The 60,948-nt window shown below is 42.3% G+C and overlaps 3 protein-coding genes across 3 annotated transcripts in view; 2 read left to right on the top strand and 1 right to left on the bottom strand.

The window, feature by feature from the left end:
* nsun2 (NOP2/Sun RNA methyltransferase 2) overlaps positions 1-7,573 on the top strand; it is a 12,897-nt gene extending 5,324 nt beyond the window's left edge. Inside the window, exons 10-19 of the mRNA XM_028596820.1 lie at positions 286-359; positions 545-675; positions 1,436-1,532; positions 1,703-1,911; positions 2,847-2,939; positions 3,041-3,176; positions 4,179-4,259; positions 4,849-4,987; positions 6,316-6,355; positions 6,615-7,573. Of these exons, the coding sequence (XP_028452621.1) occupies positions 286-359; positions 545-675; positions 1,436-1,532; positions 1,703-1,911; positions 2,847-2,939; positions 3,041-3,176; positions 4,179-4,259; positions 4,849-4,987; positions 6,316-6,355; positions 6,615-6,924 (1,310 nt within the window). The 3' untranslated portion in view covers positions 6,925-7,573. The remainder of the gene's footprint in view (positions 1-285; positions 360-544; positions 676-1,435; positions 1,533-1,702; positions 1,912-2,846; positions 2,940-3,040; positions 3,177-4,178; positions 4,260-4,848; positions 4,988-6,315; positions 6,356-6,614) is intronic.
* Positions 7,574-39,172: 31,599 nt separating this feature from the next.
* On the bottom strand, positions 39,173-50,298 carry ube2ql1 (ubiquitin conjugating enzyme E2 QL1). Its single transcript, XM_028598039.1, has 3 exons — positions 50,061-50,298; positions 48,439-49,351; positions 39,173-39,337 (listed from the first exon to the last, which is right to left on the bottom strand). Exons 2-3 carry the CDS (start codon positions 49,144-49,146, stop codon positions 39,206-39,208), a joined length of 840 nt encoding a protein of 279 aa, XP_028453840.1. The 5' UTR covers positions 49,147-49,351; positions 50,061-50,298; the 3' UTR covers positions 39,173-39,205.
* A 1,075-nt stretch (positions 50,299-51,373) lies between these two features.
* On the top strand, positions 51,374-56,968 carry med10 (mediator complex subunit 10). Its single transcript, XM_028597550.1, has 4 exons — positions 51,374-51,667; positions 51,757-51,840; positions 54,732-54,834; positions 56,136-56,968. The coding sequence occupies exons 1-4, from the start codon at positions 51,546-51,548 to the stop codon at positions 56,229-56,231; spliced, it is 405 nt and encodes a 134-aa protein (XP_028453351.1). The 5' UTR covers positions 51,374-51,545; the 3' UTR covers positions 56,232-56,968.
* The last annotated feature ends 3,980 nt before the right edge of the window (positions 56,969-60,948 follow it).

Below are 60,948 nucleotides of genomic sequence, written 5' to 3' on the forward strand. Positions count from 1 at the left end.
GCCCCACACAGAACATTTCTGTCGTTTATTAGACTACACGCTGACTGTTACAGACTGCCGTGGAAGAAAGTCTCCTTTACTTCCAGCTATCAAGTAGTTTTAACACTGTATGCTAGATTGTAAAACTGGTCAGATCACACAAAACGGCGGAGTTGGAAACTCATAAGGTCAATAGCTGCAGAGCCAACACCACAATTTAATTCACTTTGGAACTTGCGTTATATTTAGATATAAATTTCAGTCGTTTTCTGCCAAGTTATAATGTCTTTCCACTCCCCGTTGCAGGAGCGTTGGAGCTGGCCGACGGCTCGGCTGATCTGCCAGGGCTGAAGTGGATGCCTGGGGTCGCTTCCTGGAAGGTACTGGAACGTTTAGTCTTTTGACAGCCATTACTACAAACCAACCGCTACGACAATAAACCATGAAGGCAAACGATATTTAGGTCGTGGAAGTGCTTCAGTCAGACAGAACTTTGTATGCCGGTGCTCTGACTGTGGATTACTTTGACTGGCTCGCACACTTAAAGCAGTTGTTGTCTCTGTAGCTGATGACCAAAGAGGGCCAGTGGTACTCTGACTGGTCCGAGGTTCCAAGCCATCGTCACACACAGATCCGCCCCACCATGTTCCCGCCAACAGACCCAGAGAAACTTGCTAGCATGCATCTGGAGAGATGGTATGTACACACTCAATACAGGTTTGTGCTATTATATAATGTGAGGGACTCTGTTTGTGACTTTTCGGTCCCTAAGCAAAGGCCTTCCCATACTAACCCGTAACCTTTAAGTCCATGTATGGCCTGGTTCTAATAGCTTCGGCTAAAGGCTCTATAGCCAAAGCAAACAGGAGACAGGAAGCCTTGTTTAACGCCTCTTTGAGTGCCAAAATAATCAGAGCATATTCGAATTTTCCTAAAATTTAGGCCTAACCCTCTATTAAAATTTTCCCCAGGTGGTATTTTTGTTTATAGAAAAGGAAGAGCCATTTAATGTGATCAAACTGCCCACCCCCTGCCAAACTCTTTTCTTAATTTGGCTCATTTTTCTTATCTTTTATCCTACTGAGAGTATTTTGTTCTCATTAAAACACACTTGAAGACACTTTTCTGTTTTGATGCCAACTTGATTAGCCGAGTAATGTGTCTGATGTATTTCCTTGGCACAGCTTTGCATACACGCTGTCTGCATGGCTGCACATACATGTACACACCTGCACATCTTCACTTAATGGTGCATGATGTCATTTCTACTCTGCAGCTTTTACTTTAATGCTCAGCCTCACAGGCACGTTGCTGGCCAGCGGAGGGAGCTGTTGTCACACGTCTAAGAACCTTTTTGTATTTAATGCTGAAAAAAAAAAATTCCTTGTTTATCTTCACAGTAGGTGGCACCGTAAAACTCCATGATTTATGTTTGTGTGTGTGTTTAAATTGTCAGTATGAGGATTCTGCCACATCACCAGAACACTGGAGGTTTCTTTGTGGCTGTGCTAGTGAAGAAAGCCCTGATGCCTTGGAACAAAAGATATCCCAAGGTACTTCCTTCCAAACACACACTCACTTAATGGATGGTTTAGATTGTCAGTCTTACTTGAGGAGGGAAATGGAGCATAATCCCCCCCCCACCCCTCCTATTGCATCACTCACATGTTACTAATCACAGCTGGGACTTCATTGTCTGCTCTTCTCTGTCCCTTGTCTCCAGCTGAGGAAGGACATCTCGTCCAGCTCAGCGGCCCAGACTGAAGGCTCCTCGGCGGCCTCGACCCCCGCAGACACTCCCCGCCTCCACGAGGGTGAGGTGGAGGAGGGGGAAGGCCTAGAGGGGAAAGTAGACCAGGAGGCAGAAGAGGAGGCAACCGAAGGAGCTTCCTTGGCCCAGGAGACCACTGCCAAGCAAGACGGAGCGTGCGGGTGAGTAGGGCTGGGCGATATATCGATATCGTGATATGAGACTAGATATCGTCTTAGATTTTGGATATCGTGATATGACATAAGTGTCTTTTCCTGGTTTTAAAGACTGCATTACAGTGAAGTGATGTACTTTTCTGAACTTACCAGACTGTTCTAGCTGTTCTATTATTAATGATTATTTATCTAAAATCTAAGTGTGAAGATATTTTGCGAGACCACCAACTGTCAACTCTAGAATATATCGTCGCAATATCGATATTGAGGTATTTGGTCAAGAATATCGTGATATCTGATTTTCTCTATATCGCCCAGCCCTGTATTAGAAAATATGGGATGTAGAAATAAGCGCTGAAAATGTGTAGAAGAAAAATTTAACAATTTAAAACGTTGGAAAAAAACTAAAACAAACTGGAAAAAAAAAGGCGTCGAAAAGGTTGACGGGAAGACAACACAAGGGTTAATCAGAATTTATGTTTACATTTTATTGTTATTTGAACATTTGAGCATTGAACCAGGTGAAGAAACTTTTATTATTTATTCATTTGATTTTGCAACTGTTCACTGAAATAGCCAGTTTCTATTAAACTACATGTGACCTGTCATATTTGGCTTTGACTTTGACTGAACATTTGCTCTCACTTTGCGGAAAAAATATCGGGATATATATCGTACATCGATATTCAGCCAAAATATATCGGGATATGATTTTCGGTCCATATCGCCCAGCCCTACGGGTGAGTCATGTTGGTGTGATGACCTAATAAACCAAGGAAAACTGCAAGGTCTCTGTCATTGCTCTGAATGAGAAATGACTCTTTGGATTAACACAACCATCACTGGTCCTGAAGAAAGCATTATTGAATATAAAAATATACTAGTAATAATAAGTAAATAAATCAAGTGATAAATGAATGTCTGCTCTCTCTGTTTTCCAGGCCTCCAGCCTCTAAGAAGATGAGGCTGTTTGGTTATAAGGAAGACCCCTTTGTGTTCCTTACTGAAGAAGACCCTGTCTTCACCACCATACAGTAAGTGTCTCTGTGTGTGTTAGAATGGAAATAACATTTTTCAGCATTTTAGTGTCGCAAAACTATGTATTTTTTTTTTTTTTTTCTTGGTTTTCTTCTAGGTCTTTCTATGATCTGTCGCCCAACTTCCCCAAGCTCAACGTTCTGACCAGGACCCACGACGGCAAAAAGAGACACTTGTACATGGTGTCCAAAGAGCTCCGCAACGTGTTGATCAGTAACGGCGAGCGCATGAAGGTGTGTGTGTGTGTGTGTGTGTGTGTGTGTGTGTGTGTGTGGCGTTTAACTCATCGCACACGTGGAACGCCAGGTTTGATGATGATGACGAAGCTTTTTCTTGCAAGGAAATGCGATCTAAAAATCAATAATCAAACCTTTCCTGGATGCAATGCATTTAGCATTGATTGCACTACACAGTGTAGTCAGACTAACTGCATTATGCTTATTATATCAGTGCACGGGCCAGTTTTTGGATACGGACATATTGGCTTTACTTTGGCACATTAGATCATTTTCATTGTGTGTGTGTGTGCTTGTACAGTACCAACCCATGTGAGGGGAGCGGCCTAACAGATGGGACCCTCCTATCCCAAATCCCTCTGGTCCTCCACCCTGTAGCACCTGCACAGGTGGCACTGTGTGTATGTGTGTTTCAGTGTCTTTGTTCTCCTCATTGTGTCTGGATGCTTTTCACTTCTTAGTCCCTTTTCTGTTGGGCTAAACAACAGTGAGTTGCATGTCTCCGCTCCACAGATTCTGGATGGGGTGACACACTAATAATATCTCATGTTTAACAAAGAAAATCAATGGAATTAGGCTTTTTCAGAACGTTGAATAGTTTAATCTTAAGAGAATTGAATCTGTATTTCTCATATTAAATTGTTAAGTTAATTGTACTTCCCGTAGGTTCGTAAATAATGCAGTTTTATTTCAGAAGTGTTGTTGAATTTAACTGTGCAGATCACTGACAGTCTCCTCCCACTCGTGCTGGGACACCAGAGACCGGCTGCACTGTGTTTACCCACACTTTTGGAATATCTTGTACAGTAGATGCCTTGAGCAAGGCAGTCACTAATTATTTACACACACACACAACACATTACCAGTGTAATACTACAAGACCCGTAACATAATTAGGTTAATTTTGATTTAAATGACCACCCTTGGTTATGTTTTCAGGAGAGATATTAATTAGTGAGGTTAAAGTCGGCATGCTTTTTTGTTGTTGTTGTTTCTCAGGTCATTAACACAGGGGTGAAGGTGTGGTCTCGCAACAGTGATGGAGAGGAGTTTGGCTGTGCCTTCAGACTGGCTCAGGAGGTAAGACACACACCACACGCACCACAGCACCCTATTTTTCACCACAGCACCCTGGACATCACTTCCTCACACATTCAATCTTCAGTGGAGTTAAAATCATTTGCTGTAAATCGACTTTTTGTTGAGCCACATCTTATTAATCGAAAGCTATTTTTTATTGTAAAAACACGGCATTCTCTCAGAATCTTCACACCTCAGTTGCACATTTTTCACATAATTCCCATAATCCTCTTTTAGTACAAACTAACATGATTTGAAGTGGTAGACGCAGTGATGCATGGTGATATGCATAGCTTCTACTTCTAGGGCTTCAACACCCTACATATTCTTTGATGTTGTACTACATTTCATTGTAAAAGAAGCTCCTTAATGTGTGTTCAAACATGCAGTAGGTCATTCTTACTCTCATTAGTATATTCACAACAGGCCACGAACACAGCTGAATAACAAGGGAGCCAGACGGCCGAGTTCACACTTCAAATAAACTTAGAATTAATTAATTTTAAATGCATCATGTAAGTGTAAAGAACCTGGAATTACTATGTAGGGTCTGCAGATTGTCAGCTACATCTCCTCTCTGTCCTACAAGGGTATCTACACTCTCCAGCCGTATATTCGCTCCAGGATAATCCGAGTGAGTGTGGAGGACATCAAAGTGCTGCTGACCCAGGAGAACCCCTTCCTCAGCAAGCTGCAGGACGACGCCCACGCCCAGGCCAAGAAAATGGGTAAGCAGCACGGCAAAAGAAATCTCACTCCAAACAGACTGATCTCATGAAATGGCGTATCTATGCATACCGGCAAACTAGTTGCTTTTCGGCAAAAATCGCCGTTTTCAATGGGAAAATGTCATCCACATGAATCGTGTAGATCCAAAGAGTTTTGAACTCTTAACGACCGTTATCTACCGGACTAAATAGCAACGCTGATTTCGGTGCCTTATTTAGGTGCGTTATTTAGGTGCCACTTAAATGCCTGAGCTTCTCTTTGATGCTCCGAAAACGGACGTTAGAGGGAACTGAAACATCGCCGCACGGGACGCTAGTTAACACTAAACTGCACAGCAGGTAACGTTAGCCTACGGTTAGCTAGCAGCTGGAGTAAACACGGTTAAAATGCTGACAGCCAAATGGTGTAAAAGTGTGTCTGTATTTCACTGGAGAGGATTCTAACACCAGCCTATAGCTGCCGTTGTCTGAAAAACAACACAGATGTTGCATTCACTTGAAACTCGCCTCGCCAGCCTTGTGCTGCATTCAAAGTTATTATAAAATACCTTTTTCCCATCCAGTGGTTGTTTTTGTCATTTAACAGGAATTTACTGGTGAAATAAGTTATTGTTATAAGTAATTATTACATTTTTAATAAATCATTTAATTTTGACCCTGTGGCCTTAGCAATAAACAAGCCGTTCTGTCATTTTGTGCTTTTTTTTGTTGTTGTTTTAGATCAACTTTTTATTGTATTATTTTTGAACAAATACAATTGAACGAGGTGCTCCTTTTTTAAAAATATCTGTCTGTCTGTCGCCCCCTCCATACACGCAGATAGCTCAAAAAGCGTACAGATAACACGCCACTTGGCTTAACAAAGTGTGTGTGTATATTTACGCAAAGTCATGATGCCATGTTGCTCCACAATATAAGACACGTATTCCAACTTAAATAACCACTTTCAGAAAAGTGTAGCTCTGTAATCAATATTATTACAGACTTTTTACTACACCAGTTTTTCTTTCTGATGCCAAAACATTTGGGAAGGAGCCTAGAGGTTAGAGTAGCGGATTAGTGACTGGAAGGTTTCTGACTTAGCTGACATGCAAATGAAAGACAAAAGTGAATGAGTAATGATTTGTCTTCCTCCAGAACTGGTGTTGAGCTGCCCTTTAGCAAGGCACTGACCCAGAAACACACTCACAAGAGGAGGAGCAGTTCCAGCAAAAGAAAACTAGTGACTCTTTTAATTCTCAGATGTAATTAAGTGTACATGACCAGCGTCGTGGTCCAAAATGGGTTTTGGAATAATCTGTTGTTGCTCTCTATTATTCTCTCTACAGTAATGGGTAGCATTGTGTTGAAGTACATCCCCAACCCAAAGTAAGTTTTTATTTTTTTTTATTTTTTTTTTCTCTGTATTTGAAGTGTATGCATGTCATTATCTTTTTTTTTTTTTTTTAAGTGATTTCTCGATCAAACAAACAACTTGATTTATCCCTAAAGGGCAATTAAATTTTGTAGTCAACCAGTCCCATAAAAAACCAACATCCAACCAACATGTCCCTAGCAGCATTTCAGCAAATGTTCATTTTAGTTTTTGGTCATTTCTGACACCCACCATAACCCTCTTGTTTGTCAGTAACCCAGCGGAGCCTCGGTGTCCCATCCAGCTGTGTGGCTGGAGGGGGAAGACGTCCATCCGAGCCTTCGTCCCGCGCAACGAGCGGTTTCATTACCTCCGACTGTTAGGCGTGGAGGTCTTCAGAGACAAACAGGGCGTCAGGGCAGAGAAAGGGAGGGATGGAGAAAAGGAAGCAAAGGAAGAGGTAGAGGATGCAGCGGAAAAGGACGCAGAGGAGGAAGGTGCTGTGGAAAACGAGACAAAGCTGGACTTGGAGAACGGTGAAGAAAACCGATCATCAGAACCAAAAAAGCAAGCCGGAGACTAGTGGGTGAAGATGTAGAGGACACGGCAGCGAGAAAGGAGGACTGACTGAAGACGTATTAAAGCTCCGCGAGCTGTTGACCAGGTCAAAGACCACATTAGGTGGTAGAGGAGGGTGGTGTTCCTCTATGGGTTTCTCTGTTCACATCACTGCCACTGCAGAAGGATTCCCTCCCACAGATGGACTCCTTTTGGAATTGTTAATTTTTGGATTCCCCCCAAGGAGGCATCACTATTAATCCCACTGCTTACCATGGTAAGGTACGCCCTGCGTAGCATTTAAGCTAAGCTCGGATTGGCCAGGTTTCCATGCTTGCTCAGGTGCTTTCAGCTCCTATCCCCTGGTCAATGGGCAACCCTAACCACCCGAGGTCGACGCCTAACCTCCACAATCTGCCTGACCACTCAGCTCCTTAGGGCGGGTCTTGCCAAGGAAAGCAGTGGGATTCATAACGCCCCCAGGAACATTTTAGTTAAATGCTTATTTTATTGATGATTTTTTTTATATTTTAACAAACTTATTCCACTGATCTAGTGGCTTCAGTTTTCTTTCCGTTGACTCATGTTTAGAGAGGTTTACATGAACGGTCTCATTTTTTTACACCTGTAATTAAGCAGAAATATGGAGTTGATTAAAAAGCGTTAAAGGTTAACTGTTTCACCACCTGTTAAAATTATTTAACTTTATGCTCACTCTTGGCCCACTGAAGTACTAAAGGCACACTTGAGAAATGGGTTGATTAGGTTCTGCAAATTACAGACCATAAAACGGATTTGAGGAATTAAATAGAAGTATGGACCCTGAAAAGTTGTGTATATATATCGTGTTTATTGCAATATCAAAAAAATCAGTGGCCGAACTGCGTTTGCAGAAATATTTATGTCCTTTGGACGATGCATTACCTTCTGATCCTTGCACTTTATGTTCATTTTGCACTGAAGTTTTTAATTAATTAGAAAATCCTCAGTACTTTTTATTTGTCAAGTAGTTAATAACACCGGAGTAAAACAAATTAGGCTTTACCATGTGGATATTTCATATAGATCCTGTAAGGTTTTGCCCCATGGTGGAAGGAGGAGACATGGACTCAGGAGTTCTTCACCGGGTGCTTTGTTTTATTTCTCCCCCATTCACGGGGAAAGTGCGGTAGTGCATGGATGAATTATTACAAAAATATATCAAAAATAACACAATCAACAAAGAAACTAAGTACAAACTATTTAATTTATCATACTAAACAAATATTAAACAATACAAAAGCCTAAATCAGGCCTTGACTATTGGGCTCTAGCACCTGCACCCTTCCAGGCCAAAACTGTTCTCCCAGAGGAGCCTCTGCCTCCTTCCTTTATACCTTCTTCTTCTTCTGTTGGCTTTCCGGCAGACTAGATGCCTCGTGGCATATTGCTGCCTCCCACAGGACATTTTATGCACCAGTCAAAAGTATTGTCAGCTTCAGTGGAGTAGTCCTGTCGCAGAGATGTAATCCATGACGGCTTCCACTATCTCACATTTATATTCAGGGGGATTTAATAAGTCTCTCAATGTTATGTGCTGTATTCCCATGTGACATAGCGCAGTGGACAACTGTCCTCTTTCATCTTTGTACCAAAGACAGTCCAAAAGTACATGTTGCACAGTTTGTTTTTGTTTGCAGGTTCCACACAATCCATCTTCATGTTTACCCATCTTTGCCAGATCCCATGCAAGACCACAATGGCAGAGTCTAAGCCTTGTCATTATGACTGAGTGTCTTCTGCCTTTACCCAAATAACCTTGATCTGCCGGTACCTTATCTTGAATTGAAAAATAATGACGGCCCCTCTTTTCCTTTTCCCACTTCCTCTGCCACACTGCTATAGAATTTTTCTTAATGACAGACCGGCACTCCGATATCCCAACACATACCCTTAACTCAATTTCTCTTTTCAGTTCCATTTTAGCTGCCTTATCTGCTGTCTCATTCCCCTCTACCCCAACATGAGCTGGCACCCACAGAAATCCCAGCAATCCTCCAGCCTTCTCGATCTTATACAATAGAGCCATCACTTCTATAACCAGGTCTGGCCTGGCTCCCCATTTGCTTCCTATCAGAGTTTTTAAAACTGAAGCCGAATCTGAACATATGACTGCTCTCCTTGGCAGCACTTCCTCCACCCACTGTAGTGCCCAAATTATAGCTATTAGCTCTGTTGTATAACCCGATACCCCCTCAGACAGTCGTTTGAGCTGTACAATTCCTAGTTGAGGAATATAAAAAGCAAAGCCAGACTTCCCAGTTTGTGGATCTTGAGATCCATCTGTGTAAATCTGAAGATAAGACTCCCAATGCTCACCCAGCCTTTGTTTAACCAACCCCGGACATAAACCACCTTCAAGATGTTTTAAGTTTTCCAATATACTGAAGTCTATGTCTGGGGTGGGCAGCATCCATGGCGGTATAACTGCCCAGTACACCTGCGGGGCCACACCTACCTCTCCCAGTCCCAGTTTCTCCACCTTTTTGCTGATGTTAAATAAAAAACACTTTTTCTTCCTATTCTCTGCTGCCCCAAGCATTATTCAGAACTGATTTTGTTGGGTGCTCTTCTTTGTATCCCCATAGTTTAACAACTTACTGCATTGCCAGTTTCTCTCGTCGAATTGACAATGGCATCTCCCCCATCTCAACCAGTAAAGCTGGAACTGGGGTTGTATGAAGAGCCCCACAACATATCCTCAGAGCCTTGGCCTGTATTACATCCAGTTTTTTTAAGTGCGATTCAGCTGCTGTTCCATAACATATACAACCATAGTCTAGTCTTGACCTTATCATTGCTCTGTAAATCATTAGTAGCAAATCCCTGTCAGCACCCCATGTACTACCTGAGAGGGAACGCATAATATTTATCACTTTCTCACACTTAATAATAACATTATTGATCTGTATTCCCCATGTTAGTCTCTCATCAAAGTGCACACCCAGGAATTTGAAATCTTTAACCCTTTCAATTGCTTGTCCATACATAAACAAACCATTACATTCACTTTTCGTGTTGCCAAATATTCCATATTTAGATTTATCCACTGATATTTTAAATCCCCACTTTTCACCCCAGCTGGTTACCCTGTTTAGGGCTACCTGTATTCATTCAATAGCTTGTTTGATATTTCTGCCCCTTTTCCAGTTGGGCCCGTCATCTGCATACAGGGAAAGTCCATAACTGGTCCCAATATCCTGAAAAATATCATTTATCATAATGTTAAATATATGTGGGCTAATTACACTGCCCTGGGGCGTTCCATTTTCCACCTTTGTACCATCAGAAAAAGAATTTCCAACCCTGACGTGAATACTCAAAAATCTTGTATCCAATTAAGCATCCGCCCTCTGATTCCAGCCTCATAGAGCTTTATAACTAGCCCCTCTTTCCATAACATGTCATAGGCCTTTTCAATGTCAAGAAATACTGCCACTAGGGCTTCTTTATTTACCATGGTTTTCTTAATATTGCTGTCAAGGGAAAGCCCAGCATCCATGGTACTTCTCCCTCTACGAAAGCCACTTTGTACAGGAGTAAACCATCTATCCTTCTCTAATTTATACATTAATCTGTCTGTAACCATTCTTTCCATTACTTTCCATAACACTGAAGTAAGTGCAATAGGCCTATAAGATCCTGCCTTAGATGCGTCTTTCCCTGGTTTTAATATTGGGACCACCACTGCTTGTTTCCAGGAGCTAGGAAGAGTTCCCTCTTGCCATATATAATTGATCAACGACAGAAATTCCTCCAACACTAGATCACTCAGTTTATTAACTAGATCATAGCTAATACCATCCTTTCCTGGAGCTGTAGATCTCCCTTTACCTATTGCTCTATGCAGTTCTTCTAATGAGAAAAAGACATTACAAATATCAGAATTATCTTCATTTACCTCTAGTTTAAACCGGTTTGGCTCCAAAGTCTCATTTTGTTTTCTTATACCTTCCTCGCCAATATTAGCTCCACTGTGAACAGCTTTAAATTTATTTCAACATTTTAGCTTTATCCAAATCACTTGTAGCAAACATGCCCTCCTCCTCTAACATTGGCATTTTCTTTATCCTAATAATTCCTGACATACAATGCACTACCCGCCATATTTCCGTTACTGACGTCTCTACCCTTAGTTTGCCACAGTAGTTCCTCCAGCACTCTTTTTTTTTTTTTTTTTTTTTTTTTTTTTTTTTGCAATCTTAATCAGTCGTCTTGCCTTAGCCCTAAACCTTTTGTATTCTATTGCATTATACTCTGTCAGGCCCCTTCTTAATTTTCTATAAGCCAAGTTCCTATCCCTTATTGCTTTATCACATGCCCTATTCCACCATGGGACACTCACTTTCGCTTTATGGCTTTTCTTTAAAGGAATGCATTCATGTGCTCTACTTAATATCATATTGTTCCACTCATCTATCGTTCCCTCCCCATTTACATTATCAAGGCCACTATCACATCTGCTAGAGAACTTCCCCCAGTCTGCCTTGTTATAATTAAAATATTCTGGTCTTGCTTGCTCTTCAGCTAACAAAGTTTTCCCAAACCTCAAAAGTATTGGAAAGTGATCACTGCCCATTGTGTTCCTTTATACCTGAAGCTCCTCCTACAAGACATACCAAAGTTAATTGGAAATCAATCAACCTCATCATGTTACCTCAACATTCCACAACATTCCTGGCTACATCAATACACAATATACCAACTATAAAACCAGCAATTAAATGTTATATGCTGAACAAGCTTCTCAAAAACAGCAAACTTAGACACTCTAGTACGAATGTATGTATGAAGGCATGGGGTAACCCCATGACAGATCCCTTTTTATTGAATTTTGAGAAGACATGATATGTCTGTCTGTCTGTCTGTCTTGTCTGTGTTTCATTTATTTACATGACATTTTTATTAAAGGTTCACGTCATTAAAACAAGTGACATTTATATTAACTACATTTTCGTAGTCAGTTTTCAAATGTAGAATAATGAAAGATATAAGCTGATATAGTAATGCGTCACACTTAGCGAAACTTGAGCTTTTCAGGTTATCAGCATTAGGAAACAAAGACTAAAGGCAGTTTTATGGTTGTGCGTCGAATCGACGCTGTACCCCCGCGACACCTCTGCGTCTACGCCGGACCCTACGCTGTAGCCTGACGTGCACCGCTCGGAAAATGTGAGTACACGTCGCTCGGCTGTGGCTTGGTAACGTGCATTTCCCCTGACTCATTTCCTGGTTCTCCTTCTCCATAAACAACATGAAATCAAGAAGATGGTTAACTTCTACTGCTGCAGATTTCCCACCGTGGTCCGAAAGCTCAGGGGAGACACTTTGTTTCTCACTATGACTCTAGAGTCGGTACTCTCTCTGAAGCTAATCGCCGTTACTCTCTCACTTCTCCCTCGCTCTATCACCTACTCCCCCCACACACACGCTGCCTTGACGCACACGCCAGCGCATAAGTATAAACATCAGGCCACTTAAGTAGGCTACGGCGAAAGCTCTGCATGGAGCCTCGGCAGAACTGTAAAAAAGGCTTAAGGCTGCTGTGATACCAAGTAAGCTTAAAGGACATCTCAAGGCAAAACATTTCTCTTTAACAGGTCATCAAGATATTTACTTAAAAAAAAAAACTAGGATATGAAAATGAAAAACACAGGATGCCATGTGTGTTTTTGCAAAGTCAAGTGGGTTTTATTGTCATTTCAACCATATAAACTGTATATAGTGAGACGAAAAACATTTCACCATGGATCAAGTGGTGTTACACGGTGAGCACACGGTTACATTTAAAATATATAAAAATGACATTTGAGACATGTCTATAATGTGCACACATAGATCTACGTAAAGTGCAGTTACTACTTAAAGTAGAGCATTTAAGACGGACCGACAACAAAAGACAGGGCATAAGTAGACTTGTAACAGAGCACTGATTGTTATAAGTTAGGTCAGTGAGGTGGAGGTAGAATATATAGAATTTAGCAGCAGAGAAAAAGTAGAGTGTCTTTTAGTCAATTGGCATTGTTCTGGAAGGGTGCTGTGAAATCAAATCCCTATGAAGGGGTGCGGTTTGAACAAGACTTCTAGGAGTCTGCAGCCATGCAGCTCTGTGAGGCTGTTCTGAAGTACAGGGGTGCTTTGAGTCTCTGTTAACATAACACAGCATAGCAGCATTGGCTAAAATTCTGAGATTTAAATGTGTTGCCCCTGTGTAAGAGAAGATGTTAAAAACGGATGTCTCCTAACTCCAAGGTTGTACGGTTTCCTCAGACTATAGAGAACTATGGTTTTCTTTAAAGGTGCAGGAGGTAAGACTTATAAAACTAACTTTCTGTCATATTTGCTGAAACTGACCCTATGTTCCAGTAGAACTACATAAAGCAGGTAATTAAAAAAAACATTCAACTCCTCTGGCACCACCTACAGCCTGTAGTGTGATTTGCAAAAATCCACCGCTCCTTGTTCAGATGCACCAATCAGGGGGGGGGTGTCTAACTGTGTCAATCACTGCTCATGCACACACATTCATTGGGGGGGAGGGGCTTGGGAGACAGTTTTTGGGGCTTTAACAGAAAGGGGGGAGGGACTGAGAAGTTGTCAATGTTCAAATTTTTTGGGCTAAGTCCTGGATCTTTACAATCCCACCTATAGTACCTTTGTGTGATGATCAAAATATGAAAAAACACAAAGTTGAACTTGCCATTACAACAGCATATTTGCTGCATCTTGTTAGTAGTTGCCACGGCAGCTTCACTGCACTGGATAGACAGACATCACTCCTCCTGTTTATTACCCAGTCCAGCTGCCATGACAACAGCCGTCATGACAACCAGCCCCCTCACTTCTCTCTGGTGATGGGAGGGAACAGAGGACAGAGGGACCACAGAGAGCATCCTGCACTCCTCCGCTCTCTTCATTTTCTTCTCCCAACTCCATCCTCACTTCTCTTCTTTATCCTCTGTTGTCCCTTGTTCCCTGTGTCGTCTTGTTTTTTTTAAATTATTATTATTATTTGATCCTTGACCTCTAAAGCGCACAGCAGCATTACCATGCAGGAGAGCGGCTGTCATGTCAATTCCCTCGGCGGTGGCTCTGCCAGTGACAGCGCTGTTTGCAAAGACAGAAGGGTACAAGTCTAGGACAAAAGAAGTCAATGTTCAGGTTCCATGCTGGGATGGAGTGGGAGGGTTGTGTCTTGTTTTACCGGTTTCTAAGGAAAGCAAAGAGACATTTTGACCAAATTAGACTGATTTCCAACCTTCACCCCTGCTAATATGACAGACAGATGGAAATGAAAGACTAAGTGGTTGATGCTTGAACAACATGGTTGAGGGATAGATTGGAACAGGTGTATTTTAGTGAGAACGTTGGGCCATGGCCAAGGGTGGGTGGGGGAGGATGGGGGGGGGGCGAGCTGCCTGTGGAGTCAGTCAAGGATGAACGAGGAGAGGGAGGAGTTGAAAATGATAAAAGCCTTGGGAAGATGAAGAGAGATGAGTGACTGGAGGGTTACAGTGAGGGGGGGGGGGGGGGGCTGAATAAATTGAATTGGACAAACCAGAAAAAGGTTTAGCGATAAGGCAAAAGTTGTCACTGAGTCATAGGCCTGTCTGCGTGTGGGAGTGTGTTTGAGTCAAGCCTGTGCGTGAATATGTGTGTATACGGTATATACGGTTAAGCCTGTCTTTGTGTGTTTAAAGTGTGTGTGTGTGTGTGCTGGTTTGTGAGTGTGAAGTGATGCCTAGCTTCTGCCTTTTCAGCCTCCCAAGTTTTCATGCTAACCTATTAACACTAGCAATGACATCAAATCTGCACACGGACACGTACGTCAACTTCTTTCTCCTTCATCCTCTCTCCCTATCTCCTCTCCTGTCTTTTTACTTTCAATTGAAATTCCCATCCAGTCCTGGTCTCTAATATTCATACCACTCACTTCCTCTTTCCATTTTGATTATCCCTCTCCCTGGAAGAGCTTTCTGAAAGCACTCACGGCCTCCCAAAGCTCAGATTCTAAAATGTTCTCAAACTGTCATCTCGATTTAAGGCTCTGCTTTTAGTTCTTCCGCAATACACAATTTTTTATTTTTTTTAACGGGGCATTATTGTTCTTCTGTCCTCCATATGTGTGTGGTAGCCTTTACTGAGATTGTTTTCAAGGCTTCAAAGACATTATATCGGAGTATAACGTATTAGTATTAGTTCCCGGTAATTTCATTAACTGGGTATTGCTGCACTTGAAAGCTGCACTACTTAATATTTGTACAGTACAAAAGACTATGTGTAATGTGAAAGGTAGCACTTGTAGCGACGACAAGAAAGCGATATCGCAATATTTGTGCCAATTTGACCTCTGGACTGTTTGTGCACCTCATCTGTAGGCTACAGATGTTAGCTGTAGTGAGGGTAGTATGACAGTTTGTATTTTTGTGGCGGCTCAGCCTTTGACTGATCTTTGAATTCACCACAAACTCCAGTTCAGACTGATCTCAGTAAGTGGCGTATGTATGACGTATGCCAATTCGTATGCCATTTTGGCGTGTTATCAAGACGCATAATCGCTTTTTAACGTGTTTATCAACGCCATTTGGCCTCCATTGACTTCCATTACCTTCCGTGTCAGTTGATGCCGTAGCGAGTAGTATGAAAGCCCGAAAATCCGCAGAGAGCGGTTGGTCGGGGTGGAGGATGGGTAAAACAACACAGGACTTTCACCCAGGAGACCGGGGATCGTGTCCTGCGTGTCACGTTTCCTAAATCCAACCGGCGCTTTTTTCTTTTACTAAAGCCAACCCCGTTCTTCTTTTCCTAAACCCAACCCGTCCCGTTCTTCTTTTCCTAAACCAAACCCGTCCGGTGTATACGGCGTAGACATACACGCGGATAGCTCAAAATGCGTAAAGATAACACTCCACTTGGCTTTAAAATTGGCGTGTATGTTTACGCAAAGTCGTGATGTCACGTTATCCAGTTGCTTCTTCTGTAGATTCGTAAAGCCCCAGGATATAAGCCCCAGGTGAATTCTATATATCTATTCACAGCCACTCCTGTCCTTCCGTTGACTCTGTCGTAGCCTTTTTATTTTATTTTTTGGGATTCTACAAGTTTCCGCTCATCAACGAGTACCTGGGCTCTAAGTGGTACCAAACCCACTGTAGGCTACCTGCCCAGTGCAAAGTGGCTAAGTTAGCGAGATAGCTGGTGAAGAAAGTCAAACCTCTAGCAGCTAAAGACCCAAATATTTGATGAGGAGTTGGTGAAGACCAAAACAGAGATAAAAGAAAAGTGAATATTGGATTTATTGCCAGGTGGCTGGAAACCCAATTCCAAATGAATGCTAATGTTGCTCCTCGCAGCTGAATGTGTAGGCAAATGCTAGCATTTTGAATATTTCTAGCATGGATGATGTTGCATTTTCAGATTGTTGTGTTGTGTAAGTGATGGGATTTTTTTTTTTTTTTTAAACAATTTCTAGTAGGCTATTTAGCATTTGTATACATTCACAGTGTTTATTGTGTTCTCAACCCAGTTTGAGGGCCATTTTATGATACCGTTTACATTATTTGACATTTATAACATCACCCTCTGTTTGTCACATTGCACTATTTAGGGAAGTTAATAAAATATGCCTCTGCTCACCTTTAGATGATCTTACATCAACATGATTTATAGGATTAAGTGTGTGAGTCATTAGAGCTCTAATCCAGACAAGTAATGTACCCACAGTGCCGCAGCGCTGTGAATGTTGTCCCTTCTTCACCTCTTTCTTTTCTTTTCCTTCCTCCTCCATCTCATCGTCTCCCCCCACCCCCCGCACGCTTCAGTTTGATGCTCTTGCATGCTTCATGCACTCTAACGCTCAGCCTCATAGACATGCATATATGTTTGGGATTATATAATCAAGCTGTTACGCAACGCTAAAAGAGACTGAGGGAGGCAAATTCCCACACACGCACGCACGCACGCACGCACACACACGGAGGGAGAGAGAGTGACAAAGGGGAGGGATGGTGTGTGTGTGTGTGTGTGTGTGTGTGTGTGTGTGTGTGTGTGTGTGTGTGTGTGTGTGGGGGAATCTTGTGTTTCATGTTTGGATTAAACCAAAGCCCACTCAGCTTTACACACACACATACACAACAACTGTTCTCCCTTTTAAAATCCGCTGATAAATCCCTGGTTTTGGATGTTGTCTCTGTCTGATAGTGTCATTGTGCAACGTGTGTGTGTGTGTGTGTGTGTGTGTGTGTGTGTGTGTGTGTGTGTGTGTGTGTGTGTGTGTGTGTGTGTGTGTGTGTGTGCCTCTGCATCCTTAAAATCTAACAATTTTAAGGCAGCTGCCTTCCCACTCCACACGTGCACAGAGACTATGTGTGTGTATATGTATATGTGTGTCCGCGCACACTCCTCTTGTGGCACCATTAGCACTTAATGTGTCCCAGGACTACATCCGGGGTTTAAACCTGAATTTACCTCTAATGTGTTATGAAATTATCTCCCACACATGAGCAAACACCCACTCTTGTACTAGGCCAAATTAAAGCCAAGAGGTCCACTTGAGTCCTCTTCTCAGTCCTCTTCAGTAATCACCAGCTGAACAGCACCCACATCACGATGACACTCTGCTTAACTCATCACTATCACTGTGACAAGCGAAATAAGGTAAAACATAAAACTAATATCCGCATATCAGCTTTTTATTCATCAAATGTGGTCAAATCAGTGATATGAAGCTTAGCAAAAGTTCAGTCAGGGACACTCCCTTTACTCACTCATTCATTCTCGTCTTTCTCCAGCTATTAATCTGTGGGCGTTCACTGTTAAAGGTGCTCTAAGCGATGTCACGCGTTTTTTAGGCTACAACATGTTTTGTCACATACAGCAAACATCTCCTCACTGTCCACGAGCTGCCTGTCCCCTGAACACACTGTAAAAAAAAACCCTGCAGTCTCCGTAGACAGCCCAGGCTCCACAAACGCCAACAAAAAAAAACCTGCGCCAACAAAAAAAAAACTTGCGCCAACCTGCACCACAAAACATAACAAACAGTCTTCCAGCGTTCCAGCCAATAAGCGATAAGAAGGATATGGGGGTGGGGGTTTGGGGGGTTAGTGCGCGGAAGGGAGGGAGAGGAGGACGGGATGAGGAGGAGGGACGGGCGAGCTAGCCTCGTTTTGTTTGAAAATACTTTGAACGTCAACAAGAAGTGACGTCACCCAACATCGCTTAGAGCACCTTGAAGTAGTCCAACCAGATCTTGCCACAATCTCGCTTCGCCAATCATATTAAAATGCGTTCTCCTCCCTGCTGCTGTCAGTTGTCATTTCAATAAGAACAGATGTGACCCACCCCCCTGCCCCCCCTTCACCTCCAGTCTTCATCATATCAGCGCCCAGTCCTGCTCCACATTCTATCATCCAGGTCTTCAGCAACTCTCTTTACCACCACCACCACCACCAGTGTCTAGACCCCGGGGGGGAATACCCTGAATTAATCACGGCATCACCACCCCCCTAAATATACTGTACCAAGTCCCGATGGGGTCTAATCGCTAAAGACTCCTCTCAAATTCTTTTGCATCATGCACTTGAATAAAAATGGTCCTGATTTAAACAAATATCACAGTCTTGATAAATGATTCAGTAATAAGGATACATGTATATGTTATGATTATTATTATTTAACAGGGTTTAAAAAGAAGAATTTGGGAGTCTAAAAGCACAAAATCCCTCCATATCGGTCAGACCCAAGATTACCGCACAGCCCAGGCTCATTGCTTACAAACTGTCTGTCAGGTTGAATGAGCTCAAATATGGTCCAAAAGATTTGTCCTTCTCAGCAGCATGGAGAGAAAGATGGGGTAGTATGTCAGGATGACAGTTTGGGGTTAGTTTGACCTGGCTGTTCCCCCAAGTGTGCTGTCTTTAACTACTGCCTCTCTCTTTCCATCCGTCTCTGTGGCTCTGTAACCTCAGCCCTCATACTGCCTGCACTGACGAATCACCAAAAGAGAAATAATAATCTCAAGGTAAATGAGGGTTCATGGCAGAATCCATGTGAGGGCCGGGTCACCTGTTCACCATGCACATTAATACTGCATGCCCATGGGATTCCCACTGCATTAAATTGCCAGCAATGCCTCCATTCGGATCCATCTTTCTTAACAGATAAAGCTCATACCACTCAACGTTTCTGCACTTTACTGCTCAAAAAGTGGCAAATACAATCTTCAACAAGTACAGTAACAGAAAATAGTGCTGGAGGCTTTTATCACCGAAGAAGCCTTTAAGAATGCATGAAGCTTCTGTGGCAGATGTATTAAAAGAATAGTATAGCTCAAAGTGAGAAGGATGGTGAGTGTTTCTGTGGAGGCGGTTTGTTGATGCTTGGTGTGCTCTCAAGGAGTTCTGGGGCACTGCATGAAAAATAATAGAGCATTTTACAAATAGAATAAAAAGCCTCCATTACATGGACTAATTATGCAAGAACAGCTTGTAGACTTATTTGAAATCAACGCGCCTCTGCACACGTTCTTTTCATTTGGTTCTCCATGATGAAGACCACTTTTACTTTTGTTTTTAGCCGTTGGATAAAGCATTTTCCGGCTTTTGCTTTAAAAGTGCCTTGAAGCACTTATTGCAGCTACAGGCAGTCTAAATGTGCTTGTGTGAGTCAGAGACTGTAGGATTTTCATTAAGTCCTTGTTCAAGCACTGAAATGCTTAGGTTATTATCAGAAATGATAATAGCCTCTATAGACCAGGGGCATCAGCTCTCCCCAAGTTCAAACTCAGTCTAATTATAACATAAGTGTTGACTGAAGTGTGGATTTATGCATTAATAATCCAAAAGGGTAGCACCCCCACAAATTAGTTCGTACACAGAGATGAATTGTCTAAATCATGGATCTTCAACAGGGGGTCCGCGGCCCATAGGGGGTCCTCCAAATTATTGTTGAAGGTGCTTTAGGTAGGATTGGGAAGATCCAGGATTTAGCCAACAAATTTGAACATCGACAACTTCTCAGTCCCTCCCCCCTTTCCGCTAAAGCCCCTCCCCCCACAAGGGAGAATGAATGTGGTTGCAAATCGCACTACAGGCTGTAGGTGGTGCCAGAGCAGCCAGATTTTTTTTATTATTAGCTGCTTCATGTAGTTCTACTGGAACATAGGGTCATTTTCAGCAAATGTGACAGAAAGTTAGTTTTATAAGTCTTACCTACTACACCTTTAAATTTTGAAAGTAAAAAAAAAAAGTCTTAACGTGAATCCAACATATTATTAGGCTATTTTAATAGCTTAGTATTATATGGAAAAAAGGTATGTATAAAGGTTTTAGGCCACCCTACATGTTACTGTAGGCCCAGTTTAATATGCAACTTCATTTTAGACAATATATGTAGTAGGGTGACCCTGCTCTGTCTCTCTCAGTTAAGGGGTCCTTGGCTCAAAAAACGTCGAAGACCCCTGGTCTAAATATTTACACCCAGTAACTACCAGGTGTTAACTATTTGCTAACTGAGCTACCTAACAAATTAAAGAAATAATCTCAAAGATTTTCATTTAAATAAAAATATCTATTAAGTCACTATCTATGCCCAGGACCAGGCTGAAGACCAGAGGCGACCGCTCTTTTTCAGCAGTTGCTCCCAAATTATGGAATGATTTACCACCGCATCATTAAAGTTGCGCCCACCCTCCACACCTTTAAATCTCGTTTAAAAACATATTTTTACTCCCTGGCTTTTGATGCACCATGAGAGCTACTGTGGTCTTTGTTGTCGCCGTCATTGTTGATGTTTTTTGTTTTATATTTTTATATCTGTAAAGCACTTTGGTAACCTTGTTGTTTGCTTAAATTGTGCTATATAAATAAAGTGGATTGGATTGGATCTATCGCTAAATGAGGTAACATTCCCAGCAAAAATAATAAACGGCACCTAGTTAGTGATGTCACCCAGTAATGGTTGATCTGCCAGAGAGGGCGAAGGAGCTACATCAACAGACTCGCTCTGGACCGTCTCTGCTAACGTTGCAAATAAACCGTTACCACGGCCAGACAAACAAAGAAAAGAGCGATGACTACAGAGAATGAAAGGAATTGTAATACCCTCTGCAGGATTAATAAGGTATGTCAAATTCAAAAATTCAAAGACGTTGAAACTTCAAAAATAAATGAATGTGAACACAGCTGCACTTACTGCTTATCGCCAGGTGCCGACAAAGAGAACAAAACAGAGATCTTCTAGTTTGTAACTTTAACGTTAGCTTGCTAATATGTGACCCCTGTTTAGAGTGAAGAGTAAAACAGAATAAGGAATATGGTCGATACTTGAAACTTGATAACATTTTATAAACTTTATAAAAGTGATTTTAAATTTAATTTAATACATTTCACAAAAGTAACACAACATACCCCCAATTACAAAACCTTGTCAGTAAGGTTTTGTTGAACTACCTTTTTGCTAAACTACCTAATAACGTTAGATATTTAGCTAGGCTATCTGTTAGCTAGCTGTTGTTTGTTAAGCTTGAAATGCCATACTTTTTGTTCACATACTTGATTGCTTCATTGTGCTACAGGTGTTTACTAATAACTTATTAATTATTGGCAAAATCTTCAACCTACCTAAGACATTTGTTAGCAACCTGAGTAGCTAAATCGCTAGTTTAAAAAATAGCTTGTAGTTACTTAGAACTTAGAAAGGTCTTCTTTACTAATGGATTTATGAATAGCTGAAGCAACGCAATTCAGCTGAAGACCTTGTATCTTAGTTGTTTACTTCACATTTGTCTACAGGTCACATTCATCTTTACTGATAAAAGTACATTACTATTGTTGATTTGGATTTAACACCGGCAGCAGAAGAAAGTGTAGCTAAGACAAAGTTTTAGTTACTGGATCCTGTAATCTGATTTACCTTTCTTACTGTGTCTCTAACCCGTTTTTTTTTTTTTTTTTTTTTCCCCAGACCAGAGAGTGCTGTCGTTTCTGTTCAGCGTCAAACCAGAACCCGAACCCAAAAAAACACCCCTGTTTTCTGGTGTGTGGAGGGGAAGAAGAGGATGACACAGGAAAGAACAGGATGTGTGAGGGGAAAGTAATGGGTGTTGGGATGATGGGGTGAAGGGTAAGGGGTCAGTTGAGGGATGAATGAGAAAAGGAGAAATGGATGAGGTTGATGAGGGGAGAGAGTGGGGGGGGGGGGGTTGAATAGTTGAATAGTGAGTACAAGGCTTTATTTAGTGCATGCCTGCAGGTGTTGCCTAGTAACAGAGAGGAAACAGATCGAGGGCAGAGAGCTGGATAGCACATCTCCCTTTATTTTTTTACTCTTTCTCTTTTTGCGCCTGGCCTAACCGTCCTCCAAAATCCCAACACAGGCACGCACACACAAAAGACACTCTTTCTCTGTCTTTCTCCCTCAGACTCTGTCACACTCACAGCAAAAAGCCCTGTCCCTCATTAGCAGTCGGGATGGCTGCTGTCCTCCTGTCAGGAACGAGGCAAGGAGAGGCAGGAGGAGAGAGATGAATTAGGGAGGAAAAGTAGACACGGAGGAGAGAAAACGCAATGAAATCTTTCCTGTATGAAAACATCCACCAAGGTTGTTGCCATAGCATTTGTTGCTCCGGTGCACTTTCTCATCATTTTTGCTCTGTGAAAGCTGGTTTTGGACGAGTATTTCGCAGTTCGAATATCCAACCGACATGATGGCTTTTAATAAGTCCGATTTATATTCAGCGTCTTACCGGAGAGCTTATCAAATGAGTAAGGAAGGCGGCTCAATAAAGCACTCAATGTGCTATTGTAGCTTCCATCCAATCATGATCCTTGGTAGCATTGATCAAGGTTAGAATGAGGGCACTCTGTGTGCTCGTGTGCGCGTGCGTGTAATCGACCCAGTTACCTGCAGCCTTGTTAAAAAATACAGCAGCTAACAGATCTAGTGTAAAAAATACAGAGAGAGACAAAAGATCACATTGTATCTTTGCTCCATGATGATGTGGTGCGAACAGATTCTCCTCTCTCCATGCACGGAAACACACAAATTGCATCACCGATGATGTGGCTAATCATCCAAGGCTGCGTCTAATGCCTGGGCTACCAATGAGTGTACCTAGTGTTTTTTCTTTAATCTTCCTATTACCTCTTCTGTCTAAGCAGACGCAAACGGCTACATCCTTGGGTGTTTGCAGCGCTGCGAGTGTGTGACCGCTGTCTGCTGCTCATGTTCATGCATGCATGTCTTGGTGGCCGGGGAAGGGCGTGCTTTGCATTTTAACATCCCATCCCTCGCTAGCGACATCTGCAAAGGCTTTTCTCTCTTCCTTATTCTTTGGTTTTTGCTTGCAGTCCCCATCTTGAACGATCAGTGTCTTTCTAATTGTCCCCAGGGAGAGAGGGATCAACTTGTGGAAAATCCACACGTGCACTGAGACGCAGGTCCCTAAAACTGGAACTTTATTGAATTTAAGGCTCACATAGCATATCCTACCTTAGAGGAACTCATTAAGAATTAATGATGCAACTGTTGCCAGTGGACAGCAGTCAGAATTGATTGACTGGTTAATCAAGGCTGATGCACGTGCGCGTACACTTGCACAGACGAGGAGAGTTAATCCACACCAAAAAGCTGTCTGGCTTCACAGAGAGCTGGATTCTAGTGAAAGCACTGAAATGGGCTAAAAATACATTTTTCCCACATGCACTGTGCCATATTAAATATTTATAGTGAACCCCAGTCTGCTAAGAATGGCAAGAGAGAGAGAGACAGACAGAGGGGGTTGGCTGCCAAAGCTTTCGGTAGCCTCCATCCCAGTGCCAGAGCTTACATAAGAGCTAACTGCTGTTTGAAAGAGAGGAGTACAGAGCTTTACACACACACACACACACACACACACACACACACACACACACACACACACACACACACACACAAGCACCCACGCTCAAACAGAGTGACAGAGAAAGATGGGTTAGCGAGAGGTGTAATTCTACTGCGTGTTCTTTCTCCAGAAATCTAAATTAATCATCCTTTTTATAATCTACAACTCGATACTACGCATGTCCTGATTTCACCAAGGTTGCAGTTGTGAGATTTATGTATCATTCAAAGCCGAAACGTGTGAGGGAAGAACACAAAATTATGATTTTGATTGCATTAATATTCCATTATTTGCATTAGTATACAACTAAAGACCCTCTTGCGATGGGATACGCAACGCCAAATTGGGCTAGGGGATGTAATGTGGTGGTGGTGGTGGGGGGTCGAGATGGCCCCTTCCCTACTCACCCAACCTCCGGCACCCTTGCTTGGACAACACCCACAGGTTGAAACAATACCAGTGTCGCTGTCGCAACTGGTATTAAAGTCAGGGGAACCGAAAGAAAAAGCTGAAAAACCAATGGTATAACTGTACTATCAACAGTTATCTAGCTGTTACACTGTCCATACTCTCTGGACTATTAGGGGTTTTCAGAGCACATCAAAGATCACTTCTCTTGTCACGAGGCTGTCAAATGGGAAATACCCATTTTACAAGCTTTGCTTCAATTTCAATTTTCCGGACGAATGCTTTGTACCATGGAAAAGCACTCCCTCCCTGTAGAAGGTTGTGGACTTTCACCATAGTTCCCTTATAAAGATCAAGCATCATTTTTTTCAAGGCAGTTATGTCATCACTACACACAGGATGATGACAGACCTTATTGTTGGAAAAATGACCTTATGTTGAAAAATTGTCCATTTCATAGAATCTATTCAACAAAAAGTCACCATTTAGAGGTACACTGTGTAGGATTTTCTCCCATCCATCATCGGTGAAATTGTATTTTGCATTCAAACGAATAGTGCTCTCTAGCGCCTCGCTTTTTCAAATGCTTGTTGCAACTTCGGTAGCCGATATGTGTAATGTTGCCTTTTTAATTCCCTCTTTTGGCGACGAGGATTCCTTCTCCTGTGGCTCGGCGTAAGTATGATCCTCCATTATGAACTAAAGTGCAGTGTAGTCTTTGAAATTTGCCCCGGCAGTGACAAGCGCCTCTCACTGATCTCCTTCTCTGTTTCAGCTGGTTTCAGTCATGTGACGCTGGCTCTGAACGAAAACGCGTCGTGGATTAGCTAGACAGGTAGGCTAGTGCTCTATGTCCCTCTCAGCGATTATAGTTTTTCAAAATGGTGGAACGACATGGAAGCCTCCTTGGACTTGCCCGTCCAATGTAAATACAGATAAGAAATTCTTCACTTACAAGGATAAGTCAGATCATTGGCAGAGGTAATTTCACACCAATGAGGACATATTTATGAATGAAGACATTGATTTTAGCTAATAAAATACTTAAAACACTACACGGTGTACTTTTAACAATTTCTGATTACCCAATGATCCTTTATTATGCACTTCACACACAAATAGAAATGTATGTTGTTACATGATCTACTGACCCTTCATTCTGAATCTGGATCTTTGCCACTCTTTCATTTATTAATGCAGTGGGTTGACCAGGCAAAGATTTAGATTTACAGGTATAATATGTATATTTTGAGAACGGTAACACACAGCTCGCAGAAGGGGAGGGGCAAAGGCAGGGCGTCAGTGTTTATCCAGGCAATGTTCTTCCGTTGCACCAGACTACACACTTGATAACAACGTACGCCTATGCTTTAAATGACAACTTTTTAGTCGCATGTTTTTGTGCCCAAAGGGAAGAGGTCAGATTTTCAGAACAAAAGCTAAAAAACTGCAGACTACAAACACACTGCAGTGTTTTAAGATTTCCATATCTTACTTTATATGGAACAATTCCACAGAATACAATACAATGCAATTTAGAAATGCTGAACAGAACTGTGTGAGGAGAAAATTGCATCAGCATCATTTAGAGGCCATGCCATACATAAAAGTTAGCCACCTAGCTTGTAGTATTAGTAAATGTCACAGTGGTACTAATGAGCAACCGCAGCTATGCTAACTGAGCTCTAATACAGCCATGGCTATTGTAAATTGCTGCAAACAGCTTCCATTCCTCAAACTGATTTAAGTGTCCTCTAATTCATACGGCCGATGTTTTCTCATGGAGCAAAATTCATTTTTGATGGCCCCCAGTTCACACACATGCACAGTGCATGCATGATCCACGTGCAAATCCTTCCACACACAGGCAGTCCATCTTATCCATACATCTGTGTATCAACAGGGAAAACAAATTCATTATTTAACACCACATTTCCAAGTGAGACATGGATGCATAATGCATGTAGGAACCCCCATCACCAGTGTCCCTCAGTCTGCACAGTAAAGCTTCATCTCATTCTGCTCTGAAGCCGTGGCATCACTTATACACACAATATTTCATATAATTTCTCATCCTGCTGTGAAGGAGAAGCATCCTTCAGCTCCTACTCTGACATGACAGCATCATTGTATGTCATCCTGTGGGAATTAGCATAATCAACAGCTGATATATTATTTGTGATCCATACTATATCGCCCATGCAAAAGCACTTTCAGTACTTCATGCATTTTAAAAGACAGCTATACATCATGGATTGACTTATGTACGTTGGAGGGAGGGGAGGGTCTATAATGTAACACAGGCTTTTTGATGGCTTCTCCCCTGAGATGTCTGCCCTTCTGGTTTTTCTTTTACAGCCCCTTTCTGCCTTTACTGATCCTCTTGACATTAACTCTGTCACCTATTGAACGGCGAGTGTTTCCGTGTGTGAGAGCATTCGATGCACGCGTGTGTCTAATGGGGTGTGTGCTCGTGTGGTCTGCAAGCACCAAGCATCCTCTCGCCAGCTCTCGACATGGCTGATCTCATATAGAGACATTCTGGGAAATCTCCTCGGCATCGTGTGTGTCAGCGAGGATGGGGCAGAGGAAATGGGAGACTCACAAATCACATCTTATCTAATGAAGCTTATATAATTCAGATGGAGAGGAGAAGCTAACCCTCTGCTCTTCAGGCTATGTGGCCTTATTTCATTGTCTTGCTACATCCCTTTTTCTTCATCACAATCCCCTTCTTTCTTTGTCTCTGCTTGTTTCACAGAGGGTCACTATCCCTATAGGTTTCTAATAGGTTGATTCATCAGTTGGTCAACATGGTCAAAAATGAATGAAAAAAAAAAAAATACTGATAACCGATGAATCAAACTAGGCTTCATAACTAAACAAACAAAAATAAAAATAAATGGGTTTTCAGTGAGTTTAAATTAGGGATGCACCGAATCCCGATTTTTGGGGTTCGGCCGAATACCGAATCCACCGGTTAAGATTCTGCCGAATCTGAAACCGAATACCGAATCCTACTCCCATCCTCACTCCATTAATACAGTAACCACATGAATGAAGTAAACAACGTCCACAGCCTCTAAAATAGTTAAATGTAACAACTTGATGTTGAATTCACACTCACACACTCTTTTCACATCGTAGGAAAGCACATCGCTATCGCCAGCTGAGTGACAATTTTCTTTGGCAAATTTTCTCTAACCAGTGTATGGTGAAGGCATGTTGGGTGGGTAAAATTAGCAAGCTAACGTTGGCTAACGAGCAGCAGCCGGCCGTTCGGTCGCTCCGCTCCCGCTGTAGGGAGACTCATTTGCCGAGAGAACGGCTGACAGCCCGGGAGAGGCTCGGTCTGGTTAACACAAGTGTTTAGCTGTGACTCTCCTTCCTTTGCCGTACCTGAAGTTGCTGCATTTTGGCTGCTGTCTGTAGATTCCTTCATGCACAACTTGTATTCTTTTGGATGTTTCATACGCAAATGTCTTAACAGCGGCGATGTTGTGTATTTAGGGTCCTCGCCACCACGAGACAAATCAACATTGCAAATTGAACATGTAGCTGGACTTGAATCGCCTTCTTTTGACTGAAAGTACTGCCAAACAACACTTTTTTTCTGCTCACGAGTTCCATTTTCACTCCACCTATGTAAACACCTTCCCGTAATCAACGGAACCGTCATTACATCGACCAGCGCAGCGCGCGTAGTGCAAGCCTAGGGTTCGGTTTGCTGGAAAAAAATTCTAAGGTTTGGCAGAAACCGAACCCTGACAAAAAGCCCAATATTCGGCCGAATCCTGGATTCGGTGCATCCCTGGTTTAAATACAGCGCCTTTCACCACAAAAAAGTATTCATATAGATGTTTTGATCCGCTGCCTCCAACCATCCACGCTGGTTTTGAAGTGCTAGAACAACGTCCTATTGTTGTTTCCACTTTTTTTAATTTTCATTATTTGCATGACCACAAGAGGTTAGCTAATTGTAATAAAACTAACAACCGATACTGTTAAAATGTCTCCAAGCAGAGGCCACATGACCACACCTGAGGCAGGGAGGCTGACTCAAACACTCCTGCATGGAAAAGAAACTGTCCCCTTCAGGCGCAATCAGTCACCCCAACTAAGCAAAGCAAATAAGTCTATCTCAAATTGTTCTATTACTATTCATTAAAAATAAATGTCGTTAATGAGCTCTATTCCCCAGTAATGACTGCTAAATAAAAAGGTGTGTGAACAGCCACCTCTCTATAAAGAAATCTACAGGCTACTAAACTATTTATTTAAGATGGAACACTTACAAAACCTTATCCTTATAACACCCCAGTGTGCTACTAGTTGCAGTGATGCATCCTCTGACTTTATCCTAAAGAATTATGTTCACTCTGAAAAGGAGAGAAAAACGATTCCACGGGTAAAAACGTGACTAGAATGCTTTAGGAGGTTTTACCCTCCACCACATCCATAATCCTGAATAAAACAATACTCCAGGTACGACAGCACCCATAAAAAAAAGGCTTATCACCATTTCCTCACCCCTATTAAAATCTCATTCCAACTAAGCTTGCCCCATGAAAACAGGTGCCATATGCTTGCATCGCTCAGACTGTCATGCCGTTATTTCATCATGCTGCGTGTTGCTTTTACAAATCACATAAACGGCTTCCTCCGGGGTTTTCTTTTTTCATTTTTTTTGGAATAAAAGCAACCTGAATACATAAACACAGTGACGGCCAACTTCCTCCTAGCTCCCCCTCTCCTCTCACTCTGCCTCCTGTTTATCTTTCTGTCTCTCAGAGCCTCGCTGAGGTTCTTTTGGATGTTTTGTGTGTCAAGTTACCTTCAGGGGATTGTGTCTTGTTATCTCACAATTGAATAACAAATGTTTTTGTCTGTTGCTTCCACTGGAACAGAGGAGTGCAAACAGATACACAAACATACACACAGAACCAGGGACGTGCACAGACATTTGGAGGGGCTATTGCCCTAACCTGGAACCCCCCCCAGCCTGGCTCCGCCCCCTTCTACGCACTTCCGCTCAATTTTTATTTCCCTTCAGTACTACGTCTGGGTTCGTGGTATAGTATCTCGGTATAGTTTTCTCCGGCCACACATTTGGCGGTCCAATCAGCGAACAGAGGGAGTGGCTGAGAACGATGACGTCGAGAACGATGACGTCGAGAACAATGACGTCGAGAACAATGACGTCGAGAACGATGACGTCGAGGACGTGCGCTAGAAAGATACGAGCGAAGCCATGCGGTCCGTTGTGGCAACGCTGTCGAATATCCAGAAATTAAAGGCCAAGCAAGAACAATATTTTTTGAGTTGTGTTGGTGGTCATGATGTTGTGGCCCTCCTCCCCACGGGGGTTCAGGAAAAGTTAGATTTTCCAGCTCGCTCCGTTAGTAATGAAGGAGTTGGCTAAGGCTAATGCTAGTGATGCTAATGCTAAATATAAGCCAAAAGTCGTTGGCCTCCCCTCTTGTTGCACATATACATGACATACGTCACGACCAAACGTTAGCGATTGGTTATGGCAGATCCAGAGTGGCTCTGGGCAGATCCAATAGTTTTAAACTTCAGCAGAGTACCCGCCTTCAATCAAGGAAGTTAACACTTGTCAATGGAGAGTGGCCAGACTCTCTGTACAAATGAAATGGACCAGAGTCTGGTAGGACCAGGCTGATGCAGCCACAACAGTAACAACAAAAAAATTTAAGAAAAGTTTACATAGATCCAGGGTACAAGCGGCCGAAATGGGTTTCCTCAGGAGGGTGGCTGGCGTCTCCCTTAGAGATAGGGTGAGAAGCTCAGTCATCCGTGAGGAGCTCGGAGTAGAGCCGCTGCTCCTTTGCGTCGAAAGGAGCCAGTTGAGGTGGTTCGGGCATCTGGTAAGGGAGGTGTTCCAGGCACGTCCAGCTGGGAGGAGGCCTCGGGGAAGACCCAGGACTAGGTGGAGGGATTATATCTCCAACCTGGCCTGGGAACGCCTCGGGATCCCCCAGTCGGAGCTGGTTAATGTTGCTCGGGAAAGGGAAGTTTGGGGTCCCCTGCTGGAGCTGCTCCCCCCGCGACCCGACACCGGATAAGCGGACGAAGATGGATGGATGGATGGAAGTTTACATAGGCTCTCTTTCCAGAGGGGTAGCTAACCCAATCAGGGCAATCGTGCTGTTGCTCGGGCAACAATAGCCCATACCTGTATCCACATCCTTTGCTGGATTTTTTTGTATGCCAAATGAAGCTTATTTTCTTGCCCTGGAGTCCTTAGAGCATGGGTCAGTGCAAGAGTTTTTTTGGAAATGTTCCAATCTGCATGTCAAACGGCCTCTTTCACAGCCATTGGCAGGAGCAGAGCCTGTTATTGTTTGACCTCATCCGCATTCCACAAAGATCCGCCCTACTCTGCCTCTGATTGGCTAGTATTCATTGCCTTCTTCACAGAATGCAAAGGGGAAAAAGAAATAACACTGCCAGAACGGGCTCGGTAGATGATTGCAGGCTTAAGGATTATACGTATGTCACACTGATTCAAGAACATTTTAAAATGGCACTACACATTAAAAAGGTGGCCTACCCCTGCCTTAGAGCATTCGGCATGGTGTCATCAATATCTTACTCGCTCGGATCCACTGCTGTCTCTCTCCAGCCCTAATGAGCAGTGGGGAAATAACACACAGACAAAACAAAAACAAGAGTGCTCAGGGATCAATTAATTCGGGATGTGTGTGTGTGTGTGTGTGTGTGTGTGTGTGTGTGTGTGTGTGTGTGTGTGTGTGTGTGTGTTCACCAATTTGCGTGGTTTAGCAAATATGAGTATTGTCTAACACCTGCTGAACAGTGAACAGTCACCCTGTGTAAAACAAAGTTCTTTACACTTATATAGATATAACGTGTAAATTAGTGAGCTTTAAGGCTCATTTATGCTCAACTTAATACGCATACGACGGAGCCTTTTTGTTCGTATTTGTGCACACTTTCTGAAAGTTTACGGATACGAACAACACGGGGCAGTACCACTGGAAAATCGCATAGGCAATGTAGCCAATAGTTCAAGTGAGACGCAATCATAGGATTTTTTAACATCTGCCTAGACACAGGGACAAACAGCAGAACAAAGTAGAAGAAACAAAGAAGCAGCAAAGTAACAGCCGAGGTCCGGTCCGTGCGAGACTGATTTGTTCAAGCCCCTCTAATGGATGTATTGCTTACCATCCACGCCAACGCGAGGACGCATGTACGTACAGTATGTGGGCAGCGATGGTTACATTGTTTGAAATGGACGTACCTTTTTTCATACGTAAAGGGAGAATAAATGAGCTTTAAGAGGGCATAGTAGTTGGATTACGTTACCTTTGGAAAGAGCCAAGCTAGCTGTTTCCAGTTTTTATGCTAAGCTAAGCTAACCGGTTGCTGGCTCTAGCTACATATCTACTGTACAGACATGACTTTTTCACAGCAGGAAAAGCACAGGTGTTACTAATAACATTAACAATTTCTCCATTTCACTCAAGCTGTGTCAGTGAGCAAGCGGGTGTTTGGTGTTTTAAACCCCCAACAAGGTCTTCCAGGCAGCGCTGCCTGGAAGGCACTACGATTAGGCAATGGTTAGGTGCCTTGAAGTCAACGTTGGGGGATTAAAACACCATCGAGCAAGCATGCACAACACCTAAATTGTGTTGATTAGTAATGTTATTAATTACACTTGAGCTGTGTATGCTCTGATGAGTCAAGATGCCATCTGTGAAAGGATCTATTCTGATGGAATGTTTTTTTTCACTGTATATTATACAAGAAGGTTCTGGATGGAGGTAAACACATTTCTAAAACAAAATGACATTTCTGTCAAGATAAGATTGAAAATAACATGATGTATATTATACAACTATTTATTATAATCTTTCAGCAATATAGTATCCATTTATTTAATATTAAAAACAAAAAGCCATTAAGACCTTTAAGTTATTAAATTAATACAATATCAAAATGATATGACACAAGCTCTGGCATTATGAAATGTAATGATTTTTTGTATTATTTTTCTCTGATATTTAATGTCTATTCTATGTATCGGTGTGTACCTTTGTATATGCACTTTTGCACAATAAACAATTGAAAAAAAAGAGAATTCTGATGCAATGTGAGCAGCTGAAATAATGGTGAATAGTTTAAAAGGCAGAAGAGTTTAGCAATAAAACAGATACACAGCGCAGTGTATCAGCTCTTCTATAGTCATACGAGAAAATCGCAGGTGTTGCTAATCCTGTTATCGATGGCTCCCGTGTCCCTGTCAGCCAGTATGCACTGCCCGGAAACTGAAGCAGCTAAATCAATTTAATTATTTGCACCTGTGCTTTTTGTACTGTGACATGTCAAAAACATTTCTTCTGTGAAAAACATATATTCTGGACGTAAGAAAGGATTTTTTTTAACTGGGTTGAGATCAATTCAGGTACTTCCAATTAAAATCAGCAAGAAACAACTTGGTTTTCACTGGACGAAAATCAAATTCTCTTAAATGCCCACACAGGTTGTTTCAGTTATTGGATTAGATCTCTGCTCAGGTTTGAGGTGGGTGGAGTAACCCTGGTGTGATACAATATGGATTATGGTGACATATCATCTGTTGTTCATGCTGTTTTATGTATTTTTTTTTGCTAGCAAAGAGTAACATTTAGCTGCCCAGAGCACAATCACTGTCTAATCCATTCATACATCCTTTGCTTTGCAATTCCAATCGTTAATACCAAGCTGTTTTGCAATCACCTGCCAATCTCTATCTTTAAGTGAAGTGCTTTGTGCTGAGAGATTAAGTGATTCAGATGATCAGATGCCATTTCGGATGATGACTTTTTTCATGTACGGTGGCTCTGAGTGGTCACGATGAGTGCATACCAAAAAAAGCCGAAAATCAAAGCTGTTGCGAATTTTTTAATGATGGACAAAAGTTTCATGATCAGTGAAACGTGATTGACACAACGCAAGGTCGTATTTTGGGCAATTTTGGATGGAGGCAAGGCAAGGCAAGGCATGGCCATGGGGGGTGTCTAATCAATCACTGCGCATGCACAAATGTGTAAACAATGTGCACAAAGTTGTAAACATGAGCAGAAATCTGATGAAACACATCTGAGCTATTGAAGTCCAGGGGTTTATAAATGGATTAAAATGATGTATGATTCACATGAATAAGTGCCACATGCAAATTTAAAGAGATTTACTTCCCCAACAAAACACGCAAAAGAGGAGGGAAGAGTAAATTAGGCCTACATGTGTGTTGACTCAGCAGAGATAACGTTAAATTTGAAAAAGTTGATCTACTAGAGAATAGTTGAAAGTAATACAAGAATGCCTGAGGGCCTTGTTTTTCTATATTTTCACTTTTTTCCAGCATAAATTGATGTAGAAAAGGGTAGAAATAAGTGCATAAAAATTCAGTGTTCAATGCTCAAAATGATATGTCTCCTCACAGAATCTGCAAACAAAACCTATGCCATTAGGTTGCCAGGCCATGCAGCTGTGACTGGTCCAGATGTTTGTGCCAGCTCACCGTGCATCTCTAAATGTATCTGTAAATAATTCATTAAATGTGTCATGAAATGAACAAATAGTCTTTCTTTTCCCAAAAAAATGACATACAGTAAGTGGGGCACAGAGGACATTACTGGGCCTTGGCACAAAAGAAAAGTTTGAGAAAGGCTGTGATATAACACATGCACAAAATGAGCCATGCTGTGTCTTTTGTCTTGCTGTTGGTATTTTTCAGTCTATTTTCTGCTGGACCTTGTGGTGGGGAAAGGCCTTGATTGAAGAATGAATTTCCCTCACTGCCTATAATCTAATGAGGTTTTGTCTCTGGCCACCAGTCCCACTGGTGTCCAAAAAAAATGGTTATTTCCATTTATTTAGTTTTAAAGGATTAGAATGTATGTAAATCAGTGGTTCTCATTCTTTAGAATTTCAGTGGTCCTAGTAGATCCCTTTGGTAGACCAATGTTAATTTAACTTTGGTCCCTGGCTGGTCCCTACACTGAGAACCACTGGTGTGTGTGTGTGTGTGTGTGTGTGTGTGTGTGTGTGTGTGTGTTGTAGTAGTAGTAAAGAGAGAGATTGGGACAAGGAAGTTTGTGTGAGGTGGACCTGGTCACCACAGACCCAAATCTTCTCAGCTGTTGCTACTGTCAAATGCTGCACTGTCTCTTCATGTGGCACATTATGTTTGGCACATTGTATGGGTCACTTCTTATATCAGAACAAGGTAATACAACGTGTAATCAAGTGATGACTGACTAACAGTAATGTAAATGCTAAATGCCCTAATACCTGTTGATACTACAACAATGCAAAGTTTGCAGTTTTGAACATATCATGTAAGACTCGATTTTTCCATTTCTTTGCACACAAAAAATCTCACTCCAAGGTTTTGGGAAAAGTTAGGTCAAAGTCAGTCTGCAAAATCCTAAATGGTATTTACAATGGACAGATTACAGTAGGTCAGGATTTAAAGTAAAAGGTAAAAGTGGAGATTTGTTTGCAACAAGTCTGCCTGTCATCCTCGGTCATGTTGGACACCATTCTAGTGATCGGAACTTTTCTGAAAGCTCCGGTTTCAACAGTTTTTTCTACTCTCGGCTAAATGTTACGCAACTTCAAGCCGGCCTTCTATGATTGGTCATAAGCTCCAGCCAAGCAGGAACTACTGGAGTGTTTTTTTAAGCTACTGCGGTGTTAACATTGTCACATGTAGCTGCATGCTAACGGCAGTAAAAGATGTCATCAATGTTGTCAAATTCTCCCCAATTCCGGGTATCTTTTTATCTATTCCGTAGTATTTGGTTTAAAAGCCTTTATCTGTGATTTTTGACGGTAGAAAGTGCTGCTCTGTTCCATTACAATCTAACGTTAGCCTATTGCTAACTATTAAGTAGCTGTATGCTAGCGCCAGATAGCTATAATCTTGGCAGCCAATGTTGGTAATTTCTCCCTAATTTAGAAATGATGGAACATAATTTTCCTTTAAGATGTGTATAGTGCACCTAATTTAATCTTTACAGAACTTTCTTTAAATACATGTTCAGTAGGAGTCTTGTCAACATTACCCCGTGCACACGCTCTCTTTAACACATCCATTCACGGGCGCCTGTGTCAGATTAGGGCGACCACTCCACACACAAAGAGAGGGAACACTGTGTTTCCATCAAGCTTGAGGCCATCGGATAAAAGAGTGGAGGATGTGTGAGAGTCTGTCCGAAATGAGGATGTTAGAAACAATGTCTTATTGACTGCAGTAAATGAAACTAGGACAATGCAGGGGCCACTTATAGGACACAGCAGCCTAAAGTAGGTCATTAAAATGCATTCAAGTGTACAGTAGCAGCCCACAAAGCTCCCAGGTGTGACATTAGCTCATAATGCAGATGTGAAACAAAACCACAAATCCAGTAGGCAGAGTTTGAATAAGCTGTAACTTTTATTGCACATTCCTGTTTGGTCTTGCAACGACCTTTCACCTTTTGAACTTTCAAGACCTTGGTCTCGACCAAACACTCGAGTCAGGAGTGGGATAAAGTCGCCCAGAGTAACTGATCACAGGTCAGATGTGCACATTCCCTTTACTGAGCGAGATTTGATCCCTGATCTGTGACTGGGGAAAACTTCAGTCCAGATCTTTGTGTTGACTGCATTACCCATAAGCCAAATCACTGTCTAGAGCAGGACCAACGGGGAAGGGACAGTAGTGACATCATGGAGGCGACTAGAAAGTCTTCAAGGGAGCGTAGGAATTTTCTTGATTCCACTTTGATGCTCTCCCAATGAAGAAAATACTCCCTTTTATAATCTTGAGGCTTTGCAACCTTCTGTCCTTCTTTACTCCCTGAAATCCCCCCAAAATAAACACACCTTCCCCGATCCCACTAATACATAGGCTATCGTTCTTAGCAAGTTTTTTTTTTTCCTTCTCATTTTCTTGTGACATTACCTGCAACATGCTTCAAATAGTCATTTTGGCCACCACAAATAAATTAAAACACAAACATTCATATAACACAATGTGACATTTTTTAGGAGGCTTCGAAAGAAAAGAAATATACATACAATACAGAACCCAAAAAATTAAAAAAAGAACAAGTAAAGAGAAGCATTTGCAGTTTTGTTTTTTACCGTAGTTTTTTCTTGCTTTTCTTGAAAAAAGATATACAGTAGCTAGCTACCAATCACATATCACATGCAGATATAATACAACATAATCAATTCACCCAGTTAGTGTCTGCAAACTACCAATCTAAACTATATCACAAAATGATTCTCTTGAAACCTCAGCTTTTGAGATATTTTGTCTTAACGATAATTCGGTTTACAGTTTTCTCCGCTGACAAGCCGACAGATCACTATACGATCGACCCTGAAATGACTAGCCAAATTCAAAGAGGACTAACGCGCTTTCGTACATGATCACATACCAGATGGTGTTTTTTATACTCTTTTTTTTTTTTTTTTTTTTTTTTTTTTTTTTTCCACGATGGGAGTGTAACACACATGTTTGCTCACACATGCACTCACACACAGACGGCACATTTGTTATCGACCACAAACGCGACACAAGGGGTCTACTTTTTGAAACGCGGCACATGCCCGATCCAAACGCGGCATGCTGGCAGCGCGGCTCGGCTTCAGCTCAGCGGTTTAAACATTCCGCTCCAGGATTACGGTTGGGCCTGCTGAGAGCTGACTGGCATCCAGATGCTCACTACACCCCTGTCTCTCCTCACCTAACCTGCTGTCTGCCTTCCCTAACACTCCTTCCCCCCAAAACACGGAGCAGGAGCGGGAAGTGACAAAATGTCAGTGCTGAGCGGGAGGTTTGACATCCTCCATCCTTCTGCTCTCAGCTGCTCTTCTCTAATGACACTCTGCTGAAATGTCAGACCAATTAGCAGCTTTCCGTCTGACATTTAACTGGCAGATAGCAAAACAAACACACAAGGAGCCCACTGGATTGGACGGACAGATAGTCGGTGGCTAGCAGGCGTCCGATTAATTAAGACTGACCTTGCTGCAGCCGTACAGCAGATATTTATAAAGTCCTTTTTAAAGGGTGGAACTCGGGAACTGTTATGTCTCTTAAGTAATCACAGCGGGGAGAGCAAATAATATCTGTCTTCGGCCATTTTGCAAGCCACCTGACATTTCTAGATTGCTCCCGCAATTCCCCTCCTTTCCCTCTGTTCTTCTTCACCTCCTCCTCTCCTTATTACCTTGAGTCTCTCTATTCCAGCGGACATCAATCAGGCGGGCTCTGAAGCGTACGCTCATTTAAAGCACCACTCCATCCCCGGCAGGAGCTCGAGCCCTCAGTCGGTATTCATTTCTAGGTGTTACCGCCGGCGTAAAGGCTGCAGGTGTATGCATGAGTGTGTGGGCGAGCTTTCGTGTGTGTGTGCTTGTCTGGAGCACAGCTAAACATCCGATGCGTATATTCTACTGACCTTTAGTTCTTTACATGGAATCGGAAAGACGAGATATTCAGTCGCAACCACACGTGTTTGCAGTGGGCCTGCTAATGATCTGACAAAGAAAGAGGAACAAGACGGCGACAAGTAATCCAACAAAGAATACAGCACTCCCTTTAGGCCTTAGGGTCATTCACAGTAAATTATATTCTTCTCTGTTTAAAGGGTTGTCTCCCTTGCTCTCACACACACACACACACACACTTAGGCCTAGCCTTCAGCTGTACCATCTGGTATCTAAATCATGGGAATTACAGTCTCCTTCCACACCCCCCCCCCCCCACACACACACACACACACACACACACACACACACACACACACACACACACACACACACACACACACTAACATGAGAGTAGATAGAAAGAAAGAAAGAAAGAGAGATGACTGACTTTCATTCTATTTATCATACATAGTCTCTGCATAAAGCAACGTGTGACTTTTTATTTCTCAATTAGAAATCAATATCCATCTAAGCAACAGTGAGCTCTAAATTTAGCCACAGGAGACGGAGAGAAAGAATGAGAAACAAAGTGAACGAGCGAGCTAAAGAAAGAGATAGAGAGAGAGAGAGAGCACAGCTCCATGTAAATTACAATCGTGTTGCATTGAACTGTGAGCAACGGCACAGTCGAAAGAAAGGGGAAATGAAGGAGTAAATGAGTGAGTGTAAATGCCAGCGCGCTGCCCGTCTATTAAACATTAACAGCTTCATTTATATGCAAATGACCCAACAGCTACAGAGAGAGAGAGAGAGAGAGAGAGAGAGAGAGAGAGAGAGAGAGAGAGAGACAGACAGGGAAGGGATGCCAGTTCAGTGCTGTACAGAAGAAGGGAGAGAGGGATGGGAAGAGAGGGAGAGGATGGGATGGCGAGGACAGGAGACTGGGATGAGTCTTCTTCATTCAGTAGTCTTTCACATGGGTGGAAAAGTCCACACTGTCCGATTTATCCTGTACGTTCATGGGTGTGCGTTACGACAAAAAATAAAAAATAAAATCACAAAAAGAAATCCACCGATAGTAACGCACACTCCAATGCACAGGCACACACTCCCCCAACTGATATCCAAGTGAGTGACAAACACACACACACACACACACACACACACACACCTCCCCCCTCTCAGGTCTTTCCAAAATTGGGGAAAGAATCTCCGTGGGCGAGAGGGAGGGGAACGAAAGTCTCTTCTTGGTGGAGGAGTGGCGATGATCTGCCTGCTCTCTGAGAGTTTTGGTGGAGATAAGGACTAAAACAAATTCCCTTAAAAAATAATAACACAGACACCCCAAAAAAAAAAAAAAAAAAAAATTAAAAAAAATAATTGAGTAAAACAGCAAAAGGTGAAGATTGGAGATTGTTGAGTTAGCGTGGTGTGTCGTTTTGCGTGTCGGGGCTAGCTGGGCTAGCGCGGGGGTCGGGGGGTCGGGGGGTGGGGGGGTGTCGGAGGGTCGGCGGCGGAGCACTCAGCCGTCGGACACAGGCGGGGACACCCAGCCGTACTTCTCGTGGGTCTTCACCAGGGACTTGAAGGTGGCCTCGGCTTCCTTACGGCTGAACGCTTTCTTAGACTTCCCTGCTTTCCTACATATACGGCCCTGCGAGGGAAGACACAGATACAGAGAGAAGGGAAGGGTGAAAGAGAGAGAGGGAGATGAGGTTAGGATTGTGTGGAATGTACACAATAGAGAAGGCATCACACTGTCCCGCTAATGGGACAGACTGACCCGTTGCTTCACTTCTTCAAGACTCTTATTGGGGTCTACACACATTCATACTTTGTTTGATAAAGACGTCATCTCAATTGCATACAGTGGGGGACACCACGACAGAGGTGTAGCTAATATTAAGGACAGCAAGGTCTTTCATAAAGTCTCTGGGGATTTTGGGAGTTTACTTCCTACAAACATGTTTTTTTTTAAGCAATAGTTTGATATTTTGGGACGTTTTTTTCCGCTTTCCGGCGAAGAGTTATACATGTAAATTTATAATCAAAATATTTGTTTGTGCATTTCATTTTTTGTACGGATTAAAAGAACCAAGATATAACGTGTTAATTGCGGAGCTTTAGCGGTGCTGGTAGGCAGATTTGCTATGTAGCTGTTTCCCCCTGCCTGCTGGTCGTAACCTATTTCATTTATCAATCTTCTCATCTGACTTACAGGAAATTAATAAGTCATTATTGATTTATCTGTCTTTCACTTTTCTGTTTGGCCTGTGGTGAAAAATAAGCCATCGCAATAATCAAAAGGTCATGGTGATGTCTTCAAAAGTCTCATTTTATCTGATTAACGTTCCCAAAACCCAAAGATCATATAAAGTCATCGCAACAGAGAACTGCAATCCGGATTTTAAGTAGGAGGAAAGATATTCTTGATTTTCTATATGTCTTTTTGCATTTTGACATTGATTTAGCTTTCTAGGACAACGAAGAATATCATTGTGTGAAATAAAAATAAATAAAAAACTGTCAAAATAATATTTGTCTGATCTGAATATGTCTGTCTGATCAAAGAAGAATATCATTGTGTTAAATAAAAAATAAATAAAAAAACCTGTCTAAATAATATTTGTCTGATCTGAATATGCGCTGTCAGATCAAAAGAAAAATATGTCTCTCTTGCTCAGGATTGTCAGTGGTCTTGTCAAGCTCATTCTGGAAAAAAAAAGAAACAAGTCTTTCCAGACAAAATATAGAACGACACAGACACAGCCCACACGTGCACATGGATGACCTCACTGGTGAGTGCACTGTCGCAGGGAGATGTTGACAGGACAAGTGGTCTGAGTGCAGGTTGACCAAAATTAGATCAATGTTTAAAGTCAAAGTCAGGAGATGGTCTTTTAAGACGTCAGGTCCAGTTAGAAGTGAAAATATACCCTCCACAACACTGGGCAATGGGGAGATAAGTAGAGACCAGAACCAAACGCTGTAGTAAATAATGAAAGGGTTGTAAATATGACATAAAAATAAACATATGAGCATGTGACCCTCTTGAGCTCAGTGTGAAAAGCATCTCACACAGAGACACCACCTTCCTAAAGCTCTCCCTCATTCACACACTGGAGCTAATAATAATAAGCGTGGGATGACAGGGGGGCAAAAAAAAAGAAGAAAAAAATGGAAAAAGAGGAGTGGGTGTGACGATATAAAGCTGCTTATTCTTTTGTTGCTGGCTGTGCTAAGTCTTCCCTAAAGAAGAGTGTGTGGGAGGATGAATCAAAAAAAAGAAACGACCGTCTTCACATTAAAACACAGCTCTGATACACAGCAGCCATGACAACATGTGTGATTCATATGAATGCCACTAATGTTTGAAGTGCATCATTTCATTTATAAAAATCACCTCCGGGTCACAGAAACCTCACTAATGGAAGGTTGTGACAAACAGGTCAGACTGCGCACAGTAAATCTCTGGCCATACTGCAGCTATAACAAACATTCTGTTGTAGTCGACTCACTGGGACATGAGCCTGCTGCTGTATAATATGCCAGGTACTTTACTGTATTTGTTTGTACACGGCCTGTAACACTGCACCACTTCCCTCTACCCTGAGCATTTCTTGGCAGGGAGAAAATGGCACTGAGGCCACTCGGCTCCACTGAAACCTATACCGATGGAAATCTTTTAGATGGTGAGCTCCTCTGCACGCTGCAGTGCAGTGCAGATAAATTCCCTCGTATTTTCAGACATCCATGGCCTGCACCTTAGTTCTGCAGCTACATGCTCCTGTCCAGTTTTTTTTCAAGAGGAAAACATTGGATAAATGGAGCCATTGGCTCCACCGTTGAGGACCCGGGAGTTATCCATTGTTATGTAGTGACACAATGACCCTGTTCACACCCGGCATTAACATGGGTCTTGGGTGATCCGGTCACAAGTGGACAGCTCTAAGTAAAACTGTGAACGCATCAAGATGCATTGAGGATGGGAGATCCGATCACTCATACCACATTCAGGTGGTCAGAGCTGCATGTGGCCACATTTATTTAGCAGTGTGTAAGTGAAGTATGTCCCCGGCCACATTCAAGGACCGCTTACTCAACTGACTCCCTCTGCGTAAGCGTAGCGCTCTCAAATCACGTAAGCTGGCTTTTGGCCACAACGTCTGATCATTTTTTAAAAGCCCTAAGAGATATATTACCAGTATGTCAAACATATTGGGTGACTTGGTTTGCCTGGAACATGCCAAGGTATAGACCCAGGGAATAGACTGAGATTTCTTCTTCTTAATTTCCGGTAGACTAGGCAAAGGAAATCCATTGCTACAATCTGCCGGTCAAACACCGCATTTGGTCTTTGCAAACAGAAATGCTGTATGTGTTATTATTATGTGTGTATTTGCATATAAAGTGGGGAAGTGAAATCCCATCACGTGTGGAGACACATTCTACCGCCAGGTGTGAACACGCCTGTACTTAGAGCTGTCCGCTTGTGATTGGATCAGCCAAGATGCATGTTAATGCCAGGTGTGAACAGGGCTAATGTCTGATACACAAGACAGCATCGATCTACTTTTTTCAATCTGTTTCATTTTCCATCTGGTGCTTAAAGGAATAGTTCAACATTTTGGGAAGTGAGCTAAGTCCGGTCTGGGACAATGTTTCTGGAGAGACACAATGCTTTAGATTTTTTTCAATTACATTTTTCAGTGCTGTCAACACCGCAAACTAAATTTCAACTAAAACCAATTGTATCCAAACTATTGGTATGGCTAGATATTGCTAGTAAGAAAAAATAAGTAAATGTGTACATTTATTTGTAATTTGTTGAACCAACATTTTAAAACTATTATTAGATTATTTGTACAGCAATTGGAAAAATGGCTGATCGGGATGCATTGCTAGTTTGCATCAGTGCTAATTAAGATAGTGTCTTTTATACCTTTACTTTGATACAAGTAAAACAAGTGAATCTGCCTTATTTGCCAATACTGTAAATTAATACTTGAAAAAAAACTGAGTTGTATTTTGAAAAAAAAATAGATTGTAGAATTCTTTCAAGGTTTGGGGTCAAAGAACTGATTTGCAATAAGATTAGCAATCTGCCTTTTCCTGGATTAAGGAAATGGGGGTGATGGGGCTTTTGGTTTCTACTTTATTCAATTTTTTCTTTCCTGCTGTTCTTTTACTATTGTTTCTGATTAACAGTGGCTTTGGTACTATATGCACACCTTAGTAGTGCTTTTCATGGGAATTTCATATTTAGTTCTTGGAGACATTAGGTGATGAATGATTTTTTTGGGGGGCTTTCCTGCCTTTAATGGACAGGACAGATAGGGGAGAATGGGGAGAGAGAGAGAGAGGAGGAAGACAAACAGGAAATCACCACAGGTCAGACTTGAACCCTGGACCTGTGCGTTGAGGCATAAACCTCTATGTACCGTTAACGTGCGCCTGCTCTACCAACTGAGCCAACCCGGCCACATGAATGAGTTGTTTTGAACTAAAAAGCACAATTAGAATAGGGGGTATTTTTCGCATTGGACAATTGTGTCCATGTAAAACACTGTCTTGTGGACACCTGGGTCCACTGTATTTTCCCTACTTTTGTCTCAACACCAGGAAAGAAAAGCACAAATAAAAGATTTAGAGAGAGATTAAACAAGTTAACGGTATCGTATGTTAACATTAGCCTAGGGAAAGCATTAGTGCTCTATGTTTTAAAGCGGCCACCAGTCAGTCCCTTTAACAAGAAGTGGATTTTATAGGCCAAACATTTTGAACTGCATGCTTCTCTCTATGCAATGAGACACATCAAACATAGTCCAGCGTTAATTCTCTGCTCCCATGATATCTGAGGGATGAGATCAGTATGTCCTGTTGCGCATTTGCTCGGTTATTTCGGGTCAAAAGTGATGCAGGGGATAAAGGGAGATGAGGTGATAACGTTGAACGATCTAAAGATTAGGGTTACAGTTTCAACTCCTGTAGCAACACTGGCCTCAATTCACCACGGAGCTTAGTGACACTCGCACTCTCTCCCTCCCAATTTGTCTCTGTGTCTCTCTCCAACAGGCACACATTTCGAATAGCCTGTCCTGCTGTTTCAACTTGTACTTCAATCAGTATTGAAATCAACCCCTGCAAATGTCCACCACGATAAGTCAGTTAATTTCATGCATGAAACACTTTGAATGAAGTCAGACAATTGAAACCAGGCAGAACATGGCTACAACACGACTGGTATGAAGACAATGACTTGATTGTGGAAGTTGATTTGCACCTTGGAAACAAGAAAACCTTACCATCGTCGGCAGGGGTTTTTCACTTGTTTTTGAGTAACTCAACTCAATGACGCAGTGAGTGACTCATTCAGATAGATATATGCAGCGTTCCTGGGGGAATCGCTTTGATCCACGCAGCCTTTAAAATGGAAAACAAATCAACCGTGTGTCACCTAAGCAGCGTTGCCTGGAACCTGCTTTGGCTCTCTGTGGAGCCAGAGGCCTGAAACACAGATTACCCAGGCTGACAAACACAGATAATGCACCGGTTGGCTACTGTCACAGTGCATTGGTGAAAAGCGGGGATACGTTGTTCTCTTTATAAATCATAAGCAACCTCATAATCATGCATGTCTTTACGGGCCTCAAAATGGCAGCCGCTGCCCTGGATATTGTTATGGCAATTGGCCATTGTTAAAGAGGTGTGATTACCATGGTGTTAGATGGCAGGGAGGAATGTACCCTCATCTTGTTGTCATTAAACCAATCACAGTGTGCATGATGTCAATATTTTTTACGCACAATAGCTGGCAATTTCACATTGGTGTGTTCCCTATGAGGGGAACATGGGGGAGTGTGTGTGTGTGTGGACAGCTTAGATGGACTCCATCTCCATATGCCTACACTGAAACCAGTGGTTGAGTGTGTGAGAGAGACAGAGCAGAATAGGAGGAGAGAGGAAGTGAGTGTGTGAATAAGAGTGAAAATATGCTTGTGAATGTGTGTACTGAAGCACAAGCCTCCACAAAGGTCTATGACTTCACCGTGAAAAGGTGAAATTGAGCATTATTAGCGCCATTGTGTTCGCAGTCATCTACAAGAATGGCTCGGTGTGATGCATCCGAAGATGGACGGAGAGAGAAAGTAATATCTGCTCGTGAGAAAAAAAAGAATGGGCCAACAAAAGAGTGTGATTGTGTGTGTGTAAGTGTGAGTGTGTGCGTGTTTCGGGTTCAGCTGAGCGAGCGCCCCGGGCCTATACAGTGCCATGTCAGTGTTTATCTATTTCAGCTAAGCGCTCGCTCGTTGAGAGGTACACACTCGTGTAAAGTGGCTGCTGGGTAATCGTGTGAATGGCGATCAGTCAATGGGCAGAGGAGGGAAGGCCCCAGTGCATGTTGGGAAGCAGCTCTGGGGGATGGGGGATTGCATAAAGCAGACGTGCTTAACGGGGTCGGGATAAACAAACAGGGATCAATGTCATCACCATCCTCATCAGATCATTAAGGAGAGCCCTGTGGGACTGAGCGCGGGGTCATAGAAGGTTTTTTTTTAAGTTAGTGTCATTGGTCTAGCTTCCTCTGTCTGCACACAGACAGCATAGCACTATGCTGTCATTCATCCTTGTACAGTATACCCATGACCAATCAAATCCATCACAGAAAACAGGAAACTTTAAAGGGGAACTCCACCAATTTCCCGCAGTAAATTCTGTGTGAGTTATGCAGTTCAACAGTATCTTGTGTGGCTCTGAAGGAACTTCCCAAAGTAGAAAAAAAAAATAACCCTGATGATGTAATCTCGGCTTGGGCTCAGACACTACACATTTTTAACAGAAAGTCTGCATTACAAACTGGAGTTGTGGCTTTTGAGAGAAGTGGGCATTTCAAAGTTGGTGGTTCTTATGAAAAACCCTATCTGGTTGCATTATGTGAAATGTAGAATCCAGATTTTTTGAGGCTCAACCCATAGTACTGGGGACTGAAAGGCAGGATATCTATACTGCTTCAATTTAGACAATTTTTTTATCTGTCTCTTGCGAGTCCCCAAACTTAATGAAAGTGATACTATATTGCTGGTACACAACCTCAATTTGGTTTTGTCAGGTATTATCCTTATTTAGATCCATAACTGCAACAAACAATTATTTTCACCATCAATCAATCAATCAATCAATCAATCAATCAATCAATTATAGTTTTTATAATCATCATTGATTGTTTAGTCTATAAAATAGTTTTAAAAATAGTTTAAAAAAAGCCCAAGGCAAGTTTCTTTAGCAAAAAATGACTTTCTGAATTTAAGTAAAATATTGTATTTTCAATCATATTAAATTGAAAATAGTAGCAAATTATAACAAATGCAAAGATTGAACCAGTGAACCAACTGTGAATTTTTGCTTAAAAAGTGATTCATAAGGATTAATTAATCATCAAAATTGTTGTAAAATGCTACTTGCGTCACAAAGAGTTATACGCGAGGAAGGTCTGAAGAATGAAACATTGTCAATGCGGGAACGAGTGATTGACAGGTTATCAATCGGCTCACACTACAAAGACACCTATATATCGAACATGACGCTGAGTTTGCCCACACTAGCCTACCACCTGCACAGCCCTATGAGGCTTAATTCATGTCTTCATAAAAGACAGATCCCTGTGCCAGTGATTGTCTTAAAACTAATAGTTAAGTACCTGATGGCCAGACTGGTGAACTGGTGATTACCTTTAGTAATGTCACTTCATCTCAACTTGTTTGATTGTGTGTGTGTGTGTGTGTGTGTGTGTGTGGATCTGTGTTCCCTCACAGCTGTGAGTGAATACGTGTTTAGCTCTGTTGACTTCCACCTCACCACTCTGTCACCGTGTGTATCCTCTCACACTAAAAATAGGTAGGTAGGGAGCTTCTAAACAAGCCTCATCATTATTGTCATAGTGAACCGGTGCCCAAGGACGAATAAATATATTCTGCGTATTAAGGTTTATATATAGTTCTGTGTTTGTCATGATGCATGACAGATGAGCACATCTCCCAGAAAATTAGGACGTGAAACACATGCAAGTGCCTGTGTAGGCACATATCCACAAAAGAGGCAGACAAAGAGGTGCGGACACACACACACACACACACACACACACACACACACACACACACACACACAGGAATAATTAATCAATATTGTTTCCATTAGCAAACTGGAGAGGGAAGACACTGCACCATAATTAGGGAGCAATGCAGAGCTGCTAACTCATCTCCTCAAGCAGCAAATCAAGATGAACACACACACACACACACACACACACACACACACACACACACACACACACACACACACACACTTTCCTCTCTCTCTCTCTCTCTCTCTGCTGTGGGTACAGTTTTTGCATGACCTCTATGGTTACATATGCTAAATGACAACAGAGGACCCAGGAATAATGTTCAGTTATATCATCAGAGCACTAAAGGTTGGGGGGGGGTTGGGCAGGAGAATCCAGTGACAGTTTATGTAAGGTCTCATCCTGCCACAGCGTCGTCATACTGCTGACGTCAGACAGTCAGTGAGGAAAAAAAAAAGAAGCAGACTCTACAGATGAAATGGAAATATGACACAAATGTGAGCACCTCGAAACACTATTGGAAATTGGGATTCTTATCTGGGTGGAAAATAGACAATCTATTCAGAGTTTAAACGATTATAGCCTGGAGTGCTTTTGGAGATGCAGCTGTTTCCATCGGAATTACAGAGCTGCTGCTGCAGTGCACTGAGGATGTGAAAAACAGATTTGACAGGATTACATAACCCAGTCAGTCTGAGGACTGCTGGTAGGTAGGATATACCTGCTGTCTCTCTCCATCATCACACATCACATGTGTTGAATAATTGTCTTATTTCTCCTTTAGAATAATCTGATAGGAGTGCATATGCACTGTATTAGAGCCTGTACTGTATTAGGACTGTTCCATTGCATGGCAGCAGGTCTTTGTTGTCAAAGGATGTTGATTCATGGAGGCAATAAAAGGAGAGCAAACCGGGATTGCAGGGAAGAGCTGGCATCAAGGAGATACTGAGGTTGCACTTCATGAAATGGCTGCCGTAAAGTCACATAAAGATTAATAATATTCACAATCGTGGGTTTGCTCATAGCACAGAGGAGGGGGAATGAGGAGATTACAGGCCTGGGATATGACAGTATAGCTTACAAAGGCTTACAAAGGCTATACATAGGCTAAACATATAGCAAATACATACATTTTACTGAACAGTTTTGTCTTGTAATTATAGTTTTTTCTTGAAGACATAAAAATGATTGGACGTATTTCCTGTGGGATACACTTGTTTCATGAATTTTCCTATACACATGCAGTCTTGGGAGATCGCTCCACTGGTGTCCAAAAATGACACTTCAAGAAAATGATGATTGCAAGTTGAGTAACATTGAAAATAGATGAAATTACTGAAAACATATGTTCATTCCCCTCTCCATCCTGAATTGCATTAAACAAAATACTGCTTTAAACCTCCTTATTAGACTAAAAGCCTCACCATGGGGGACATATGTTGTGCATGCGTAAAAGCAGTTTTACGCGTTAATTACGCATGAATGCCTTATGGGATTGCTCATACCCAATGCGTGTCATGGCTGAAAATAAATGTACTAGAGATGATTAATAAGCCGTATGGTTGATGATATGCCATGCATATCCCCACCCCCCTCCCCCCCTAACACCCACCAGCCCTTCCTCTCCTCACCTGTCCTTTTACGAGGCTGGCCGCAAACTGCCTCATGACCGCTTCCACCGTGTAGGCGCTGGACCACCCGCGGGGGGTCAACAGCTCCATGCATATGGCCCCGCCGTCCAGCACGTAGCCGTTCTCCAACCGGGGCGTCAGGACCCGCATAAACGGCGGCGAGAAGGGGAAATTGTCGGGAAAGGTGACGTTAAGCAGTATGAACTCGGTGCTGGTCTCCTTCATGTCCTGCCACAGCGCCGAGTCCTTGTCCACCTGGTGCAGCTTGACGTTCCAGTCATACAGGTTGTCCTCCACCAGCTCCACCGTGATGAAGTTGTCCCCTAACCTCCGGATCTCCTGTAGCTCCTTCATCAGCCTCCGCGTCCGGACCTGGGTGCAGTGTTGCCGGTGAGGCGCCAGCGGTGGTATCGAGGAGGCACTGGTCGCTTTACTCCCGCCTCCTCCCGTCTGCTGCTTCTCCTTTGCAACATCTTTGCCCTGCTTATCCTTGCCGGACGGCTTGTCCTTGCCGAGCTGGTCCAGCTTCCTGGCCTTAATCTCCGGGGTGCTCAGGATGTTGGTTTCGTTGGCGGTCTGACAGTGTTTGTTGGCGTTGTTTTTCTGGTTCCCCTTGGTCCCCTTTAGCGAGCCCTGATGGTGCTTTGGGTCCTCGGTGTCTCGGTCGTGCAGGCGGATCAGACCGATCTTCCGCAGTAGGGTGGCCATAATTTTTTATAGATCTATTTCTCCGCCGATCCCCCCGCACAGGGGCAAGAATCACCCTTGTGAAGTCGGTCCCCGTTCACAGAGAAGACCTTGATGCTGATTATTGTACCGCAATCCCCCCCTCCGTTCACTGCAGCCTCAGGATGAACACAACCGGGGAGCCTGTGCAGTTTTCTCCTCAGAGCATCATCCCGACACGGCTCGACTAAAGAAACAACAGTATAACAACAAAGAAATGCGAGTTTAGATGAACGTTCTCTTACAGACAACACCAAAAATAAAACTAGTTTTGTCTAAATAAATCGATGGAATTCAATCCTTTTTTTTTTCTCCCCACAAGCGTACCGAACGACTGTGACTGCAGTTGTTCAATGATAGGACGATACATTACGCAGAAGCACTGAGGTGATGTTATAATACATTTAAGCAGAAGGGTGCATCATCATGTCATAGCTACAAAAACTCAGGATAAAGAAATACACTATATGGAAATCATAAAAAAAAAACATATAGGCTGACGGAAGGAAAATGAAAAAAAACACACCATATGCATCACCAGGTTGTTATAGCAAATGATCTTACCAATGATTAGGCTACAAAAGACACACTATGTAGCCTATAGGAATAATATAGAAACACATTACTATTATAACCTATTACCAATGTCACTTTAAACAGGCAATACGGTTATATGCACGATATGATGTTAGTAAATACGGAATATATTATTATAGAGGATTAAAATGCCATACCCGATTAAGTCACTATAAGATAATATGCTTCCAAAACATAAGCTACATATAGCCTATCCTACACTGTCAATCCTTATCATAAGAATATCAGCCTTTATGTGGTATCTTCCGCCCACACAAACCCAACATTAGATCAGCAATCCGACAGTAGCCCGTGCTTACCGTAGACGGGTGAAATTCGAAGTACGTCCGTTTTATATCCCCTTATGTAGACCGGACACCGATCCCGCTGTGTGTTAAGAAGAAGAAATGGCTCCACCATCCAGTAGACCTGCCGTCGGTGGGAGCTGCAGTGAGGGAGAGAAGGAACGCTTGGATGTGTGTGTGCAGCTACGGCAGCTCCAGCTTTAATGCAGCCGAGGACCAACCAGCCCCCGGTAACCCTTTTCAGCCAGTCTGTTCTCACCGGTGAGGCGCTGCAATTACGGCTACGTCATTTCAGAATAAAAGCCCTAAGGTTACATTCAAGGCAAAGCAAGCACCGATAGGTAAGCCTATTTATGGATGAAATGCTGTATATGAAATTACAGCATCGACATATTCCGGTTGGCAATTACACTAAGGACCTAACAACTCTAAGCTACTTTCAATTATTGCATTTTCCAATAAAACACCCCAGCCTACCTACATTTTTTAAGCTAGGCTACATGGAGTAAAATAGAACATGAATAGCCTCGCAAAAGGTAGTAATCACACACACATTACGCTAGCCAATAATCCCAATGCACCAATAGACAATTAATGGAAATATGAAACAATATGGCACAACATTAAGAACAGTTCCACAGCAGTTTAACAAAAAAATAGCACACTTTTTAATCAATGGGGACTTTATATCAAAAACAGACTATTAAAGGCCAGCAATTGTGGTAAAACTCTATTCCACACATAAAACGTTCCGAAATATTTAAATTTAGGGACTACATCAACCCTTGGGCCGTGCAAGGTGCCATATGCTGTATGTAAATGTAATATACTACTTTTATTTTGAAGGTTGATAGTATATTTGAACCTGGTTTATTCTGGCTAAATCTGTGTAGTTTGGTGTTGCTCTGTTAACCTAAAGGAATACATGCTAGGCAGAAAGAACATGCCAGAGGAATGTAATGTCAACGTCAGTGACATTCACTTTCACTTTTAGTCTCCCGTTTCTCCCCATGTAATCAGCATTTGTGTTTACACCGATATTGTTACTGGGAGCAGAGCTCAGCTTTATTTTAGAGGTCCGTTGGAGAATTAGGATATAGCCTACATCCCTCTTTGTTTTTATATGGCACATATTTCCATATTAAATAATATAGTCTCACTATTTGGCATAGCGACAGTACAGATGCAGTCAAGTCACCGTACTTCCTCTGCACTAATGAACTCAACTCAGTTTACGTTTTTGACAAAGAAGCTTCTCACTAACTCGCAGCACGACACTTTAAGGCTTTGTGCGTTAGTTAACGACAAACTGTCATTGGTTGTTGCCTAGGTAGCCGAACAGCGCCCACAGCGATTGGCTATTTTATTGCCGTAAAGCACCTCGGCTATGACTGTCGTAGAGTCGTAGGCGAACAGTCAACAGCGATTAATTGACAAAGAGATTCTTCCAAACGGAGCCATTTCTGTTCATTTTTAGTAGTTTAGTAACAGTTGGTCAACATGGCTGAAAAATTTGATAACCTGGAGGAGCACCTGGAGAAATTTATCGAGAATATTCGACAGTTGGGAATCATCGTCAGCGACTTCCAGCCCAGCAGCCAGGCAGGACTGAACCAGAAGCTGTGAGTCATGTTGGCTTGAGAACGTTATAACGACACGAATCTGCAAATAAGCATGATGTTGACATGTTCTGTTTGTTTTTTCTTCTGAGGAATTACATGATCTCTGGACTGCAAGACATCGAGAAGTGCCGTCAACAGCTTCATGAGATCAACGTACCACTGGAGGTCTTTGAGTGAGTCCACTGACGTTAACGTTAACGTTACATCTATGATGATGTTGTGCCTGCTTTAGGACCTACTATGTAACAATCTTTCTTGCTTTCTTGCTGTGGCTACACGCATTTGTTGTGCTGAGAGAATACTTAAAGTTAAACCACGCCAAACCCTCTTCGAAAATGTGACGATTTATAGTTTAATTCCTTGTCCGCACATGTGGTGATGTTGCATGCCTCATTTAACTTGTATTCCGGATTGTTGAGCGCCGCTTTCATATTCGGCATACTCATACATAATAATAATAATAATAATAATAATAATAATAATAATAATAATAATAATAACAATAACGTGGATCACATTGCATCTCGTGACAATTCTGAGGTCTTTACATTGGCTTCCTGTCTGTCAAAGAATTGCTTTCAAAATACTACTGTTGGTTTATAAAGCAGTGAATGGCTTAGGGTACCAAATCCATTTCTGATCTGCTGCTACATGATGAACCATCCAGACCTCAAAGGTCGTCTGCTTGTTGTCCCCAGAGTCCCAACTAAACGTGGAGAATCAGCGTTCAGTTTTTATGCGCCACATATCTGGAACAAACTCCCAGAAAGCTGCAGGTCTGCTGCAACTCTCAGTTCTTTTAAATCAAAGTTTTCTGGTTGACCGCTGCCTTTAATTAACTCATATCCTTATTAATTTCTTACGTCGCACAGCAACTTTTTTATTGTTGTATTTTGTACCTATTTTCTCTATTTTAGCTTGGTTTTATTTTTTATTGTCTTTGCTTTTTAATGACTGGTTTTTATTTGTATTTGAATGTACTTTCAGTAGTGCCGAGATTGAAATATGGCTGATGGTATGCCGCTAGTGGTACAGCGGCATAGGAAAAATGCCATTTCTAGTGTCAAATGTTCCAGAGATCTGTGGGTCCAATATCTACTATGGGGTGAAAGAATCAGTCTTAATATGTGCTTAGGTTCCTTCTCCTATTGGAATCAACACACTCAGGACCTGAAGCCAGTCTCCTAAAGAGGTGTGGCAGTGGTAAGAAAGACCCATGTGACACAGCAGCCAGGGGTGTCGGACTGGGGCTGGAAATGGGACTGATTACTAAGACTGAGTACCGAATTCAATACTTTTTAGGCATCGACCGAATTGCCTATAAAGTATCGAGTATCGAAAAATGCCTCGTCATTCAATACCCAATTTCAATACCTAAGGAGTAAATCTCATCAGCGTCAGATCTAAGATCTAATAATGTCTTAATTAAAATATAAAATTGGTGTCAAAAAGTATCATTTAGGAACCACTATCAAATTCACGGTATTGGTATTGGTGCCGTTAGCGAAAATCTTTTAACGATACCCAGCCCTACTGACTACCCAGGGCCCTCCTGTAAAGAGGGCCCAAAAAGATGCCTGAATGAATAGCTGTGGATGTGAGGAGAGGCCTTAAGAGAATGCCTTTCTTCAGGGTCCAGAATTTTGTGCTACACCCCTGGATTCAGGAAATTACGTAAAATTGGGGCAAGAAACGTATACAATTCTTTTATTTAACGTAAGTTTGCTCTTATCTTTTCTGTTAATAAATAGTCAGATTGGCTACAGTGGCTATGCTAACAATAGCCATGTTAGCTAAGGCTAGTTGTAATATTAACTTTTGGTACATTGGCAAGGATATAGGAAAGGACTTGTCACTGACAGTAGCCTACAACTCTCAAGCAAAAAACAGTTATGTGCCGGTGGAACACAAGTGGCATACCGCTCTATAGATCGGCGTATGCCGCTGTAGTAAGCGCCATAAGCCGCCAGGGAATCTGTTTATGCCACTGTACTGACCAGCATACCACTCCAGAGATCAGCTTATACCGTTGCACCCAACACATTCTCACTCCCATCGCGTAAAATATGGAGCCATATGGCGTTGTTATTGATGCTAAAAGTCTTCTTCAGCGTCATATCTAAACGCACTGGGTCGGGACTATTGGTGTCACTTTTGACGCAGTTAGGCTAAGGAAAAGATTGTGGGTGGGCTTATAAAAGGTACGTTTTCGTGACACGTGGAACAAGAACGGGACAGTTGGGTTTAGTTAAAGAAGAAAGTGACAGTTGGGTTTAGGAAAAGAAGAAAGCAACAGTTGGGTTTAGGAACAGTAACACGCGGGACCCAAACCCCGGTCTCCTGGGTGAAGGTCCTGTGTTGTTTGACCCGCTACCGTAGTCGCTCTTAATACTACGTCATCGCCAAGCGCCGCGTAGCTGCTGCTCTGCCCGCTGCGTTCTACACTCGCGCTGAAGGGCTTTTTGCAGCCACTGCCCGAGCGTCCGCTTTTTTACGAGTTTGGAGTGAGAACGGGTTGTTGCGCCACATAAAAATAACATGCATTTTTACAATTAACACTTGAAATAATAAAGGCACTTGCCGATTACAAAGTAATACAAAATAAAGACTATACAATGGTGTTTAATTATAACCCCGCGTGCATGCCGTCGCACTGTACTTTTGTAGTGCGCTTCCTTCTGCACTTTGTCTTAAAGCTTTTTGTGTTTGATGTAAAGCACTATGAATGGCCTTGTTGCTAAAATAACATTTTCAACTTTAAGAATTGGTTCACCCTTTTGTGTTGCCACTCTTCGTAGTGTACTGTATTTTGTTTGGAGGATTGCTGGAATAATAAAAAGTAAGCAAGCTAAATATTTTTGCCGAAATAAGTAAATCATCAAATCAAAAAGTGACCGCAAAGTGATTTTAGAAAAAAATGTGGAGTCTCGTTTTATGGCGTGTGCCTTTGCCAAGAAGGAAGGCCCAAGTTACCAAATTGAGCTGATGGAATTAATAATTCCTTTCCTGCGCTTCATAGCTTCATCACGGTTCCCTCGACTGATATTGTGCCTTGTGTTTGTAGATACATTGACCAAGGGCGAAACCCTCAGCTGTACACCAAGGAATGTCTGGAGAGAGCCTTGGCGAGGAACGAGCAGGTCAAAGGGAAGATCGACACCATGACGGTGAGAGATAGTGGCAGGGCCACTGAGATTCCCCACCAATGGCACTGCAAGAAGAAACACAGCCAACAAACTATTTCACTGATTAAATGCTCCCAAGCTGTTTCAGGCATTTCTTAAAAGATAAAAATGTCCCCTTTTTAAGGATCATCATTATACAAAGAGCCATGTACTAGAAGCTCTACTCCACATATCATATATTTGATATGTGTATTCTATATTCAGATGTGATTGGGCACAAGGCAGATTTATATTGGTCTGATGAAGTCTTCCGTTACTATGTCCTTAGTCTATATCCACAATGTTCCGCTTCCAGGAACACTCCGTTCCTGCAGGAATTTCTGCCAGATTTCACTCTTTTTAGCTGGGTGTCTGTTACCTTCTGCTTTCTTTGTGTTGGAATTTTAATCTCCAGTGGATTTATGAGGACTATGGTTAACTGCTCCTCAGATCTCTGCAGGGTAAATCCAGACAGCTAGCTAGACTATCTGTCCAATCTGAGTTTTCTGTTGCATGTCTAAAGGCCCAGAGACACCAACCAGACGGCCGACCCTCGGCAGAAAAGGCAGTTGGGCTGATCAGTCTCCCCGAATTAGTCAAAAACAGTACCTCGGAACACACCGAAGCGACAAGACGTAATACGTCTCCATAACAACAGCTGGCTGTATATACACAATCTCATATTGTACTAAAATAGTTCACCGAAACGTGTTTCTGAAAACATTTAGAAATAGGCCACGCAGCGGCTGAATCTGTCTTCATTTCAGATCGACAAAGGTCAGTTTAAAAAAAATTTGTCAGATTTTGAGAGACTCTAGTCACGCTCATTCCGCTCCCCGTTTCCGGGTTGAGTCCCAACTGCCGGCAGTGCCCGCCCCGCCGATTTATACATGTCAAATCGGCCCTCGGACGGACGACGGCACGGAACACACGGAACACACTCGAGTCACTGACCTCGCCAGACTGTCCAACGGACGATTATCGGCTCGGTGTGTAGTCCCCTTAAAACAACCTTTGAGCGTACACATGTTCCACTAAAACAAGTTCCTTCCCGAGGCTATTTTGCAGCGGCACCCTGGCTCTGCCCGGTGCTTGGCGCCGCCCGAGACGATTGTGATGGGTTTAAAGAAATGCCAATAAATAATTTTTCTCATCTCGGAATGTTCTGTGTGGACTAGCCAGACCTGGCAAAGTGAGACTTCTATGTCTTAGACAAAAACACAAATATGTTTATTTTCTTCTACATCAAATGAAAAGTAGTTATGAATCAGCAATAAACCGACCTCTACTGTCTTCTATTACAGAAATTCAAGAGTCTTCTAATCTCCGAGCTCAGCAAAGTCTTTCCAGAGGAGATGGTGAACTATAAGGCTATACATGGAGAAGATGCCCCTTCCTAGTGACAGCTGCACTGATGACCCCTGACCTGCAACCTGTGACCCTTGAAATGAAAGCCTGGATGGAGCTTGACCAAACAGGTTCCTCTGCGGTCGCCCGCAGCATAGGATGATAACCCATTATTCTTTTTCATAAATATTGCAACGCTGTTGCTGACAAAGAAATTTTTTCTTTTAATTTCTGCTCAGCAGCACCCTTACTCAGCCAGTCCTCTCCTTTCTTTACATTTAAACCTAATTTAAAGAAATGCAAATCAATAGCAAGTGTATGGGAGGAGTAGAGAGGGGATACAAACAATGTTCAGCACTGGGTTGTTATGTTGCCAGGAGACACATTTGTTTGTAACGTCCCTGTTGATGCATGGGCAGTCGGCAGCAGAGACAGTTTCTACGACTCCCAACTGTACAGGAGGAAATATCCAGGCGCTGCAAGGCACAGGTCTGATTCTGCATTAAGGAATTTACTCCCATCAGTTGTACATACAGTCTATTTATACTCTTACACACCCTTTTGTAATGCTTCCTAATCATTGCGCAACATGCATTTGTACCACACACACAGTTCATGACATTTTGTATCAAGCTCAGGTTTCTAATGGCCATGATTATTGAATGCAAATGCTGTTTGATGATAATTCTGTGCCTGATCACTCGACATGGTCAGAAATGAGTCCACTCTTTATTTGTAACTTGTTTGTTTTATCATTTTTGTTATTAAAAATGATCCTTGTTGGACTGATGGTGTGTTTTGACATTGTTTCATTACAATAATAAAAAGAAAATATTTTTGGCAACACTTTGAATCGTATATTAATAGTATTTGCTGGCAACAATCAAATGGTATACTATCACCTCTAGTAAATCTTGTATTTTATGTAAGAAACGTAGATGTACACATTAGGTTGGGCTTATGCCCACTAGGGTGGATTACTTTTAATGCCAATATAAAATGTCATTATAGTATTTGACCTTTTAAGTTAAATTTCAATTATTTGTACATCCCATTCCCTAAAATATAATTTTAGCTGAAAAAATACTAAAGAATATCACCACTGACAACTGCTGAAATAATACTTCTATTTGAGTATATTCACTACTATATTTTTATTTTTCCTTCCTGGTGCGAAATATATATATTCAAAATAACAAAATACAATATTTAAAAAGAAAATGTAATTTTTGAAATCCCATGAAACAAGATAATCAAAATAAAGAACTGCAACATGGCTACTGTACATGTGTTAGTTGGCCACCTGCTGAGCAGACTGAGGTCATGAAGTGGCGTATGTATGACACGCCAATTCGTATGCCTTTTTTGGCATGTTATCAAGACGCATACTCCGTTTATCAACGCTGTTTGGCCTCCATTGACTTACATTACTAACCCTAACATTACCTCACGATTGCATGTGAATTGACGCCGCAGCGAGTAGTATGAAAGAGCGAAAATCCGCCTAGGGAGGTTGATCGGGTCAAACGCAGGACTTTCACCCAGGAGACCGGGGATTGTGTCCCGCGTGTCACATTTCCTAAACCCAACCGTAGCTTTCTTCTTTTACTAAAGCCAACCCCGTTCTTCTTTTCCTAAACCCAACCGTAGCTTTCTTCTTTTACTAAAGCCAACCCGTCTGCGCTCAAAATGCGTACAGATAACACGGGTGTATGTTTACGCGATAACACGCCAAGTGGCATGTATGTTTACATCCGCTGTATACAGCGTAGACATACACGCGGATAACTCAAAATGCGTACAGATAACACGCCACTTGGCTTTAGGAAAGTGGGCGTGTATGTTTATGCGAAGTCATGATGTCATGTTGTGTTGAGACATGATGACGAATCAGTGAAACGTTCAGGGTCACACTCAGCTCTAGTCTCCTCCGGAACATCTCACATTGTAACTATACACTGCCTCTGTGCGTGTGTGTGTGTGTGTGTGTGTGTGTGTGTGTGTGTGTGTAAGGAAGGGACAGATGTTCTGGAAACAGACAGAACTGCGTTATCAGGCAGGTTACGGCCCACCACGCCTCCTCCTGCTGGGGCTAAACCAGGGCGACACGCCCCTCTGACCCTGGAGGCCGATCCTCTGGGACAGAAGGAGGGAAATGAGCCCTGTTATTGGTTTGTGAGCTATACAGCAAAGTAAGACAGACAGCCCTCTCCCCTCGCTGTCACTCCTCCCTGAGGATTTCCAGACACACGTCCTCGTTTAGTCCGCTGTGGTTTAGTGAGGACTCAGCTTCCATCTTTTATTGGGGGAGGAGGAGAGTCTCAGATGCCATATTAGCATCCAAAGAATTTGGTTTCTCAACTTGCTTTTTATGTTGCATGTTCTGTAAGCATTATAATTTCTTAATATTTTCCATTAAATTACACCTGGTTAATACTAGTACAGTCTAATCATATTTCTGTGGAATATTAAAATCGGAGTCTTTTCATTCTTGCTTTTTAAAGGAATATTTGAATAAAAGTGACATTTTGGGCAATATACTTAGATGAGAAGATTGATACCATTCTCATGTCTGTACAATAAATGTAAAGCTATAGCTAGCAGCTGGTTAGCTTAGCTTAGCACAAAGAGGGAGGGAAACAGCTAACCTGGATTTGTCCAAAGTTAACAAAATCGACCTAGAAACACATTTAAAGCTTGCTAATTAACACTTTTTTTGTTTTTGAAACTGTACAAAAACCGAAGTGTACTAATGACCTGTTGTGATTTTAAGAGAGGTTCCTACTCCAGGAAGTCACTGTGCCAGGTCAGCAGAGCAGGCCTCTGCCCCCAGGTGCCTGATGGGTAGAGTCGGGTCATCAGGAACTGCAAGACTATTGCTTCAGTTCCACTGCATGGTACGGCACGGCTCCATACAACGTAACTCACTCTTTGTTGGTTGTGGGTAGTACCTGGTTCCTGGTACTTTTTTTTTGGTACCACCTCCAAGCGAGCTGAGCCGATACTAAAAGGTGGAGTTGAAACGCTGCAGACCACTGATTGGTCAGAGAAAATCTACTAGCGTGACAGAAAATATCAAGGCCAAACCCACCATTAAAAAACACTAAAGTCCTAGCCTGGGAAAACCCTGATGAACTTCCGGCAAATTTGAGTCTGGCCAAAGGCCCATTCAAGCCCATTTCCAATTTTTCCAAATCGAGGCACCAATCACAACCGTTGAGGCGGGCTTTACATGGTGATGATAGTGCAACATGCTTGCTGGTTGAGATGTTTTTCCGTTGCTCTGCATACGTCATCTCCTTCATCGTCCTGATTGGTTTTAGGTCTATCCAAATGCGCCCAGAGGCATTTGAACGGCGTCCGTTGGTGACGCCCCTTTGGAAATGGGCTGTGAATGAAGCTTCCCCAGACCCACTCTCAGTTACAACTGAGAAGGGTCTGGTGTCAACCAGGCTACTAAAGTCCCTTTTAGTTATGTAAAATACTCGTTACTAGTTACAACTAGTGATGGTCAAATGAAGCTTCGCGAACCAGTGTCTTTACTTTCTGAGCTCACTAGATGGTGCTGTCTGTTCAACAAAGGGTTCGAAAAGCCATTGAATTGCCATTCATTTAACCTTTTTTTTAACAGAGAGCACCATCTAGTGAGCTCAGAAAGTAAAGACACTGGTTCGCCAAGCTTCATTTGACCATCACTAGTTACAACTCATGTTTGGTCTCCTCTCCTTTGTCCCACATTTGTCCCGCATTGAGTTGGGTTGTGACAGCCATTTTTAAACTTTGGTTTTTGCAAAGTAGGTGCTGGTATATAGGTGGATTTCGAAACCTTCGTTCAGGGCCAGGCTAGCTGTTTACCTCCGTTTCAAGTTTTTGTGCTAAGCTAACTGGCTGCAGCTTCATATTTACGATACAAGCCCAAGTGTGGTATCAGTCTTCTTGTCTAACTCTTCAAGAAAGCGAATAGGCATATTTCCCAAAATGTCAAACTATTCTGAACTGCGGGCACATTTTTATGCAAATTATGCAATTAGCACACAGACTTTTCTTGTTGAGAATTTCTTTTGGCAAGGACAGTTTTGTGCACATCTCCAAAACCTTTGTGGGATAGGTGGTAGATACAAAAAAACTAAATAAAAGAAAGCTTTATTCAGTTTGCTTAAAAAAGCTTAAGGGAGATGCGATTCCAGCGTGCAGGTACCTTTCTTTTGTGTTCAACACTTAATTCCCATGTTCATTCAGTGCTACTATTAAAGTATTTGTAGATGCTTTGGATAAAAGCGGTTTATGAACGCAGTTCATTTCAATTATTTTACAACAAAAGACCTGAGCCAAAATGGGCCGAGAGTTAATTAGACCCAATCCAAAATGTGGTCAACTTAAACAGGCCCAAAAAGTGAGCGAACACCATGCACAAGCAGCATGATGCACCACCATTATTAAGCATCTGTGGCCAAAAGCAGTAGCAATACATTTCATTTGTCCACTTCCCTTCTTATGTCCTGTGATGACTGTGGTGCTTGAGTCTGACGGCATTAAGACGAACTGACGTGTTAATATATTCCTTCAGTGAGAATGCAAACAATTCAGTTTTTTACTCAGAGCATAATTTATCGGATGCTGTCAGCCTCCTCTATTCCTCTGCTCCTCATTTCTAGCCTATTTTTACCCTTTGACAACGCTTCTCTGTCTCTTGATGACGAACATCCTCACTGCAGTGAGTCACAGCGGCCGTGGTCAAGGACACCCTTTCAATCCAATAACAAGCTAATT

This window comes from Perca flavescens, chromosome 14 (genome assembly GCF_004354835.1).
Source record: "Perca flavescens isolate YP-PL-M2 chromosome 14, PFLA_1.0, whole genome shotgun sequence".
In the NCBI taxonomy this organism is placed as follows: domain Eukaryota; kingdom Metazoa; phylum Chordata; class Actinopteri; order Perciformes; family Percidae; genus Perca; species Perca flavescens.

Bases quoted from the DNA above. Each gene is read 5' to 3' on its own strand.
- ube2ql1 (XM_028598039.1), bottom strand. From the start codon at position 49,146: ATGGCCACCCTACTGCGGAAGATCGGTCTGATCCGCCTGCACGACCGA. The intron at 39,338-48,438 runs GTGAGGAGAGGA...CTTCCCTCGCAG, and splicing joins CCAGCCTCGTAAAAGGACAG to GGCCGTATATGTAGGAAAGC.
- med10 (XM_028597550.1), top strand. From the start codon at position 51,546: ATGGCTGAAAAATTTGATAACCTGGAGGAGCACCTGGAGAAATTTATC. The intron at 51,668-51,756 runs GTGAGTCATGTT...TTTTCTTCTGAG, and splicing joins GCAGGACTGAACCAGAAGCT to GAATTACATGATCTCTGGAC. The intron at 54,835-56,135 runs GTGAGAGATAGT...CTTCTATTACAG, and splicing joins GGAAGATCGACACCATGACG to AAATTCAAGAGTCTTCTAAT.